This window comes from Lycium barbarum, chromosome 1 (assembly GCF_019175385.1).
Source record: "Lycium barbarum isolate Lr01 chromosome 1, ASM1917538v2, whole genome shotgun sequence".
NCBI lineage: Eukaryota > Viridiplantae > Streptophyta > Magnoliopsida > Solanales > Solanaceae > Lycium > Lycium barbarum.
This window is the reverse complement of record NC_083337.1, coordinates 157,206,589-157,264,363: the sequence shown is the minus strand read 5'-3', so window position 1 is coordinate 157,264,363 and position 57,775 is coordinate 157,206,589. Positions and strand designations below refer to the sequence as shown.

Below are 57,775 nucleotides of genomic sequence, written 5' to 3'. Positions count from 1 at the left end.
GTGAAGGAAATGGAATAATAAGCGACAATCATTATGAATTTGTCGCAGAAAAACAGATTTATAAGGACAAGGAAATAGTTGTTGCGGTTATGAAGAACTACGCCTTTTCGAAGCAATTCCAGTTTCGGGTTAGAAGGTCTAGTTCTAAAAGGTATGAAAATTTCTGTTATTTCAATATGTTGAATAATATGTAAGATATAATTTTTATACAATATTTTCAATTATTTAATAAGTTTAGGATTGTTGTATGATATATTTATGAAAACTGTATATAAACTCTATTTTTGATTTTTTTTTCTTTCTTCCAACAATAGCTATTGTCTTGAGTGCCCTGCGGACGATTGCTCTTGGTGTTTTAAATCTTCAAGTTTGAATGATTCAGGGCTTTTCAAAATTAGATCATTTTGTGAACAACATTCATGCTCATTAAAGGATAGGATTTATTCAAGACGTCAAGCAACTACATGGATTGTTGGAATTATGATAATGGATAAGTATGAAGATCCAAAAAGAGAAGACACACCGAAGGATATAGCATCGGATATGAGGAAACAACATGGTTTAACAATGACTTACATGCAAGCTTATAGAGCCAAGGAAAAGGTATTAAACATGTTGCGAGAGGATCCAACTGAATCGTACAATAAGTTACCCACCTACTTTTACACCTTGGAAAAGACATGTCCGGGGTCAGTTGTTAGTTTGGAAAAAACAGCGGAAGACCGTTTCTTGTATGCATTTGTAGCATTAGAACCTTGTATTACGGGATGGGAGTATTGTAGGCCTACAGTAGTTGTTGACGGCACCCACCTAAAATCAACTTACGAAGGAACTATGCTAATAGCAAGCACACTAGATCCAGGAGGTTTGTATTTTTTTTTTTAATGGTTAAATTTCAATTATATATGATCGTATTGATTGCGTGTATTTTTTATATGAAAACAGGTAGTAAACTGCCACTAGCATATGCAATAGTTGATTATGAGAATGATGCATCTTGGACATGGTTCTTTGAGAGATTTAGGAAAGCTTTTGGTGAAAGGGAAAATATGTGCATTGTATCAGATAGACATGATAGTATATGGAAAGCTTCTGCATTAGTATATCCAGGGCTGACTCATTATGCATGTATTTGGCATTTGTGGAATATTTACTTAAGAAATGCAGGGGAAATCAAGAACGAGTCAGGAAACTATACTTTGCATTAGCTGAGGCATACACTCTTCAAGAATTTAGTGAACTCATGGGAAGGTTGGACACAATAGATAAGAAGTTGGGTGTATACTTATTTGATAGTGGATATCATAAATGGTCTCGGATACATGCAACAGTGAAGAGGACATGGAAGTTGACTTCTAACATTGCTGAATCTATAAACAACAGTATTGCCAAAGCTAGAGAATTTCCAATCTATAAATTAATGGATTACATGAGACAATTGATTGAAACTTGGAATGAAAAACACAGTGAAGAAGGGAGAAATACATTCACAGATCTTACTAACGTGTACAATGAAGCTTATGAGGATAACGAGGAATTGTCACACCGCATGACTATAAGTGTGTAAACTGTATGAATAGGGTATGCTTTATGTATTTATGTTGTATGTTATTTGTTAAATTTCTGAATTTAAATTGTGAACCAATTTTTTTATGGTAGGTAAGGGCTTCCACTGAATTCCTACATACAGTGACAGATGGTATGAAGAGATTTAGTGTGTGTCTTCGAAGTAAGATTTGTTGTCGTGGAAGGTTTCAACTTGATGAGATACCATGTAGACATGCTTTGGCTGCTATAATGTACAGGCACCAACATGGAGAGGATTACTACTCTGCCTACTATAGCAATAAAAATTTCAAAGATACGTATGCCATACCAGTGGAACCTATTCCATGCGAGAGTACATGGGAGATACCATTAGATGTGTTGGAACAAATTGTTTTACCACCAGATATAAAAGACCTCCAGGGAGGCCATCGTTGAAGAGAGAGAAACCATTTTATGAGGTGAAATTTAAGAGGGCAAAGATGACATGTAGCAAGTGTGGCATAGAGGGGCACAACAAGAAGACATGTAGCAATTTGCCCAAATGAAATTAAATTCCATATAGCCAGATTTTCTTATTTTTTTACATTCACTGTTAGTAGACATTCATTACTTTATAAATTCTAAATTTATTTTGACGCTGCATTGTTTATATGAATATGGATAGCAAGAAATTGTTTTTTATTTTATCTGACATACACTTGAATATGGCAACTTGCACTGGTTGTTCATGGCTGGAATTTATTTTGTTTTTGTTCCATGTTGATTTGCAGTAATAAACTTGTTTTCAATGTAATTTGTTAGAGGTTTTTTTTTTTTTTTTTTTTTTTTTGCATATTTATAGTATCAGATAATTCAATGAGTTAACTGTATGAAATTGCTTGACTATAAAATTTGTATCAAAACCAATGAAATATCATGACATTCTATTTAACAACTCAATAATGTATAAATCTTCAGTTGGTAGAACTTTAGTTGTTTGGTGTATCAATATTGTATAAATAATGTATGAAACACACACACACACATATATATAATGTATGAAACATAACACGTTTCATATATATACACGTTTCATAATGTATAAATCTTATATTGTTTAGTGTATCAATAATGTATAAAACCTCAGTTGGTAGAAATTTATTTGTTTAGTGTATCATTATTGTATAAATAATGTATGAAATATGTATATTTTGTGTATTAGAAGATCAAATTTGGTGGATCATTGATATAATGTTGTTTATATATTTCATGTGAAAACATGTGTATATTATGGATACTGTATATTTTGTGTATTAGAAGATCAAATATGGTGGATCATTGATTTAATGTTGGTTATATACTTTATATATACATTATCAATAATGTATATGTATATATTATCAATAATGTTTTATACATTATCAATAATGTATAAAACCTCAGTTGGTAGAATTTTATTAGTTTAGTGTATCATTATTGTATAAATAATGTATGAAATATGTATGAATATTGTATATTTTGTGTATTAGAAGATCAAATTTGGTGGATCATTGATTTAATGTTGTTTATATATTTCATGTGAAAACATGTTTATATTATGGATACAATATATTTTGTGTATTAGAAGATCTAATATGGTGGATCATTGATTTAATGTTGGTTATATACTTTATGTGAAAACATGTGTATATTAATATATTTAAAATTAAGAATTGTATTAACATAACTACATTGGTAAACAAATTAAAAACGTGTGATATAAGGTGTAAGAATAACGAAAGTATCATATTAAAGAAACTTAATTCACCAACAAAACAGTCAACTACTTAACCCAACACCAACAAAAACCATCTTTCTTACACCAACAAAACTAAAGACTAGTCACTATTTCTAAAAATTCTAAAATTTTCGTTTCAGTCTCGGTAATTTCTCCCTTTCAGGTACTGATTCCTAGCAAATTTTTGGACCGCCCAATCTGCTGGTAACATTTTCTGTTACTTCACTCTCACTAATAGCTCCATCTGCCTGCTTTTTTCTTGCATAATCCCATAACAGGCCACCATACCTCCGAAGGTGAAGAGCGATATCAAAATCGCCATCAGAAATTTCAAATGCACCTTGACTAATATATTCAGCAAATTCATATGTGTATAACCCACAATCACTATAAATAACCAAGGTCACAATGTATGACTTAAATATTTAATATGTATGAACACTATTCAAATAAGTTAAAAACTGTATATAAAGTATAGATACGTACTTAGACTCTGGATGTTGTTCTGGCAAATTATCCACAAAGACATATTCCAAAGGATCATCAAAGCTCTTCCTAACATATGCTAGTTCAGTCATCCAATTTATGTCATTCCTTTTGCCATAAAATCTAGTGCAATTGAAAAATAGAGGTATCATGGTGGCCAGCCTTTCAATAACTTCTCGAATTGAATTAGTATGCATAGCCCCACCCGAAAATGAATCATATACGTAGAGACACCTTCTTTTCACACATAAAACAACCAACACCCAATGATATTCTTCGCTTAGATTGACTGGGATGAGCACACTATCAACTCTATCCCAAGCAATATTTGCAATCAGTTTAAACCCACGAATAATTTTCGCCACATTATGATCAACAGTAATAAAACACTTATCATTTTTGTATTTCTTGTACTGCTTGCGGATCGCCTCAACCCACTTTATAAAAAAACAATCCGTTGTTATGTATCTCACTGGGTTATTTGGACCATACTTTGCCTTTTTTCTCAAGTAATACATAATGACATCAACATGCTGAAAAAAGGATGTCAATTAAAATATAAGTGAGACATGGTAAAGTATTTCTGTTATTAAGTATTCAGTTTAACAGTCACTTTTCAGTTTTTTTTTAATATACATAATTTATATATGCACATTTCATACACATATGGATATCTCAAAACAATATTCCATACAAATTTCATACATATAAACGTCAAAATCATATAATCCGCATAACACCTGTGCCAACAATGGTCACACACATATCCTAATGCCATCAACCTTAAACTACCATTCTTGCAACACCCAAATATTCATCTTGAAAGTATTTTTCATACAGCATATAAGAAATATAAATAGACAAATCAGATTCAGTTTGCATCTTTAAAATTATCTGTTTAATAGTTTGGAGACAAAAAACCGAGTCTTCCCACGCTTTCCCAGTTTGAATGACATTGTAGAACCACTCCATTTTGTCAACTTTCTTGACTCCCAAATCATAAGGATTGACAATCTTGTTGTTCTTTATAGTGTATGCTGAAATTCAGGAACGCAAAAATTGTACATGTTTGCAAGAGAAATAGTTAAATAAAAAATATAGTTTATACATACATGTTCTTCCGTTTAGAGACTTTAGCATATACCCAAGATGTAAATTCATTGAGCAGTGCATCATCAACTTCGAATCCGTTGTAATTTGCAAAAGGATGTTTTATGTTGAAGTATATATGTGATTTGCCCGTGCTGCTGCCAGCTGAACTAAAACAACATACGGAGATGATATGTATTTTCTAGTCTTTCTGAGTCTTGGCTGTTGTTCAGGAGTGACATTGTTAGAATAGTAACTGTTTTCAATCGCAACAATTTGAGTCTCACTATATGCAGGCAATTCAATGTCGTCTAGAGTAGGGGTTTTGGAGGCAGCATTGCAGAAACTACTCATTTTATCAATTCCAACAACCACATCATCTAAAGAAGTATCTGAAAAAATCAAAATTTCAAAAAAAATAATACAATATATTTAATAAATCTTTAGAAACTGTATGAAACTAACAGTGTTAGCATCTATAGAATTTATCGTCTCCATCATGCACAATAAGTTGATGGTTCAGACAAATCACAAGTCAAACATCAAAGTACATGGAAAGCTATCAGGTAGTATTAACATATATACTATCAGATATATACATGAAAGTATATGGAAAGCTACTGCATGAAACCCTCTGTCAAACAATATTCACACAACTTTCATACATATGCTTATGTGTGTGTATATGTAAAATACATTTCAATGAAGAGTGAAGTCGTTACCTAAATTAGGATCATGTTCGGTATGAATCTTTGAGGCTTCTTGATGAACTAGACAATTATCACAGGCTTCATCAAACCCGTCGTGCACACCAACTACATTTTGCATCAATAGATATGTACAGAAGTTAAATACTGATTTAATAACTAATTATTTTTTTGCTACAATTTTTACACAGTTTTCATATATGGATTTATGGATGAGAAATATGATACATACTAAGATAAGTAACACCGAATGGACCACACTCAAAAGTTTGAGCTAAAACCCTATTTAGATCATACATTCATACAAAGTAATTTCAATTGTCAAGTAATTAAAATTAAAAAGGCTAGAAAAATGATGCCAATATATTCTCTACTAATTGAAAGCTATGTTGATACACTTTTTATACAGTTTTCATATATGTTTTTTAGGGTGTAAGTATGGCAGATTCTAAGAAAATTTATTTGAAGCAAAAGAATGACCTTGAATCTTCAATTCTTCTTGATCATGTAGACTCTTCAATGCTTCTAGATCATCTCGATCACTATTACACGCTTCACTAATTCCGGCATGCATACCAGCTACACGTTTCATACAAAATATGTATGATAATTAAGTATAAAAAAATATGAACTGAAAAAAAAATTCATACACATTTTATACATCTATGATAAGTCTATTTAAGGGTGTGAAATATGAAGGACATTAATGTAATTTACTTGAAATTAAAGGATTACTTTGGTTCTTCAAATATGCTGCAGCTTGACCAGATATTAGCACACTTCCATCATGCCCACCAACCTCACCCTTAGCCGCTTGTTCATCAAAATCAGCTCGTATATCATGATACTTGTTATTCTGGTCACCACTATAAGTTCTTTTTCCATCTACAACCTTAACCCCTCCAGTACCCTGTATATTAATGTATGCTTTAATAATTTAAAATTGGATTGATAATATAGAGGAAAACCATCTAAGTTTTTTTAAAAAAAAACCTCATATTCATTATTTTCCGTCTGCCTGCCATGTGAGGACTTGATCTCTGTAAGTATGTCCAATAATGATTTATCCAAGTGTTGCTTCAACTGTTTAAAATCATCCTCTACCTGAAAATAAGTAGTAAACAATAAATTTATGATCATTTGTTTATTTCAATAGAAAAAAAAATAATGAACTTTATAATTTATAATATCCGACAAATACCTTCTTCTGAAATAGTTTCAAATCTTCACGAACCTATAAAGATGTAGAATACAATTAGTGACTGTGTTAGCCGAATCATAATCATTCCATACCTTTTTTTTTTTTAAATAGTGAATTTGATACGTACATTTACAAACTTATTCTTCAATGCCTCAAACTCAGAACCATGTACAGAAGGGTTATCACTTGTGGTAGTATGTGGTCGTGGCACATCTGGTAACTCAGTGAGAAATGGCAATTCATCATTTTCTGGTGTGATGTTGGAAAAAACCACCTAGCAAAAACAGAAACATACACGTGTATTCACAGGTTAGCAAGTTTATTAAAACATTTAGATTTAAAACGTGTATTAAAAGTGAATGAAAATTGTATGTATGATGTTGAAACTGTTCTTGTTTACCTGATTCCCATAAGTTTTGAACATCCCTCTCTTCAGATAATCAAATTACAATATATCCTGGGATGTTTGCCAATTAAGGATACGAGGAATGTGGTTTCCAATACGAGTAGCAACAAAAGGATGAGCAACATTCATAAAACCAAACCTGCAAAGCAAGTGGAAAGCCCCCAACCCTATAATACGATGGATCACCACTCAACTGGTGACTAACATAACCAAGTGTTTCCTTAAAACGATCGTTTCCCCAAGGATAGTTCCTATCTTCACCACTCTCAACTAAGTCAAAGTACAATTGTTACACCTCGTAATTTCGTATGTTGAGATTCGAGCTACCTTTCAGGAGGTATGTGAGCTTATATGTGTTTAACTTATGGTTATAAGGATTTAAGTTCATATAGTAAGCTATGGAAGGATTGAAGGGCAAGTGAATTAAGAAAATTATATTTGTTGGAACTTGGAAGAGAATATGATGGGTAATTTGGCCCAACTTAGAGAAAGAATATCTTGTAGTAGATGAGGTGTTTTGAAGCAAAGTAAAAGCCTAAAATAAAGTTCGTCGTGTCTAGTTTGCAGCGCAACAAACCGCTCGTCGATACGACATTGAAGTGAAAAATTATGGACATTACAAGTTAGGCTGACAGAGCAGAAACGCTGCTACAGTAACCGGACTGCTACAGTGCCGACTTGCTACAGTATTGCTACAGTGACCCCGACTCGAATTTGACCCACTATTTAAGGATCAAATCTAATCCTAAACCTCATTTTTCAGCCAAGAAATGCTCCAGATATTTCCCAAATCTTCTAGAAAATTCTCCTAACTTCCGTCCACTAGATTTTAACGCAAATTAAGTGAAATCCCCGAATTTAAGTTCGGACAACACATAGTTGCGATTATAATATCGAATTGCGGCGAAACTTGGCTTGAATTCAAGATGGTAATCAAAGATATTGCAATTCTAGCAAGTGAAAGGTATGAATCTTTCCTTATTAGTATTGATTTAAGCTTATCTACGGAGGAAAAGTTACTACGTGAGCGTATAATGAATTTATGGGTCGAGAAATTGGATCAAACATCGTGTGGGGTGTTTATGGAATATTTTGGTGTTGATAATATTGTTGTTGATGTTGGTATTGTTGTTGCTGTTGTTGGTTGCTGAATTGAGATTTTGGGCTAGGCATATAAACAGAGAAAATGCTACCGAAATTTCGGCAGATTCTAGAAAGATTTATTTGGAGGCTTAAGATAAGTATATAACAACGGGCCTAACAATAGTATGAATGGTTTTATATGTAGATTACGAGACTATGAATGATCTTATGTAGATTGCAAGACAAGAAGTAAGTTGGAAAGTGAAATGTAAACTTCCAGGTATGTAAGGCAAACCTTTCTTCTTTTGGCATGATCCTTGTTGTTATTCATTCTACATGTACCCCATATGATTCCAGTCTTAGACAAGTAAGGTCTAAATGTTTCTTGTGATGGCTTATTGATATTGTACTCTTATTCTGTTCCGAAGGGAACACCCATAAGGTACCAAGTTGAGTTGTGTATATGGTTCTATTAACGATTTCGAGAAAATGAGTTTTATACTAAAGGAAACATGAAGTTTGATTTTCAAAACCACTCCGAAGGGGTGCGAGATTTTACCACTTCATTTCATTTACGATTTATGTTTACATTCCATATTATTATCTCTTTGTATTGATATGATCATTTATTCTTTGGGTAAGGCAATAAGATGAAATTGAGTAGAATATAGGTAGTAAGAATTTCATAACAATTCTACCCTCAAACTTGGAAGTATGTCCTCCTGAGTCTAGTGAGATACAAATTTGATAACTTTTTATGAAAGACTAAGGCTAATAACTGGATTGTGATGAATGTATTAGTGACTTATGATATGATGGAAATTGATACTTATCAGTCTACTTGGAATATTATTGGTGAAGATGTGAGCAATGTTATCAAGTCTTTCTTCAATGGTGCCCCGGTTCCTAAATTTTTTACTCACACTTGTTTGATCATGCTCCCTAAGGTGGATTCCCTACAATCATTTGCAGACATGAGGTCGATAAGCCTATGTAATGTGTCTGCTAAAATCATTTCCAAACTTCTTAACTCCAAACTCAGCACTATTCTCCCAAGAATTATTTCTCAAAACCAGAGTGGTTTTGTAAAGGGCAGGGCTATTACAGAAAATATATTCCTTACTCAACAGATTTTCAATGATATTGGGAAGCAAGTTCCAAGGGACAATATTGTTATCAAATTGGATATGTCAAAGGCTTATGACAAGGTTTCTTGGAATTTCCTTTGCCTAATGCTAAGAAAAATGGGTTTCTCTGAAAAGTGGATTGAGATTGTATACAGCTTCATATCCAACAACTAGTATTCTATTATGGTGAATAGAGGGCGATATTGTTTCTATAAATCTGGTAGAGGGTACAGACAAAGAGATCCCTTGTCCTTTTTTATTTTAAGCGCATAATTACTCTCCATTCTTCTCAACAACAACAGATATATTGGTTTTTATATGAATAGGAATGGCCCTCAAATAAATCACTTGACCTTTGCAGATGATACCATTATTTTTTGTAATGTAGGGAATGCCATTATTCAGCTGATTCTGTCTACTTCAGCTACTTATGAACAAGTTTCCAGGCAACAAATTAATACTACTAAATGTAGTTTCTCCATGGCTGCTTCTGCCAACGTTTGGACCATTTCAAGGATTAAGAGGCTGACTGATATAAGATATGAAGAGCTCATAATTAAATATTTGGGATGTCCAATTTACTCTGGTAGGAAGAAGAATGAAATATTCTCAGATCTTGTTACTAAAGTTGTCAACAAGATTAAAGGGTGGCACCTGAAGCTTCTTTCCACAGGTGGTAGGGCTATTCTCATCAAACATATTCTCATCGCTCTTAATATTCACACTTTAGTTGTTGTCCATCCTACTAAAGGTACTCTAGAAGCTATTGAGAAGTAACTGGCCAGGTTCTTTTGTCTGGTCAAGACAATAATGATAGACATCATCGAGTGGCTTGGGAAAACTTATGCTTTTCATTTGAGGAATGAGAAACTAATTTCAGAAGTCTTAGGGATATCTGTCAAGACTTATGCTTTAGTTATTCCATGGAATGCTGGTCAATCCCATAGCTGGCAATAGGGCTGGGCATAAAATACCGAAAACCGAATTACCGAACCGAACCGACTATTTCGGTATTTCGGTATTCGGTAATTCGGTTTTCGATTCGGTATTCGGTACTGAAATATAAAATTTAGTATTTCGGTATTCGGTATTTACAATTATACCGTTCGGTAATTCAGTAAATACCGAATACCGAAATTAAGTCCAGTAGTCCAGGCTGTCCAGCATTGTAAGGAAGGGAGATTAGATGAATGGGTGGTGTTTAATGGCAAAAGTTTCCGATGAAATCAAGGGAAGATCATCTGTTTCCAACTAAGCTAATTTTGGGGCTTTGTTAGTTACGTTATAATAATTAATTAGTGGAGTGAAAGGATTTGGTTGGCCAAACTTATTTAAGATTGAGACAAATTATTAATCTCCATTGTTAATTAGGTCACTAGTCAAAAATTGAAATGGTACTCTACCGTTACAAGAAAATGTTTCGTATGGCAATCTGAATGAACGTAAGGTCGCCTAGCATTAAGATCTTTTATTTGCTGGCATTCATTTATTCTCAAGATTTTAACTCCAGACTATTAATTAAAGATGTCAATATGAATAAACCTAAGGTCATCTACAAATAGTATTAAGGTTGTTTTAGTAGTTCTTATTACTACTCCCTTCGTCCCAATTTATGTGTTACCATTTCCTTTTTGGTCGGTCTAAAAAAGAATGTCATCTTTCTATATTTAGAAACAATTTAACTTTATGAGATAATTTACAGTCACACGTTTATATGAGGCTTGTTTTGAACCATACATTTCAAAAGTCTTCCTTTCTTTCTTGAAGGGTAATTCTTTCATCCTATAATCGATATGCATACTTACAAAAGAGAGAAAAATCTTGAGTATTGATGAGCAAAAAAATGGTATTACCGAATACCGTACCGAACCGAAATTTGATTTACCGATTTCCGAATTACCGAACCGAAATTTGAAAGTTTGATATTTGGTATATACTTTCAATTACCGAACCCGAATTTTAAAAATACCGAACCGAATATCGAACGCCCAGCCCTAACTGGCAAGCCGTGTGCAAAATGAAATATGAATTTGAAAAACATCTCGTGTGGAAGATAGGTTAGGGAGATGTTAGTTTTTCGTACGGTCCAATTCTGGACCCTTATGTTCTCTTATTGAGGACAACAATACTTATGACAATACTACCATAAGGGATGCCTATATCAATGGGAGTTGGGATTGGACTATTTTCCAAATCCAACCCCCTGATTACATCAAAGAGATTGCCCAAGCTGTTCAAATCAACATTAATACTGAACTACCAGAGGCTCAAAGATGAACACTCTCTAATTATGGAGAGTTTTCCATTAGATCTGTCTGGGATGCTTTTAGACATAGAAGGGGAGGTGTCCTCTTTCGATTCCTAATTATGGAACAAAGTTATGCCATTTAAGATGTCTTTTATAGCTTGGAGAATTACTCATCACAGGCTTTCTACCGTTGACAGAGTCTCCAGGCTTAGAATCACTATTTATACCAAATGCTTCTGCTACAGTGAGCCTAATATGACTCAAGAAGATGAAACTGTGGAACACCTCTTCTGTAGAGGTGGGTATGCTCAGAGGATATGAATTAATTTTGTTGGTTTACTTGGTGTTATACAAAGTAACACATCTCTGAGGACTCTATTTAATAACATATAGAATCATAAAGCCAAAAACTCGATTGCTGCCTTTATTCTTAAATTTCTGCCTCTTATCATTGCTTGGGAGCTGTGGAGATCAAGATACAGTCACAAGTATGGTGGGGAAAGGCCATCCATTGGGAGATCTAAATACTTTATTACTCTCAACATTTGTCAGATTGCCAACTCCCATTTCAAAAAGGTTATTTGTGGAAATAAGTGGGAAGATATGTGCAAGCTCTTTGATCTGTCCTCTTCTGATGTTACTATTACTAGAGTACATTGGTTGAAACCTCCTCTTATTTTTGTGAAATTAAATAGTGATGGGAGCTGTGTTAATGGAAATTGTGGAAGAGGCGGTGTTGTAAGGGATGACATAGGTAGAATGGTCATGGCTTATGACATTCCTATGGGGAGAGGGATTAGCAATTTGGCAGAGGCAAACGCCTTGTTGTTTGGTCTTAAATGGTGCTTACAACATGGTTTAAACCTCATTATTGGGGATATAGACTCTCTTTTAGTCCACAATTTTATTAATGGAACTTGGAGCACCCCTTGGAAAATTAGTGACACCATATCAGAAATCAAATCTCTGGCGGAAGATATGACACCATATCAGAAATCAAATATCTAGTGGAAGATAAGGTGATCATCATCAGGCATTGCTACAGAAGTGCAAATCAAGTTGCAGACTTTATGGTATCCATCAGCCACCATCTGGAAGATGTACATACAATCACTAACTTTGACATACTTCCGAGGAAAGCCAAAGGTATACTAAATGTTGATCGATGACAAATTACCTACATTCCGATTCAAGAAGAGAAGACCAAGTAACATGGTGTATAATCCACCGTGACTACTCAGCCTCGTTACCATTTTCATTTAAGTCTACTTGTGTTAGGGCACATATAGTAGTTGATGTTTCATGTGCCAGCTTATTTTGATCATTTACATAAGAAGGTTAGGCTATACCCTCGTTCTTCAAGATACTTTTGCAAATCCAACTAGTAATAAGATCTTGACTTGGAATTGAAAAAACAAAAACCCTACATTATTAGTCCCATATAACTTATTTCTCATCTGAATGACCGACCCCTTAAAAACTTAAAGAAAGAAAAAGTAGAACTACATAAAATTATTTAAAAAAGAAGAGACTCATGTGACTTTCAACTTTCAAATTCGAAGAGAATCTAATCAATTAACCCAAAGACAAATGTTCCCTAAGCTTTAAAATGTAAATGTAGTAGTACTCCCTCCTGTCTAGGGGTGTCAACGGTACGGTTCGGGCGGTTATTTTAGAAATTTTATACCATACCAATTTTTTAATTATTTCATTTTGTAGAACCAAAACTAGACTTTTCAAAACCGTCCCGTCATCTCGGTTTCTCTTCGGTATCGGTAAGGTTCGGTTAATTTTTGAGTTTTTTTTTTTTAAAAAAAAATGTTAACATCATATCTAGTCACTAGTAAAAGTTAAAGACACGATATCATGCATATTCTATAGGACTTTGACAAAATCTCTCTAGACATTTTTACTTTTTAAAAGGCGGTGAATAAAAAACATGAAAGACGACAAGAATAAAGATTGATTCCACTATTTAACAGTAGTGTCAAACAATGTTAAGCAAAGACAAAAAATTACAATTTATATCGCACGAGGGGGGGAAAATTAATTAAGATGGACTCAAGAACTGAGTCTACTAAAATTAAGTATCTAATAAGAAAAATATAAAATCATAAATACTTTGTAGCTTTCTATCAAAGATCGTTGGAATACCTTGTAGCTTACAAGCTAGTTACTACTCGAGACGCTAGAAATAATTTAATTTCAATAGGAGTAGTATAATAAGTTTCAGAGTTGGAACTTTAGGTGTTAATTATGTTGCCGGCTTGTCGTCGTTTTCATCATCCCGAGCCTAAGGAGAAAATTTTACTATTATATTATATTATATTTATATCTAATACATATAATATATTTTACACATATAAACTTATTCGGTAAGGTTTGGTATTTTTTCGGTTTATTTTTATAAAATTAAAAACCAACCTAATTATTCGGTACGATTTTAGTAAAAAAAAACCTAAAACTCAGTTCGATACGGTACGATTCGATCGATTAAGTCGGTTTTTTGAAAACCATTTGACACCCCTACTTTATTATATGATGCTTTAATTTTGGGTGTATTCTTTAAGAAATTAATTCACCGCTACATAAATTTTCATTAAATAATTCTTTTAACTTGATTTTTTTAATTTGCAATAATGTAAGAACCACTTACCTAAAAATAATTAATATTTTTATAATTATGACAAAAATCATTTATTTATTTTGAATTAAATGCAAACGTTAAAACATTCATACTCCTTCTGCTCACTTTCACTTAACAAAGAAGATTCAAAACATGGGTTTCAGATGGGTTTGGTGTGTTTGATTAGAATGAAGGAAAATTTACTCGTCATAACTACCTTTAAGAAGTATTTATTGATAATAACTCCTACTTATTTATATTTCGTAGCTACAGTGATTTTTTAATTTACATATTGTAGTTATACCAAATACATAGAGTTATACTATTGTATCAAGCTTCTCCCTCGCCTCTCTCTTCAGCCCCACACTCCCCTTTATCTTCCTCTCTCTCCATCGAAACCCAGCCCCCAAATCAGAAAAACCTAATTTCTACTCTCTCTCTCTTCTCTCAACTTCAATATTCACCATGGCTAAGAAGCGAAAAATCAGAGCTTCCGAATCCACACAACAACAAGTTGAAGAACCACAAGATATTAAATAAGAAAAAGATCTTGACAAGAAGAATATGAAAACGATGTCATAGAAGAAGGAACAATACATGAAGAAGACGAAGAAGAACCAGATCCTGAAGATGAGAGCCGTAAAGAGGCGACGATGAGATCCGACACTACCACCGACGAGCATATCTTTGAGGGATAGGATTTGAGGCTTGTATTCATTTTTGAGGAGTGGAGGCAATCTCGAATTGAGCAAATGCTCTTGCTCGTGATTCTCCTTCTTATATCTCAGATCCGAGTATATTTAAGTGTATTCCATGGTCTATTTAAGTGTATTCCATGGTCTCCTTTTTGTATCTCAAATTTGAGTGTCTTTGAGCGTATTCGTTATTTTTTTAGTGTAAGTATAAATTTAATGTATTTGGCTGATTGTATTTTTGGACAAACTAGATTTATTTGACTGTATGTGTTGTTTGAATGATTCATACATATGTTTATATACAATTTTTCCGAGTAAATACAATGTATCTGAAAATTTATATCTGATTTTTTCTTGTTTGTATACAAATTTACTTGTCATTGTTTAATACACCCGAATACACTCTATAGCAGTGAAATATTAGCCAACGACAACTCAAATCCATTAAAATATACTCGAATACATTCGACCTTTGCGATGTCCGGCGGCGACCTTGCTGATCTGAGCTCGAATACATTCAAATACAGCCAAAACAAGAGGATACATCATTATATAATTACACTAGAATACACAGCTCATTCGTGTATTTAAATAATCTGGAATACAATCTTTTTTAATATACATATATTCAAAGAAATTAAGGTTGCATGTATTCAAATATATCAAAATACATGTGACATCAAATAAGATTGGATACAGCTGAACAGTGTAATACACCCAAATACATCGAATTGCCCTAAACTAGCTACGAAATGTAAATACATAAAATGTAATTACGAATTGTTAAAAACTCTTAAAAGGTAGTGGTTTATGTAAGTTGCCCTAAATGAATCCGATCTTAAAATTAACCCCAGGCTGACCACGTTTATATTTTACGTTAGGATCAAATTATTTAACAGGTGGTTGTAAATATGACCCCAAAGTATAACAGTAAGGTGTTGCTTATGCAAAAAATATAACGAGAGTTAAATATACTTCCTTTGTCCTCATTTATGTGGCACCATTTCTTTTTTGGTCTGTCCCAAAAAGAATATTAAATTTAACTTTATGAAATGATTTATAACCACACATTTATATAAGACTTATTTTATACCACATATTTTAAAAGTTTTCTTCTATTTTGAGACGGAGGTAGTATAACTTATTTTCAATTGTACAAAAGTTAATATGACTGTTTTTCGTATGGTATAGATAGGAGACAGTAATATGTATACTCATATTGATATGGGTGCAGGAAAAGAAAAAGCCTTTAACCACTTCCCTAGGCTTTTCAGTCCTACTTATATCTCTTTATCACCAGTCACCACACACAATTTCACCTATCTTCCTACATCTCATTCTCCCAGTCCCAGGGTACTATATACTCCTAGATCCTCTTCATTCACTCTATGTCTAAGAATAGACGTTAGGGCGATACTCAAGGCGGAGCGCTAGGTAGGCTCAAGTTCATCATCAGAGAAAACTTACTTTGTATATATAACATTAAAATATATATATATATATATATATATATATATATATATATATATATATATATATATATATATATAGTGGATGTTTAACCGTTGATTTTTCTTTTTGTGTATTTATTTTTTCATATTTTTTAATCTGTAAGTGTTTGAATCCCTAGGTAAAAATTCCGACTCCACCACCGACAATACTCACTTCTCTTTGGTGTTTGTTGTATCTAGTGCTCCTCCTTTTGCTTGGTTGTTATCTATCAGCTTCTTAATTAATTGATTTGATATATTTATTTTTTGTGGTATTTCAGTATTTGTTTTCTATGTATTTTTCTCACGATATTCTGGAGGTTTGGTGCTAGAGTTTGTGGGTAGTTATAGGTTAGCTTTTGGACAGGATTAGGGTTGTATGTGCTTTGTAAGAACGTTTACGTGCATTGACTTTTTTGTCCTTTTTGTTATTTTGGTGGTGTAAGGGTTAGGGTTTTGAGGGTGGAGCTCTTTGAGATTCAAAAGAGGATCTAACTGGTAAAAATTGAGCTGCTAAAATATGCATCCCTCAGCCCTATCCATATTGAATAATGTTGTTGGATAGGTATGGGGCTTGCATATGTTAGGAGCTTCATTACCCCCAAGTTTGATCCCTTTTTGGATTGAAGGGAGCTCTACATTCTTCTCTCTTAATCTTAATTTTCGATATATATATATAGCCTTTGATCTATCTAGAGCAGCCCTATTATTTGTTACGCCTTATTTACTCCTGTACTTTCTTTTTCAACCAGCTTTGTTCTGCGTCACTTGAGCCGAGGGTGTTTCATAAATAGCCTCTTATCTCCACAAGTTAGGAAGAGGTAAGGTTTGCATACACTCTACTCTTCTCGGACCCGCTTGTGGGAATGTATTGGGTATGATGTTTTTAATCTATCTAGAGTAGAGGTGGATACTCAGAATTTAAATTTTATGGGTTTTAAGTTTGAAATTTTACCTGTCAGTTCATTTGATTTAGTGCGTTCAGACTCTATTATTTGTATTAATTTGATTGATTTTTTGAAAACAAATGTAGAAGTTGAGCTAAATTATGTATGTTATTAGTCTGCTTTCCGGTATTTATAAGAGCTTTAGCATATGATTTCATGTTTTTGGTCTCCTCGAGATCTTATTTGCTATTTCTGGGTTCTGTAATAAGTATATATGTAGAGTTTATCTGTTTGGGGACATACACTTTTCCATTTATATTGCAGATACTCTTTTAAGTTCCTCATCAGTTATGATTTCAGCTAAAAAAGATTCCAAGCAAAAGATACATCAGAGATGAGTGCCAGAGGAGCAGCTTACTTTTGTCCACATCTGAGGCTAAGAGAAGCAAAGATTTTAGGCATTAGATTGCTTCAGCCGTGCGAAGGGTAGCAGTTTAGCTGCCTTGTATGAATTATAAATTTATAATACTAAAGTTGACTTCTATAGACTGATTGAAATGATTTGTAATTGAGGTTTACTTTTATTAATTAGGGACCTCAAAATATTTTAGCTCTTTACAAACTTATTTTAGTTTTATGACTCTTTTAATTTTCAGGGATCTTCAATTTTTACATCTGAAAAAAAATAATTGAAAAGTGAATTTTTTTCTATTTAAATGGTAAGAGATCTCATTTACTCCAAAAAAATAATGTACCGCGGTAAAGTTCTTGGTGTAAACTTTGACGAGTATACTGCAATGCATAAAGTAAATCTTTTAGTACCAAGAATAAATAAATATACATTTCTGTCAAACATCGTTGTTAAGTTTGATTTAGCCGATTGCTTTACTATTTTGATGTACATTATGCGATAAATACTGTATTATCACGATGCTTGATATTCTTTTCGTGTATTGTGGTAATACAAACACTTCTGCTAAAGCCTTGGGTTTGTGACCCTATCTAGTGAACAAAACTAGACTAGTGCTTGTGACAACTCAATACTCTCGAGTCTTGTGCTGTAAGCTGTGAGAAATTTCTTCATTGTTTTTGGTTTAGTTTTTCGAGAGTTTAAACATTGTTTTCTCGTGTCGATACTCGAGATTTTGTACATATATGTTCGGTTAGACTCCAAGAGATTACTTGATATATCTCGGAGATTATGAGCCCGTTTGGCTTAGCTTATATAAGTTGCTGAACTTTTTTTAGTGTTTGGCTGACCAGTTTATAAATTATTTTGTGGTTAAAATAAGCTTAAAAAAATAAATTGGGGTAGTTCAATGCTGCCTTTTTTAAGTTAAGCCAAACGGACCCTATGTTCGGTTTTAGAAATTTTTATCTGGATTAGTTTAGCATTATTGTTTTGTTGTGGTATTATTATATTGAATGCTTTCTTGATCGAGTGACTATGAAAAAGTTATGCAACGATGGATGATGGCCTTACTAGTTACTCCTACTTATTTATGAATGAGCTTCTGGCTGTTCAACACAATTTACCAGCATTTGTAAGTACAAAATTGACTACATATGCTTTAGTAATAGTCATGTTGAACTTCAAACGGTTTAAATTGAAAAAAATATTATAGAAAAATAATTAAATTACCGAGGTCCATTTTAATTTCAGGCCACATTGATCCCTTGACCCAGCAACTCACTTACGGAGTTTTTCACTATATATTTCTTTTAAGAGATTGATCTGTACATTTATATTTCGGAATTGGAAATCCAATTCTTAACAAGTGCCAATGCATATCGAGTTTAATCCATGGGCTAATGCTCCTATATAACATGTCTAATAAAGAGTATTCTCCAATAACTTTATGATGTGTGGTGAGTTCTTTTTTTACATTTTTTTATCAAAGATTTGTGGTTTGAGTTTTAGAGTGAAATCTCTTTTAGTAGGGAGTATTCTACTCTTTACAAGTCAAATTTGAGTTAGCCTGATCCAGAGGAGGTCGGCAAATCGAAGAAACAGGAAAACTAATAATGTATAGATCAACAATATTTCATGTGGAAAACAGAAGAATTGTTTCACAGATCATATTCAACATATATTACTCAGTTAGTAAAGGGCCTCCACCCGCGATCTGAACCCCGGGTTCAGGATTCGAGCCACGTTGGAGAAGTGTGGAAACATCACAGATCCTCCAAAGGGAGGTTAAAAAATATACTCCCTCTATCTCAATTTGTTTGACACTTTTCGTTTTTTGAGCATCAAATTTCTTAATTTTGACCGTATCTTTGAACATTGAATCCTTAAATTTTTTGAAATAAAATTTACATATTTAAAAATTACGTAAAAAGTACTATAAGTCACCATAATTAATAATTTAAAATATTTAAAAGACATATAAAAAAATTACGGTAGCTAGTTAGAAAAAAAATATTTGAAGTGTGTAATTAGTAAAAACAAATTATTACGTTTTTTCGAAATCATACTCGAACTGCATCAAACTGGATACATCTTGTATTTGACTTAAGATTTCTACCAATTTGAATTATGGAACATTTATTTTGCAACATTATATTTATTAGCTGGTGTAATAAAGAAAATATGATACATATAATAGATAAGATGTTTAAGAAATTGTTTGAGTGGTAGAGATATATTATATTTGTTAATATTTAATAATTATATTGTGTGAAGTATTATATTATTGACTGTATAAGAATAATATCTATTATAACTAAAGTTGATTGTAATAAATAAATTCAAATTAAAAGGTAAGACTCTAGTTGAATATTAAAAGCAATGATATTCCCAAAGAATGGACGTTATAAAAGTTCATATATACGGTATGTTTACACCATTTTATAACGGCAGGGGTATATATACACCACTTTTGTAACGAAGGGTATATCTGCTTTAAATCGCAAAGTTGAGGGGTATATCTGCACCTTTGCCCTATTTACAATTATGGTGTTTCCTTTGTTTCGGTTATTATATTATTTCTTGTTGCTACTGTTCTCTTCTTCATTGTTTTCACTTTTCAGCATAATTTCTTCGCTATTGTATTTGCCTTACATACTTGATTTTTAATAAGCTTTACTTAAGTCGATAGTTTGTCACACCCTAAACCGAGGGGCATGACGGGCACCCGGCTTCACTAGCCGAGCACTACCTGACGTACATTCAACGTACCTGACTGTGTAACAATACAGGAAAGTCCTATAACATAAGTATATAAGTATAATATGAAGGCAACACCTGCACGCATAAAAGGTTCAACACAGTACTATATATATATATATATATATACACATGCAAGCCGGTAGGGCTGCAACTAAGTCTACCAAAGATCACATGGCTGGCAAGGCCGCTACAACTACATTAGTACCAAAACTAAGGTCGACGAGGCCACACATAACATCTATACATATGACACACGTCTATGAGCCTCTAAGAGTGCATACATAACATATCCGTTGGGACAGGGCCCCACCATATCCAAAAGCCATATATAATGCATGTATATAGTGATATACCCAAAGACAAGCAAGACCGAATCAAGTGGAACTTGCTGACTGCCGCTGAGCCTTGTGAATCCTACTGGGAAGTTCCTCCTATCTGCGGACCTACAACACGAAATGCAGCTTCCCGTAAAATGGACGTCTTACGGATAAAAGTACTGAATATCCAAGGCAGGAGTGCAACAACTAAACAAGGAAATGTAATAGAAGAAGAACCATATGCAATGCATGATGTAGTTTAAAATCATGAATATATATATATATATATATATATATTTCATAACGTATCCGGCCATAACAGGACTCGGTGTGAAACGTACCTGGCCATAATAGGACCGATGTGAAACGTATCCGGCCATAATAGGACTTGGTGTGAATACCCAACTGATCAGTGATTGCACAATAGGTGTCGTACACGTTATGTATTCCATCCCAATCATCACATAACTATCTATCAAAATTAAGGATCGGGGATAGAATCAAGAGTACAATTCATCAACGTAGCTAGCGACATCAAGTTGAGATATAGACATTATAGTGGAATCAATTCTTATAGAGCATTCGTAAGCGAGTTTAGTTGGATTCGTGCCAAGGAAATAAAGAGAACGAGACCTTACATACCTTGCTGGCTTTTTTGACAATCCAACCTCACAGCCCGTCTAGCGCTACAACCTATAATAACGATAACGTTTTTCTCAAAACAGATTTATGACTTTTGATCATTGTCTCAAGTGTTCCACGTGATAAACGCACCAATAACGATTCTTACGACCTTCTATACGAAGTTAGGAAGAGGGTACATACCTTAACCAAGGTAGAACCAGTCCGCTATTCCCCGAGCATCCAAGCAACAAGAGACTACAACAACTCGACAACAAGCACGACACGTTGCTGCTCCACCATATTGTTATGTATGCATAATCTTTAAGGATGAGATTGCTGCATATACGTCTCTTTTCCATAAAAAGTGACTGCCTGTACAATCTCTTTTTGAAACTTCTCCAATTAATTGATATCTTTCTATTAACCTTTCTTTTAGTGGTGGGGTCCACCTATATACATAATAGTCCTCATATTAATTATCATCCACCAGGACGTGCCACCAAACCCAACAAATTCATAGTCACCAACCCCTTTCTCTACTACTGCCACGTGGAAAAAAGTGATGACATTCATCACTTACCTAATAATTTATTTAATTTCTTTTTCTCCACAACAATTCAACATTTAACTAATTATACACATAATTAATTCCTTCATCTCAATTGACATAAATAATAATTATTTTTATACACTTCATATACTCAATATCATGATCATGTAATATGGTGCTAGTCCGTAATCTCTTTTGACACTTACAAAATATTATTTTCAATCACCGTTATTCCACTTTCGAGTCATGAATAATTTTTGGACTTCGTCCTCCCTAAACCAAGCTCTTGATTTGCATGCTTGAATATGACCAAATCCTCCGGCCTCGGGTGAATTTGCTCATGTTGGACGGTTCAATTTCCTATTCCAAAAATACGGGGTACTATAACTTGGACCGTATTTCATTTAAATAAATGTCGAACCTCGAACAACCTTCTACCTTCATGAGATAGGTAAGGGTAAGACTGCGTACACACCACCCTTCCCAGATTGGATATGTTGTTGTTTGTTATTAGTGTTTACAGATATTGAACTAGTGAAATATTGAGAAAACTTATTTGAAGAGTATTTCAGGTAAAAGAATGAGTTTTTCTCTAAGCAAAACTCATGTTCAAAGTTCAAACACAACTCAAGATTCAATTGTTTTTTGTCAAAATGTCAACTTCAATTTTTAAACAATTTTTCTTTCTTTTTGCTGCCTAACAAGATATTGTCCCATACGCCAGGATGAAAAAGGCAAAGATGCCTTGTTAAAGTGACAAGATCCAGATCTTCCAACATCAGAAAAAGCCTTTACACGGGTATGAATCAAATAAAAAAAAAGTGAATCCGGATCCTTCGCCACCTTCTCTCCTTGATTCTGAGATTGTAAGGATTTCTGCCCTCTTTCTCTTCAAATTAAACCGGCATACTAAAATCGATTGCACGAAGGAGCTTCAATTTTGCTGAAAGAAGGACTTCGTTAAAAAAAGAGAAATCTATTGGTTACATCTCGCGTACTTGCCCATATTACAACTATGGGGTGACCCACTTCTACTTACGCTGATTCCAAAGCTGCTCCCATTCCTCAAAGCCCGGCAGCGGAGTCAACCCCTTCTTCGATCGGTTCATGAGCTGCCAAAAGCTAACTCTACGCTCGATAACTACCGGAAGTTACTTCGCTCCCCAACTCGTTTAAGTCAATTGATGCCATGAATCATTCCCTTGTTTACGAAATTGGGCTATGAAAAGCATCGAGAAAGAAAGGTGTTAAACAAATTGGGATTCTTCCTGTTTCAACAGTGATTTCAGTTCTTATTTTTGTTGTTTTGTTTTCACTTGTTAACTCAAGAAAATGATGAGCAATACTGAACTAGAAAATGGATTGACGCCCATCTAAGAAAGAAAAATGTAGTTGTCTGTTTCATTCTCTTCCCATTTTCTCCTGTCTTACCTTGTTGTATTTACTGCCTTCAAGAATATCCTTTCCCTTCTTTCTCTGTTTGCTTCTCTTGTCCCTCTAATATTTTCTTTCATTCCTTTATATCTTTTCCCAAAATACATTACTTTTCAACAAAAACAAATCCAATCAACAGGTAGTATACCAATAGCAAAACAATACCTAAATCATTCTGCATGGAGTATATAAATTTTCCATTCTCAATAGTGTAGCCTCGACACTCCAGCTCCTTATGGTCAGAGAGGTCAGCTTCCTATACACTAGCAACAGCGATGGGGAAAAAGAACGGATGAAATTAGCATCATGACAAAAGATACATCTCTCCAGGCTCCAGCTCTTTCCTTCTTCAGTCGCTACTTTCAAAGTAAGTTGCTCCCCATTGTGATGACAAAGCACAGAGCTAATGTGCTGTGTACTTTTCTCAAGATATGAATAGCAAAAGGAAGTGATAAGAGGATAGAGGCAAATTCAAGATTTTAACTTCATGGTTTTGAGTTTGAAATTCTACCATAACTCCTTTAATTTATCGAGTTCGAAGTTAATTATTTGTACCCAAAAATACCTTGAACACATACTAGATCCAAACTAAAGCTATTTAGTTTGGATGAACTCAAAACTTATCCAATAGTGGGTAATGCAGTTTAGCATAATTATCTAAAATTTACTTCGGCTATTTAAAGGTTGGTTGGATCTCGTGCTGATAGATACATGATCTTCATTGATATTCAAAATCATCACTGTTACAAATTCAAATTCTGTGATTCTCCTTTTGCCAGCTCAGTCGGATCTTCCATCCTTTCTCCTATTAAGCTCTGTAAAGAAAAGAACAAAACTGATTTCAAATTCCTATGTAAACTGAATGGAGACTGGCCCTTCAGGATCATTTCATAATTGCTCAAGAGAGCATAGTGAACCTTCATTTCCCACCAGACGTGGTGTACACCCCCTCAACTCTTTAAATAAAGTTAAAGTTTCTACATCAAGGTCTGATAAATTAACAGTCAACTATCTGGATGACACTTAGAGCCCGTTTGAATTGGCTTATAAGTTGCTTATAAGCTGTTTTCAGCTTTTTTGAGTGTTTGACTGGTCAGCTTAAAGTCATTTTGTGCTTAAAATAAGCTCAAAAAATAATTAGACCCATTTGACTTAAGCTTATCTAAAGCAGCTTATAAGCTGAAAACAACTTATAAGCCAAAAAAAATAAGTTAGACTACCCAACTTATTTTTTTTAGCTTATAAGTTGTTTGCAGCTTATAGGTATAAGCCCATCCAAACAGGCTCTTACTGATGACAATAATCAGCATATTTTAGCTGATACAAGTCACCAGACAAGTACTGTAGTATCCGGGAATATTTGGTGGAACCAAGACAAACATGAGAAACAACAGGCACAATTTTACCTTATTTCCCTTTGAATTGCAAAGCAACAACAAAGGCTCGGATAATACAAGAAAAATGTGACAACCCTTTTCCTCCACCATACAGAATCATCAAGCAAAGACACAAATGAAGTGAAGATCTAATGAAGATGAAAACAACATGCAAGAAACTCTAATACCCGAAGATTAAGCAAAACAACTTAGACTTATAGCAAGATATCCAATGTAACAAATACTAAATAAGAATCCAAAATTGAAACAGTTGAGGCCTCAAAACATTGAGAAACAGGGAGAATCTTAGCAATCTAAATGTCTTTAATTCAGTATGGCCAAATGGCTCCCTCACTAGATCCTCTTCTTCTCTAATAACGCCCAATTCCCCACACTCTAATCAGACCATCGGTGTATCCACTGAAAAGCGTGCTTCCATCAGCACTCCAGCTCAAACTGGTGCAGTATATGACCTGCCAATTGAGATGCAATTAAATTAGATTCACTTATTACATATGTCACCATTAACAATTCAAATATCATATTCCGATTAACTACAGAACAATCGCATTAATATAAGTTGGTCCAACTGAACCCCGCTTCAGTAAAAAGTTGTAGAGATAGTGTACCATTTGCAGCAGAGACAAATGCTTCAGCCACCAAGAAGAAAATGAAATTCATGACACCACAGTTCACAAGTAACAAATTACACCAAGATGGAACAACACCTCTAAGATCTAAATAACTAATAAGAGAAGAATATTTGACAAGTGGACTTCGCAACCAAAACAAAAGGAAGTGGCTGGAAAACACTGTACCATCAATGAGTCGCTACAACGCCTCTCATGACATGATACCATAACAAGTTATTAACAGCAAAGGTTACCGGTATCCTATATTTTCTTAATTAGGTCATGCTCCCTACGCATTTGGTATGGACATTGGACTGGTAAACATTTCCTATATTTGATGTGATAAATGTGTTCCCTTAGGAAATCACTTTTAGATCATTTTCTAGTGTTTGTATGGGTGCAAAAGTAGCTGACATAATAATCGGCTATTATATTGACAATAATGAAATGTTGATTGAAACAAGCAAAGATGGAATAAAAGTTAGGAGTAAACAGACCTTGTTTTTGTTGGCAGCAGTTCCAGTTCCCTCAGCACTAGCAGACATTTCACTCTCTGTTTTCAGATCAACTTTAAGATCCACCACAATTGTCTTGCTCTCCAAATCCCAAATCTTAATACTAGATTCAGTAGCAGCACACAACCAATACCTATTAGGACTAAAACAGAGAGCATGGATAATAGATCCAGCATCAAGAGAATACAGTTTCTTTCCTTCAGCCAAATCCCACAGCAAAATAACTCCATCTTTTCCTCCACTAGCACACAATGAACCATCTGGAGACACTGCAACAGTGTTCACATACCCAGAATGTCCAGCAAGAGTTGACCTCAGCTTACAGTTGGTCAAATTCCAGATTTTCACAGTCCGGTCCCATGACCCAGAAACAATAGTGGGCTGAAGATTGTTTGGGCTAAAACGAACACAAGAAACCCAGTCGGAATGCGAGTCTTGTTCCTGAATTGTGTACGTGCAAATTGACAGAATAATGAGAAAACTTCAGAAGAGAAAAATGTAGCAAATGAAACGACGTCCACTTAAGTAAATAATAAGGGCAAGTACTTATGCTTCAGACAGCAAAAGGATTGAGTTCACAAATCTAAAGGGTAGAGTTGTATATACTCGTCACATATGATTTAACGAACACAATTATGATCGAGAAGAAGGTAAACAATAAACAATACTCCATCTGTCCCAATTTAAGTACCCGTTTGGCCATGAGAAATATTCATTTTTTTCACTTCATCTGAAAATCAGCGCTTGACCATGAAAATTCCAGATACAACTTGGATTTTAGAAAACACCTAAAACCCTGATTTCACTTGTTTCACTTAAGTACATTCAAACAACCAAAAAATTTCTTTTGCAAAAACTAAAACCAAACAGAACTCCATCTTCAACCCAACTTCAAAAATTCCAAATAAAGTTACAATTCTTTGGTTTCTATGGCCCAATGCCTACTAAGTATCTTAGTTTCCTTTTTGATTTGTCTTTCTATATTTAGTACCCTGACAATTCAAACACCCTACATGGGTGGGAAATTTATAACCACAAGATTCAAAGGACATTTTAGTACTACATTACACACATATTAATTTAGGACCACAAGATTCAAAAGTATTTAAAAATCTCTTTTTAATCCTTGAACATTGTGCCAAGTAATACCAAGACACTTAAATTGGTACGGAGGGAGTGGCTTTTGTTCCCATCTCTCAAGATTTTTTTTTTACTAACTTCAAAGCAGGCATGTTTAAGACAACAAGATTAAAGGTCATTTTGATACATTCTACATATCTGTAATTTAAAAATCAAAAGATTCAAAACCCTTCTTTACTTTCTTAAACTCTGCACCAAGTAATTATATACCTGAATCGTGTACTTGTATTCACCTAGTGTATTCCTTAAACTTTGTGCCTAGTCAAACAAGTCAAACTAAGACACCTAAATTGGGTGGGATTAGTATTTGTTCCAATCTCTCTAGAATCTAAATTATTTATTCCAACTTTCCACTAGGCCCCACGTGTGGGATTATACTGAGCCGAGGGTTTATCAGAAACAACTCTCTCTATCCCATAAAGGTAGAGTTATTGTTGTAACTTTCCACTAGGCATGTTTAAGACCACAGATTAAACGTCATTTAAGTAGATTCCACATATCTTTAATTTAATATCACAAAAAATCAAAATTCTTGTTTTTTACCTGAATAGTGTACTTGCATTCACCAAGTGTGTTCCAGAGCTTAATAGTCTTATCCCTTGAAGCCGAAACAATCTGACGATTATCAACAGAAAACGCAACAGACAGCACATCCTTAGTATGTCCAACAAACCTCCTAGCAGTAGTCCCAGCTTGTAAATCCCACAACCTTAACTCACCATCCCAAGAACCAGATAACGCAAACATACCATCAGATGAAAGCACAACATCTTCAACGAAATGACCGTGTCCTGTTAAACGGCGTTTAGGTACACCGTATGTTGGGCCACCGTCTTTTGTTAATGACCATACGATTAGGGATTTGTCACGTGAAGATGTGACAATCATGTCCGAGTTGTCGATTGGGGTGGCAATGGCGGTGACCCAGTCAGTGTGGGCTCGCATTGTCCCACGGAGAACTAGTGATTCAGACATTTTGTCGAACAGGTGGTGGCTATGGGGAGGCTGAAGATTTTTGGAGGAGATGGCTAGTGTTAAGAGAAAAACTAGGGTTTTGGAGTGTGATGTATTTATATGGTGGGTTAAGTGTTTTTAGGGCTTTTTTTTTAGGGAAATGGGTCGGGTTAATGAATTTCGGGTTGTTTGAATTGGAAGAGAATTAAAAAAAATGGTCCTTTATGATTGAGGGTAGGTTCGAAATAGTACCTTAAGTATGCATTAAACAAGTTTGGTCCTTTAAGTTTGTCAAAAGAGTCGCTGGGAATGTAAAGGGTTCTCAAACGCATTAGATCATGTGACAATTGATAGGGCTTTCATATGATATAAATAATAAAGGATTACTTTTATGTTTATATAGTGTTAAATCCCTTTAATAATTAAATTAATTAATTGCATTTTTGTGAAAATAGTAGCCTAACCTATGTATATCAAGTGGTCGGTTATTGATAGACTATTTAGTTGAGTAGAAAACATATATTTTGACCTTTTACAGCAACTGATAAATTAATTAGAGATAATAATGGCTGAATTGGATAAGATTTTCCGATGAAAGGGGAGAAAAACGAAAGCTTTTGGAGGGAAGAAATTGATTTTTATTTTTAATTTGGGTCTTTAAAAACTTTGGGGATGGGGATTATTTTGTTTTTTTTCAAGAATTTGGTACTAGGATTGACAACTTTTATAAACTTCTTTTGCTGATGTCGTAAAAGGTGGGTCTTTCACCAATTGAAGAGTCAAAGTGGACATTTAGCCAAGAGGCCAACCTATAGAATAGTGTTAACAGTGTTGTAACAATTTCCCCGACGGAAAGAATAAGCTTTTCAAATTTAAAATTGATAAAATCTTACGTAAGAGCAACAATGCTAAAGAGAGATTGAATGGATTAGCTATATTATCAATTAAAAAAAAATTACTAGAAAAAATCAACTATAAAAGAATTATTCATAACTTTACATATAAAAAACAAAAAAAAAAAATAGATTTCAAATGAAAAATTTATATGCAAGTTTTCTTCCCTTTTTTGAAAAAAAAAAAAGACAAAAACAAATTAAGGCCGTCATTAGTTTGACTTTAGGTCACCAATCATATTGAGCTGCCTCCTGTATCCAATAATTTAGGAATGTAACTTATACAAACGGTGCCAACATCAATGAGATTTTTATGTATAAACCTAGATTATATTTTGATTGGTACCAAGTCATACTCATAATATTCGCTTAAAAAGGACAGCTCGGTGCACTAAACTTCCATTATGCGTGGGGTCGGGGAAAAGGCCGGAGAATTGTACGCATACTCACAATATTCACTTAGATATGGAAAATTCATGCCTCTATTTAACCGCGATCTATCTTATAAGACTATCGAGTTTCAAAAACTTCCAACCAAGGTTCATAGAAGTATCCATATTTAATGAATCTTGAAGCTAAAATCATAAATGAATTGAGGAAAAAACAAACAATAAATTTCTTGCATGTTGAACAATAAAAGGAGAAAAATGCAATCTTATGAGAGACTTCAATCTACTGATGCCAAATTCCAGAAAGAGCAGTAAATCTGTACTACCTTTTGTCCCTTGAGTTTTATACACTTAACAAATACCAATGAAAAACTAGAATCCTAGCTAGAGTACTATGGCAGCTTCATTCTTTTCTCAACAGTCTTACACAATCAAAATAATTACAATTTCGCGAACCTGAGCCAACGTACACAGAGGAACAGATTTATAGGAGACCATTGAAACAGGAAGTATTTTTCAAGTACAAGGAACAAGTCTTTGGAGATCAACAACAGTGATATTTTGATAACAATGCAATGATGTTTATGGATGCCAAAGCAAATGGTAGGAGGTAACAATAAACCGATGCCTGAAGAAAAGTTGCAGCAGATTGATCGTTGATCTCTGAGGAGTCGACTGCAAATGGCAAGCCGTCACTGTTAAGCGTGCACGACTGAGGATCAGAACCGTCTTCGCTCATCATTAGAGCCCTTAAAACAGAAGAAACTGTATGAATATAACCAGGTGTATTTTTGTTGAGAAGCCAAGTTAAACCCATCATTTGGCAACCTCTGCTCCGCAGTTTGCTACTCCTATCATTTTTTATGCTTGCATTTTCCAGTCTGCTGCCACTGAGCTGCAGATACATATGTATATTTCAAATTATTAGAGAATAAGCAAAAAAAAAAAAAAAAAATCACTTGATGGTGTAAAACTTGTTACTTAGACACGACATGCTCCGTTGGTTATTGACAAAATACCTTCTTCAACATGCTTCCTAGCAGAAACCATTCTAACTAACAAATAGATCCTTGCTTGTAATATGGCATATCACATTGTCTACACTATTGTTGACCTCCAAGGTTGAATGCAATTTTACAAGATTAACGGTAAAAGTAATAAGAGGAAACAACTAGGACAATAACATATGGTTATTTTTGACTAACAGCTGCAAAACGTTATGGTAAGAGGACCAAATCCCCCCTCCCCCCTCCTCCAACTCACCGAAACAAAGACAATTTAGCCTAGTATCACGTAAGGTAACTTTTTTGCATATTGCTTTTCCTATGAATCTAATGATCACAAAAAAACATCTTAAAATTCATTCACTGGATGATCTTCAACAAGCTCCAATATTACCAACGAGACTTGATACCTCTTTTATCTTTTTTGTTTTTCAGCCACAAAAAGAAGTTGGAAGACAGATTTTCTTTTTTGAAGTCTGAAACAAAGTTTTGCTTACATTTACACCACAGGGACTAACCTTCAAACCCAGAGGTTGCTATGTGAACAATCATTTTACATAACAGTTATCTAGGCCTGCTATATCAGATGAGTTCTTTAATTCATGCTAGTTTGACTGCCTAAGACAAACTGCTGACGATCTTTACTAATCCGAGCTCAGATATACTAATCACATATCTTCTATCTAGTGTATAGCAATCTAAAACTTCAAACATAAATGGTATTTAAATGATATATGCACATCAGCCATTGCCCTGGAGATGATGTTCATTGGCTAAGACTATTTACAGACGAAATTTCCTGAATAACAAGTGTATGCTGATTTGAAGAAAGAGTTAGTACAACAAATAACACGAGATCATTGTAGTTGCTTTCAAATATCATGATAGGCATTGCAGAAACTCTGCGGCTTATATCAAGGCACCATAAAAATGATATGACCCAACAAATTGGACTTCCCCTTAGCCTGATCAACAAATTCATACCCCACCTGGCTGATTGTCAAGGACAGCAGGAAATTACAAAGACAAGTTAGCACCCGAGCTATTTGAATAACCAACTAATGCGCTGCAGTCATTTGAGTTATAGTTTAGAATGGAGTCAACTTCATCAAAGCAGTGCAGTAAGCTAATGAATGAATAAATAGAAGTGGCACTACTAAATGAATCACGGGGTTAGCATATGGATGTGGTACTTATAAACAATTCCGGATAGGGAAGCGCATGGTAGACAAACGTAAGCCCTTGCTGGTCATTAGTTTCAGAACATATTCTAGTTGAATAAACACTACATGCCTCATTTCTCTTCTAACTTCTTTTTTACGTATCTACTAGCATTACCCAAAACGAGTCCCAAATCCAAATAAAAGGGTTATGTTAGCTGATTGATGTTAGATTAATCCAAATAAAAGGGTTATGTTAGCTGATTGATGTTAGATTACAAGTAGTCAAACAAAGATGAATCTTCTAAATATTAGTTTCACCAGGCTCAACTAGTTTTGGGTTGATGTATAGTTGATTAATTAATTGATTGATATTATTAATTTTAAAACTCAACCTTCTAGTCCTTCACATTGAAGTTTCTCTAGTTCTTTTCACTCGTACTCTGGACCATGGACCCCTAGGTTATAGTATAACTATATACATCGATAGTGTAGTGTTTATCGATGGAGTATCATATTATGGAGATTAGACTTTGGAGAAATTGCAAATTTTTATCAGAAGAACTAGTCATATCACATGGATATAAATTATCAAATCAGATGTAACTAAATATAGGATTTAAGTTATATACACTAGCTACACGACCAATGTAATTTTAGGTTACGAATCAATGTTACTTATTAAATAGAGTTACTTGCAATTAAAACTAAGGACTTACCAAATAAAGACTGCTCAAACACTTGGAACAACCAGCAATACCAGCATTTCCATTACTGCTCGAACAATCTCTCTCCAATCTCTTCACACTCTCACCACCAACCAATTCACCACGCGAATTCACAACGAATTCTTCCGGGCAGCTAAGTGGATGCAGCCTAATACCACAGTAACAATAAACAACATCACAAGTCTCATTGGACTTCACTAACTCAATTCCTCTATTTTCCAAAGCCTTTCCAAAAGAACTCACACACGTCTCAGAATCATCAGGTAGCACAGGCATTTCAACTGAAGTTGAGTATTGTGGGAACTTTGCAATGGCTTTGTGAAGTGCTGTTCTTGAGTAGGCTGAGTAGAGCCATGCAGCAAGAACCGGACAACAACGGGTCGGGTTTATTTGACCCGAATGATCATCATCGGACCTACAGGATGATCTTATCCCTTTGTAAAGCTCTTCTGGCATGTCTAATGGACAACTGGCAATGTTTGACTGTTCTGGAAAAGCAGGGATTGTTGCCGGTTGTGAAGAGGCTGGTGAGGATGTTTGAAGGTTGGAGTTAGTTGGGTCGGGAATAACTTGAATGGCAGGTATTACAGTTAGATTGGTGATGTAAAGAAGAGTAACCAAGAAGAAGAAGCAATTATAAGACATAGCTTATTTAGAGAATCAGGGAAGTTGGAAGTTGATAATATGTATAAAATAAAGATGGAGGGAAAAAATGGAAGTTTTGGGAGCTTAGTGAGAGATCATTGATTATAATAGTGAGTTATTTTTTCTTTGGTTTGTGGTGGTGATTTGGTGATGGTGATGAGGGAGTAGTGACAAACAGTATTAGATATTTTGTTTTTTTGGTATTCAAAAGTTGAAACTCATTATTTGATTAATATATTCATATAAGATAGATTCACTAAAGAGGATAAAGTGTCCTCATCAAGTAATTTTCTGCTCAAAAAACTCAAACTCGAGACCTTTATCAATCATCTTACTGACCTGAGGACAAGGGCGGGTGTACAATTCCGACTACGGCTTCATCCGAATCCAGTAGTTTTGACTTTTGACCTAAACCATTTTTTAATATATAAATTATTAATTTAGAATTCAACAATTTGAAAGGATTAGAATTTCGAACCCATAACTTTTAAATTTTGAATCCGTATATGTCCGGAGACAGTAGTCCAAGAGTGGTGTTGAAGGAAGGGACTCCATGGGAAGCTATGACACGATGGTGTGGGGTATGGCAGGTTGGACAAAGTTTGTTTGTTTGTTAAAGTTTGTTTGTTTGTTACTCTCGTTAGGCTTAGTATCTGTATGATATGATTATATTTCATTGTATGCTTTAAAGCAACTATGGAACTGTGTCAACTACTTCTACTATTGGTCATGATTTGCATATTCATAGGGAAGGTATCTCGTGTTGGACGACATGCAAGTGAGAGTAGCTGGTTAATTTAGTTGCTTTACATGTATGAATTTTTTAAAACGTGAGAGGGAATTGATTTTTTGCTCTTTGAACCATTTACCAGTAAATAGTAATGGTGCATATCGGTGCACGTACAAGTATACCACCACAAGAAAAGGATCCAGAAACAAAAGAAAGAACAAAGAAACAAGATGTTCTGTAGTTTGGAGAAGTAGTCCTAAGAGAAAGTTGGTTTTGTACTTCCCCCTACATGAATAAAACATCATTAAATTCTCCTGCTTAGTAATAAGATGCTTGATTATGACCTTGCTATTGAATTGGTAGTTATATATACTTCTCCTATTCATCAATGTGCTCTCATGCTTCCTAATTAAAGATGATCCCTTTTCCAAAACGCAAACCCGAAACCTCTGATTAAGAATGATAAATGCTCACCATTGCACCACATTCTTTGGTGACCATAAATTTCCAACTAGTTACATACTCCATTTCAATTTTCATTTTCTTTACTGCACTAATAAGTTTGTACAAAAATTGCCTGGTCGTAATGTGGAACAATGACTTGACTTTGAGGAACAACAGATCACATGGTCCTTTTGGAGAGCAATAAACTCAATAATTGGAGTTCCTCACGGGCCTTTATATCACCTATGACCTACCCCACTTCATCTGAAAATCCACATTCCTTCTGCAACTATCTTGTCTCTGTCTCAATAAAATAACAGTTTACTGGAGATCTATGAGTTTGCCACTGCAACCACTTAAACAAATTGAACCATAATTTGGATAAGTTCTTCTTGTCAGTCTCATGTTCATACATACCATTTCCTTTACCATTCGGGATACTAGCAGTATCTGCACCTGCGAGGGTACTAACTTTTTATAATATTAAACTGAGACGAAATTAAATTGAGTGATATGGACAGCGAGAATTCAAATAGCCTACCTCAACTAGGGTTGAGGCGTTGTAGTAGTTGTCTTTCACTGGGAGGAAACAAGTTGACTTATCTGATTTTGTGATGAAATGCACAATAAATCATGAAAAAAGAAACGCACCCCTCAAGCGCTAGAACATAGGCATTTGTATTTTCATGTCAAGTCATTACAAACTTCAACTTGTCACAAGTACCTGTAGTTTTTACAAATACATAATATAGAAATGTGATCTCCAATCGCAAATAGCTGGAGAACATTTTCTTTTCTGCTATGCGAAATAAAAAATCGCAGTATAAATAGAAACTGAAAACCTACTGTTAGCTTCTGCCTGAAATGCAGGAGTTTAACTTCAAATACTCGTAGTCCAAAAAAGCTTATGATTTACAGGACAAGGGGATACCTAATAGAGTAAATGACCAAGATGTCATATCTATCCGGTATAAAAGGGCAGCCCGGTGCGCGAATGGGGCGTGTAGGCATCTTACCCTGATGCAAGGATCAATGGCTGGTGATCAGATCTACAGAGTATGCTGATGATAAATTAGGCGTGAAGAGCAGCAACTTTTTGAGCTAAACCATCGACCTCCTCATTTTGCTCCTCAATCGGCTCTCCCTATCAGAACATTATGAATAATGCCAACCTATTAGGTCACAAAGTAACAAAACATGCAGGAACAATTGGCACTTGATTGGTTTTAAGCAAAGATATGCAGGCGTTCTATTAAATCGTCAGTATTGTCGCATTGCTTTTGTTCCTTTTATAATATAAATCGTCATTATTGAAATGGGCATTGCTTTTGTTCCTTTTATAATAAAAAAAATTCTTCATGGTGAATGACTGAATGTCATTATATTCAACAAATAATATATAAGCAGTCACCAAAACGTAAGCAAGAGAAAAAGGATAAAAGTTACCTCTGCATTTCTTCTTTTAACTACCACACACTTTGAAGCACTGATACTAGCACTCTTCAGCAAGCTACGAGCACTATAGTTTGGCTTGTTTTGTCCATTTTGCACATTAGCATCTGAATTCTCTGATCCCTCGGACTGCCCTGGTGGGCTCTCTAGAGTTGAAGCAACAGATGCTGAAGTTCGCTTTTCAAAATCAATGTTTTCCGAAGAGCTTTCATCTTTTGGTGCAGGTACCCGCTCTCTAAGATAAGAATATTCGAAAAAGGGACCAAGTTAATACCTTCACTAAAGATGTACACGATAAACCACAAAATCAGATTGGCTAAGCACTTGAAATATACTTTTTGTCATCCATGAATCCAAATGACTAAAGTAAGCAGAAAATTTTAAACATTGAACCAACTCTGAAATGTTTCAGAGAAAATACTTTTCAACTCTAGTTAAAACATATTTAACTTCCACTTGTACTCTCAATTCTTAAAACTTTAGTAACTGAGTTACACAAAACTGGAGCTAAAATAAGGACTGCTTTAATCGGACGAGTATTAAACTGTCCACACTTCCTCTAGAACAAATGACTTCTAATTCTACTGATTATTACTTTAGAACGACGTTTACCACCCAGAGCAAAAGAACAACAGTATTGAGAGCATACCTAGGCAAGGAAGCATGCTGCCTCTGAAGTGGAGTGCCTCGATCACCTTTACCATAATGCTCCTCAAGATGTGCAAACTGTCGCTTGAACCGATCAACACCACTAAATTGACACAAAAGAAAGACCATCAATAAGTATTTCTCAAATAGTAGTACAAAAGATTTAGTGCGATATGTACACAAAGTACAACACAACCACAACATATATATATATATATATTGTGAATTAGCTGGCGCAGTCCTTGAAGGTAAGAAAATGCTTTTGGGTATTATCTTGAGGTTTCTTCCATTTTGGAAAGAGTTGTCGCTGCCCTCCAAAAATACGTTATAGTTTTCAACCAACGGAGGAAACTAAAAGGCAAGCTTTTCTTTTTTATAAATAAACTAAACTGCCAGCTTTAATGCAAGGAAATGAGGCAGAAAAAAGTTTTTAAAAAAGAATATAAATTATGTGGACCAAGAATTAGGTGGCTCCTAACCTTGGGTACATAAATCCACTAGTTTGATCTCCGCCACGAAGATACTCCTGAAGCATCTGAGGATGATATTCTAAAATCTGTTTGCTCAGAACAAGTTTAACTATTAATCAATTAATTTATTCCACATAAAAAAGAGCCATCGAATGGAGAAAAATGTACCTCCCGATAAATGAGCTCTCTAACATCTTCTTTTGCCAACTTTCTCCTCTCAAATTCAAACTCAAGCTTTGATATTGGGTGAGTGGACGGTTCACGGTCCACATTCGACAAACCTCGGAAATAAGGATCAGCCAACGCCTTGAAAACAGAATAAACAATGCATGAGACCAAATCTTCACATATTATTAGATTCAAGGTTTTCTTTGGTAGATAAAACGATGTAAGAAAATTTTCATTTTAAACAATTACCTCGTCTGCAGATGGTCGATCTTTAGGGTCAAATGCAAGCATGCGTTCAAGTAGGCGCAAAGCGAAAGGATCTGCGTGCGGAAATTTTTGTGCAAATGGAACCGGTGATTTTTTCCGCATGTTACTGAGGTATCTTCTTGCCTTTTCATTTCTAATCTGCCAGTTAGGTAGAATTTCTTTAGTAAAAGAGGAAAAACTACAGTGGGATGTAAATAATGATATACTGAGACCTCTCAGCACTAATCTATTTGGCATAACCTTTATTCTCTAATGATCTTACTAGCAAGTAACAAAGACGTCTTATCATCTAAATGATGCTAATCAGATAGAACATTAACAAAGAAACCTGAGAAAGAAAGAGAAGGATGTAATGAGAGAATTAACCTTTGCAACGGTTTCAGGAGGAGGTGTTCCAAGCAAATCAGTCATAAGGTCTAATTGATGCACTACATTTTTTCCAGGAAATAATGGTTTTCCAGTGAGCATTTCTGCAAATATGCATCCTATGCTCCAAATATCAATAGCAGGAGTGTACTGCAAATAGAGAACTCTCAGTGATAGTACATGTCACGTCACAAGTAAATCAGTCTATAAAGATACGTCAAAAACACAAGTAAACTCTCAACATATATTATATGATATAGTTGCTTCACAGTGAAATCACATCATCACAACGATTTTGACATCACAGTACAGGAAAGAACAAACCCTGGTTTTTTTTTGACAAGGTAAAAATGTAACAAACCCTCGTTTTTGAGATAGTAAAATATAATAAAACTCAAATCATTGTCTCGGTGTATAATGCAAAAGAGCACTTCACAGATTATTAATTTGATAAGTTCAAGCTCTTTACTAAAATAAGCCCCAAGCGATACTGCAATCAGACTCAAGCCTGTCTTCAACAAGAAATCCTCAGAAGATCAAACTAGCCTGGCACATTCAAACTCAAGGGGTCATACCAGCCAACTAAAAGTCTGGCGAACTGACAAAGCATTCAAACAACCTAGGAACTCAAACTAAAGTTACTCAATACGCTGAATCTGTAAAAGCCTGCACGATGTAAGAATAAGGGCCTTGTGCGCCCTCTGCAAGAGATTACAGGGGCCCTAATCTGTTACTTTTGGATTGGATCTATAAGTTGAAGACATAAAATAGAGATCTTTCCTTTCGTGCTTTTCTAACCTTATTAAGGGCTTGGAATATCTGATGGTGGCACAACATTGGTGTGGAGATTAACATAGAAATCCTTCTTCAATGTCAACCTTTTAGGAGAAATACCACTCCATGATGTGGAGACACTGAGATCACCGCAAGTACATCTGCATACTCAGAACATTAACAGTCTTCGGCTAAATGTTCCTTTGCATAAGTGCAGGAAATACTTCTTCGGCTAGAAATTGCGAATGCCCCTCAAAACACTGCCCTAACTATCTTTTTTGAAGGTTCTGTTCCAAGAGATGGTTACTATGCCCCCACAGTAAAAAAAGACTTGCATCCATGAATTCGAACATTGAAACCTGACATACTTTTTACCACTTTCAAAAAAAAAAAAAAAAAAACTGACATACTTACCGCCACCGGCCCAAATATGTTCATTCTGTTGCAGGACATTTGAAGAGAAAAAGCTGCACAACATGTTCACGCCACAGAGTTAATGAGCATTGAACTAGATTGAAAGATTGATGCTCATGACAGTCCTTTCCTTTCATTGATTCTCTTCCCACTTTCTCATAACCGCAAGTTGAATAGGTCATATATTCGTAATACTGGGATACTGTAAACGGGGAACTCTTACCTTTCATCCAATTTAAAGAACAAATCTACTATTAAACTCTTGAACTCAAAACTGTCTTCCAGCAGGAGATTACTTTTTCCAACAATAAGCTCCTCACCAATCCAATTGCCTTCCACTTATAATAAACCTAAGACTCTATACAGATAACACTTGGTAATATGATAAACAGCTTGAATCCTCAATCACAGCATTCTCCCAACCAAATGAACTACAGATCAGAGAGAACAAGTGATCCATCACCTGATCATGCACTTTGTAATAAAACAAGACTAGTTTGCAAGTAAATTCTGAAGGCATTGTTGAAGGCTGCATAAGTTAATGACCATCCAGCAGGCACTTATGGGGCAAACAGACTATGACATCATATGAGTTCATTCTGTATCAGCCACAAAACTATGTAAATGAAAATATTGTTCAATCCATAATTGTTCCGGTCTTCTCCCAACACAGAAACAGAGTGGCATGCAACCAAAAATGTCTCAGGAAAAAAAAAGCAAAAGAGTATAAAAAGATACAAAATTAACCTTGACCACAATGCATTATACTGAGCGTCACAAACTGTGCTAAATATAAGTGCCATTCAGTAATGGCATGTTTGGAAATTGGAAATTACAATTAAAACTTTAGATGCCGGTAAAGCTAAGTTACCTTGGAGAAAAAAGAGCCACATAGCTCAGGAGCACGATACCATCGAGTTGCAACATAATCCTTAAATACATCAAACCACAAGTATATCAGAAATCACTCACAATTTTGAGTACTAAAATAATGAGAAAAGAGAAGCCTTCTAGAGCTGAAACATACAGTCCAGAAAATAGCTGAAGGCGTGTCATTAAACGATACACGAGCAAGCCCAAAGTCACAAATCTTCAATTTACAGTCAGCATTAGCAAGGATATTCTTCGGCTTTAAATCTCGATGGAAAACGTTTGCTGTTAAGAGGGAAAAAAGGGCATGTCAATTATCCCAAGAAAAAACTAGCTTCTCAATTACTATATAGAGATGTCAAAGAGAAGGTTTTAACTTGTATAAAAAACAAACCAGTATGAATATATTTTAATCCACGCATAAGCTGGTATAGGAAAAACTGATAATGCTCAGGTGTAAGATCATCATTGGCCTTAATAACCTGGTGAAGGTCAGACTCCATCAATTCAAAGACCACGTAAATATCTTTAAACTCTCGCCGAGAAGGGGGTAACATGATGTGCTTTATTTCTACAATATCAGGATGTCGTAATAGCCGAAGAAGCTTAATTTCTCTTAAAATTCTGGTGGCATCAGAGACATGCTCAAACACATCATTAATCTTCTTGATTGCAACTCTTTCTCCAGTTTTTGTATCAAAAGCGGAGGCCACAACTCCATAGCTACCCTTGCCGATAACTTCCTGAATTTGGTATCTGCTTGCCTCTCCATATTCGGTGAAGAACTCTGCCTCTTGTGAGTTCTGAATAACAATGTTCAAGTCAAAACCGCTCTCCTTACCCATGTAAGTCTAATGGAGATTAAAATATTACAAGGCACTAATTTGCCACAGAACAGTAATCTGCAAATTATTACTCCGTCCAACTCAAAATAGTTGTCATGTTTTTCATTTACACGCCCCTTTAAAAAGCATTAATAAGGGAAGCGTTTTCACTATTTTACCATCTTAAAATATTCCACCATATTATCTCTTCTCAATAAATATTTATTACTATATATCTATGCCTACTCCATCAATGATGTACTCCCTCTTAAATGTTGTAATTAATACAAAAATGGTAAAAAGCTACTAAATTTTATCTTAGTTTTTTAAAATGACAAGTATTTTGAGACGGATATTTTTAGAAAGGACGACAAGTAATTTGAGATGGAGTATTGTCTAAGGCTACTTTATGTGCTAGAAAATGAACATATTTTATTATAGAAAAGATAAAAACACCATGGAACAGATTCTTGGAACTTAATCCTCATATGAGCAAAACAAATCTGGTAGGTCTCAATAAAGATCTAACAGATCGAAGATTCTTTAAAACACTGGTCATTGGTAGCAAGAACTCATTTTTTCCTGAGATTAAGCAATTTGAAAGATAGCAAAGCCTACAATTTAACACATACACATCTTTTTTTTTTTTTTTTTTTTGCCTCCTAGACAAAATCTTATGGCAATAATGAGCAACATAAGGGGATTAAGAGCAACATAATACAGGATAGGTAGAAAAGAAAGAATTTTTTTTTTTTGGGGTGGTGGTGGTTTTGGTTGTGGGGGGGGGGGGGGGGGGGGGTTAACTTCAATTTACCCTGCAATATCTATTCCATTTCAATGGCCCAAAATGGACGATCTAAATGAGCTTTACTTTCCCTTATCCCTTTTTAGCAACTTTGTCTACAAATATCAACCGAATTCTCAAATGCGAAACAAATTTCTTTAAACATACATGAAAAAACAGACATAATCAAGATCATTCACATCACATTAAACGGCAAAATAATGATCAAACTCAATCAACTACATGCAACATTAAAAAGCCAAAAAGAGAGTAAAAAGTCAAATAAACAGCAAAAAGGAGGCAAAAAAAAAAGACCTTTTTGTGAGGATCCATTAAAGGGAAATCTACCCTTTTGGGAACGTTAATAAGCTTAAGACCCGATATATCAAAGTCTTCAATAATAGTAATTTGTTGTCTATCTTGTTGGTAATGGGAGTCTGAAATATCAATGGGTTTTGAAGGATTATTATTAATCAAGATTGGTTGTACATTGGTATGAAGAATAGTATCTGTTGTTGTAGTAGTAGTGGAACGACGTTGAAACCATCGACGAAGTCCATCCACGAATGTATTACCACCCCCCATATACTATACTATACCACTACCCCCCTTGTCCTAAAGTGTCGTGTTGATTCTTGATTTGGCACCACAAGATCTCAGCATTCCACGCTGAGTATTCTCTCTTCTCTCTCTTGCCACCACAGGTCCAGCAAATTCTTCCGAGTTTTTTGGTGTTGTGCAAAGATGGTGGAGAGATGAGAGAAGAGTAAAAAGAGGAAAGTATAAAAGCGTGGCTTGGGTTATGATATACGACTTGGGAGTTGGGAAAATATAGCGTCACCAGGGGATATGGGTCCTGTCCTGTCAGTGTCACCCTCAGCCTGACATTTTTTTTTTTTTTTTATGATGTCTAAGTAACCGGATTAATCCGATTATATTCGGATGCACGCCAACGTAAGGCCTATTTGGAGGAAAGAATTTTTTCATATTTAAAGTTCTGAATATGAAATATCTGGTTAAGTGAGGAGTATTCTGTCACGATCCAAATCTGACACTTAGATCGTGACCGACACCTTTCGAGCTTCTACCCATAAGGCGAATCCTCTAAGCTAATCATGCGAAAATTAGCGAATAAAATGAATAATACGCAAAGTCTCATAATATAACGAAAAGTGCGGAAGCGAAATACAAATACTGAGTCTTGTCCATAACTCCATAAAATGTCTAAGTCATGGAACTACTAGTTTGAATATAAAAGTACGAGACGTAGCTCAGAATACTACTAAGTCAACTAAAGAAGAAGAGGCCGCCATGATCTAATGGTGGCTCACCTCCACTGAACTGGACTGAACAAAGCTGGAATGAATCAAGTATCGGCTACCTGGTCACCGTTAACCACACTTGCACACATACAACATCAACAAGTGTGAGTCTAAAAGACCCAGCAAGATCATCGACACTCTCAGCTTACCCCTGGAGCAAGTCTTTGAAATTCCTGATAATGCATAAAAACAATTACACAGTACAAGTATATTAAATATATACAAACACTGAAGCTAAGCTAAAATCATGAAGCACAACCAAGCAGAACATGAAATACTCTAAATCTGAATCTATGCTCACGGGACATAGTACGTATTTATCTATGTCTTACCCTATTTTCTGGAGAGGGCATTATTTACCCCCATCTTACCCGGACGAGCAATACATGAAATACACTGAATCTGAATGTATGCTCACGGGACATAGTACGTATTTGTCTATGTCTTACCCCGTCTTCCGGAGAGGGCATTATTTACCCCCATCTTACCCGGATTACTTAAAACTCTAGCATCTATCTCTCACCGAACATCAACGGGGCATGTGGATGTATGCCCCTCTAAAGATATGATAAGTGGAACATACATCCATTCAATACCACTTCTAAACTTTACACTTATATAAATAGTATTTATTTAAGCGAAATTACGCTAAAGGACTCATACAGTCATTACTTAAGAAACTTGAAAATTATCCAATTTAGATCATGCTTGCCCACTCACACGAACTAAATGGTTTAAATGCATACATACAACACAAACCATATGCTTTTTATGAAAAGCAAGTAAACTAAGAGTTAAAGCCTCACTTGCTTTATAACCGGAACACAACTCTCTTGAAATGTCAAATCCTTCAAACAATCTTCAATAGCCTCAATCTATTCAATACCATAAACAAATAATCCAAATTAGCCTAGGAAAACTAATCCTATAATTTTAGGGTTAGAACTAAATCTCAACATTCTATACCTTGATTCCATAATTCTTGTTAAAAAGTGAAAATTCTCAATACCATTAAGAAACAATTATATAATAAATATATGTACCTAAGTATATATGTGCGTGTTTCTAGTCCTAGAATCCCAAAATACTACTAACGGAAAAGGGCCTAAAATACCCTCGAACTATTGAAAATGGAGCAAAAATACCCTCCATCCACCTTTCAGCCCCCAAATACCCTTACCATCCACCTATTGGGTCTAAAATACCCCTATTGCTAACAGAATATTCTGGTCAAACACGTGGCATTTTTTTATTGGTTGACTTATAAAATTAATTAAACTAATTGACCAGATAACCCAAGTGCCCCCCACCCCCTACCCCCGACCCCCCCCCCCCCGGTGATTTTTTTTTTTTTTTTGAAAAAAAAGTTGACATTTTTTTTTGCACCCCGCCCCGCACCCCTACCCCCCCCCTGACGCAAAAAAAATTAATATTTTTGAAAAAAAAAAATTTGACGTTTTTTTTGGGTTTTTTTAGCTGGGAGGGGAGGGGGGCGTAGGGGGAGTCGGGTCGGGGGGTGGGGGGCACTATCTGGTCAATATTGCAAAAGTTAATTAGTTTAATTAATTTTATAATCCAACCAATAGAAAAATGACACGTGTTTAATGAAAAGATTATGTTAGTGATAAGGGTATTTTAGACCCAATAGGTGGTGATAAGGGTATTTTAGACCCAATAGGTGGATGATAAGGGTACTTGGGGGCTGAAAGGTGGATGGAGGGTATTTTTGCTCCATTTTCAATAGTTCGAGGGTATTTTAGGCCCTTTTCCGTACTGCTAATGATGATAATAACATTAATAATAATACTAATAAAGCATAAAGAAAGAAAGGAAAAGAAAGAAAAAAAAAGAAACCCAAAAGTAGGCACTGTAGCGGTGCACGAAATTTGGACAGAATCCATAGCAAATTTCGTCCTTTTAAACCAATTATATCTCTACCCCACAACTCACCATCATTACTATAATGAATTGATTGCCCCTAATCATTAGATCATGGCTACGTCCTATTATAATTCATACCATCCAATCCTATACACCACTACATATCTCTACAATACCAATTCTATATTTTCATGCTAAAAACAGTAGCAACGTACCTGAATATTTGTCTTTTTTCACCAAGAGAAATAAAAATATTCCTCTGTAATAGTTCTTATAGCAATAGCGTGGCCCTATGAAATCTTTTCTACTAATGCTTCTCCTTGAAACAAACCCCCAAAAATACCTATTATCCCTTCTACTAACTGCTGCACGTTAACATTAAAGGAGTGGGCTTGGCCCACTATCTTTTCATTAACCAAATATTTATAACGTTCTCTAACATAAATTTGACCATCTACTACTTATAATTAATAAACTATCTCCTACATTATATGTGTAAAAGCAATATTTTTAGTAGCACATATATATTATATAAATATATTTTAATAGTACTCACTTTGATGTTACTTTGATATGAAACTCATTACAATTAGTAAACTATAATTAAGGAAAAAATTTAAAATTCACTCGGAAAATTTCGGATTGTTACATAGTCTCATCCGCTGCATCACATCCGTTGGTGGTCACATCAATAATTTATTATTTCATGCGTCTTAATTTATGTGGTACAATTTAAATTTGATAATCAAAGAGTTTAATTTTGACTGTGAATTCAGTTATGAAATCTTTAAAATAAAAAAAATTACATATTTAGATATTACACAAAAATATTACCCCTCTGTCTCTTACTTTCCTTTTTAATCTGTTCAAAAAAAAAAATCTCTTTTTGTATTTAGTAAATTGACAATCTTAATATTCTACATGACAAGTTTATGACTACAAAATGTAAAGGATTACACACATCTTTAAATTAAGAGCAGCTGATTCAAAAATCTACCTTTATTTTTTAAATTATGTGCTAAGTCAAATTATGACACTTAAATTGGGATGGAGGGATTATAATTCACAGTAATTAACAATTCAAATTATTTAAAAGATATATGAAAAATTTATGTCAAAGAAGAACTTATTTAAACCGCATTCCGAATGGTATTACATAAATAGGGACGGAAAACGGGAAAAGTAATGTTCATATTTGGATTAATTAATCCTACTTAATATTCCTTGATGTTATCCTCTTGAATTTTGCCAATTGTTCCTATCCACTTCTGGTAAAGGGAAATGATGTTACTCTTTTATGTTGTCCTCTTGAATTTGTCAATCGTTGATACAGACACTCGGTACATGATCTAATTGATTCATTTATTTATGTAAATGATCTCATTTTTCCTATTTTAGTTTGTTTTACACTGGATATGTTATTGTTGTTGAGGTTTGTTTTAAAATAATTAGTATAATATTTTTATTTAACAATTATTTAATTATATAATATTCCGATTTACTATTACTGATACGACTAATTAGGATCACACTTAATGAAGGCAGATTATAATGCTAGAAAACTCCCATTAAGCGAGCTAGGTGAAGCTAAATGAAAACATCTTTCGAGTTTCGCCTGATATATATAAAGTAGTAAAGAGTTTTTTATTATGAGAAATGGATAAAAGACCATGCGAAACTCTTGCCACTCATTTAAGACAATTTTAGTATTCTACATAAATCTAACTTATGTATAGAAAGTTTTGAATTGTTTATTAAACTTTGTATTTAATATTCAAATAACGCCACATAAAATAACAAAATAGAAAACCTATCATAGTGGTGGCAACGTGTGTTACGTTTCTTCCAACCAAAAGAAGTAGAACATGCATATTATGAAAGAACTATTTTCTTTGAGACTCGGAAGAAGAATGACACACTTGTTAATTATGAAACAATCAAGAAACATGTGTGTTTGGTTAACTGAACATGTACTTTACTTTCAGTTATCATGGTTGCTGACAAAAATCTCTCTTTATACTTGTAGGCTCAAATTCAAGAATTGGTGCAGTCTGAACCGTCTCTTCCTACCATAGAAATTGTAGAAAAATGCTTTGGACCTCAAACTCGTAGCCATGTATTTGGATTTGGTGGTGGAGTAAAGGCGAAAGATTTTAAAGGTGGGACTTCCTCAAAGGTTGATTTATTGTCTGAGCTACGTTCAACTCGAGAAGAAAATCAATCTTTGAAGGAACGCTTGTCTAACTTTGAAAAGGAGATGAAAGAACTGACACAATTGAAAGAGTGGTTTTTAGCTCAACACTCCAATTTCCAGCCTCCGACATCAAAATGCTCAGGAGAATGACTATTCCTTTGATGATACCAAGTTAGTAATAACTTACTCAAAATTATAATTTTCTTTAAAATATATTTGCTTGCTTGGTCGATTTTTGAAGCATAAGCATACTCCCTGTATTGGGATACGTGCCCTCCTATAGCTAGTAACTTCAATTGAAATATCTATTAAGAGGTTAAGAAATGAAATATTAACATGAACTCTTAACTGTGTAACATTCTGATAGCTTCTTTTTGGAAATAAAGTTCCATGTTCTAGCTGGGTTGTATTAGATCGCATAAAGGATACAAAACAAGAGGTAGACTATGCTAATCCGGGGCAAAGACTGCAGTTATAAACTATAGACACACACAGTAATTACATCGTAGAGATTTATCTTACAAAAAAATTTGTTTTGTCGCATCTTATTCTTATGCTAGGCATCTGCCATTTGACTAGATTGTATGTTCCCTTGGCATTTCTTGGGAGGTCTTGATACTGAGATGAAAATTTCTGGTAGACAATTAATCTTTTAGGAACAGGTCTAAGTTTGTCAATAGTGTCCCAGATACTCCGTCATGGCTGCTCCGTAACAAAGTTAGGAAATGTACTATTCAGTGCAACTTTCAGAGTCCATATGATATGGTATTGAATCTGCCTATTCACAATATTAGTATGATCCTCCTTATTTATAGGAAGTGATGCCCTTTGAAAGCTCCAACATATTACAATCGGGGTGAAAAGTAAAGTCATCTTTTGCGCCATATTTTTAGGCTTTGTAGTAAACCAGTTGTTGACATTAGCTAGAGAGGTAGGATTTGATGAGTGATCCCAAGAGGGATTCCAAAATAATTCCAAATCTTCTTAGAGACATCACTTTCCACAAAGTAATGCTCTGAGTATTCTCTCTAACAGAATTGATACAACAAATGGAGTTTTGAAATTATTGATACAACAAATAGAATTTTTAGATATGTGACATGTCTTCACTTTTATTTGCACCTAAACATTCTGAAATCTGGTTGATTATAGTACTTATGACTTTTTGAAATCTTATTTATAATGTTGAAATGCTTTTGTGATTTTCTAGTAGCTAGAAAATATTTGTAATGGAGAATATAAGACTAGTTTATGTCTGGAGGTAGTAGAGGGGAAAAAATCATTGGTAGATGATAGTAAGCAGTTTGATTCGTGAAGAAGTAGAAAGAAGCATAAGTTTTTCAACATAAGAAAATCAAGACTAAGTAGTTTATCTACCTCCATATGAAAAAAGGAGACATAGGAAAAATGTATATCAGGAATGGTCTACATCCCGAAGCAAGGTTTAGAAAATAACTGAAAGATATAATATATAATCACTGATACAATAGTTGAAACAAATTACTTGTCATCTTGAAGTGTCACATACATAAACAAATTAGGTGAGTTCTCATTATTACCCACTAGAAGACAATTATTATGTTATGGCAAGCTTGAAGATATAACATAAAACAAGTAATAGCTGTTATACATGTAGATTTTGTACGAATTTGTAGACATCATTGTTGCACGTTGAACTTGTTTGGTGGCTGGAATCTTATTTGTAATGGAGAAATGCTGCTGAAATTTTGTCTTGTTACTTAACCAATTTTCCAGTTGATTTTTTGTATTCTTTTTCTAAATTGATTTTTAATACTTTTACAAGTTATGGAAATTGAAGGTCACCAGAAGCAAACTTTTGAGGACAAAAAGGTTGACTATCATTTTGCTAGAAATGTTGGGAAAAGTGTATATTACAGTCTAAGGGATATTAGCTATATAGGTTTTTGCTATGGGTCTATGTACAAAATACTGTGACTAAATTACATATTTGATGTACAATGCCAGTAACTGATATATGGTGATCATTTTTTGCAATTACTTTTTCTATATATATGAAAGCATCATCATCTTTACATTAATTATTAGATTTTCTAGTTGCAAATTGAATGTGATTTAGGACATGTTAGTTGTTTCTTTAGGGATTGGATTTGTTAGTCCTTAAAAACCTTTTTAGGAGCAGAAAATTTGGTCGCTAAATCTGCAGTTCATGAAAAGGTTCAAACTGGTCAGCAAATAGTTTAAGGACCAGCTTTAAACTTGTCGCAATAACCAATTAGCGACCATACATTTCGACCCTAAAATCTTCATTTAGGCACTAGAAAATGGTCCCGAAAGAAGGTTAAGGACCAGTTTTATGTTGGTCGCGAAAGAGCAGTAACAACCAGCGCTCGAACTCGTCCTTAATGACCTTTAGCGGCGGAAGCTATAGGGACGGATTTTTCTGGTCGCTATAGATCTTTACGGACCAGAAACACACTTTTAAGGACCAGATTTCCCTTCGCTATTGAGCATTTTTCTTGTAGTGTTGTCCTTATATCCCTTAGGCTGGTGTTTCCTTGTTGAGAGAATCTAGGTTAGATCATCCTAACTTTTTTAATTGCCATAAATGAGTAGATAACTAACAAAGTGTACTTGGGCACCACAGGCAAGAAAACAAACAAAAAGTATTCAAAATCACAGCACTAATTGAGTAATTGTGAGTGCATGTTGAGTGAAGCACGTTAAAAGTAAAAGAGTTCAAAACAGGTGATGTTTTTCAAATTGTATGAACAATTAAGATTAGTATATATTTATAGTACTAAAATATTTTGGTATTTCGTTTAACCAAAACACCAAAATTAAAATATCGAACTTTTTAAATATCGAAGAAATGAAACGAAAAAACATAATTAATTTTTCGGTCTCTTCTATTTTATGTCCACTCTTGGCATCAGTCGCATAGAATAAGCATATAATGCAACACTTATTTGATCGTATAAGCGAGACAGAAATTATATCAAATGCTGTTTTTCACATGTCCTTAGGCTCCCATATCTATCTGGTTATTAAACATTTAATTTAGCACTCTTAATCTTTCAAAGTCGTCACGTGATAAAAGCTCATTGATAACAGCATAGTCATGTTTTTGGCACATTCTCCAGTTCATGCTAGCCTCACATATTGATTTAATTATCTCACATTTTTTAAATATATTTTTAGCATGATTAACCACGACGTTGTTTGTCAATCATTTGAAGAAGAAAAAAAAAAACTCGTTTTTGGAACCTGGAAGTTAGTTAAAGTCTGCTTACTACTAATAGTTTGTAAAATACTTTTATTCTGCCAGCCAATGAGTAAAAAAACGACGAATTTCAGAAATACGACTATAAGTTTAATCAGAGGTCTGAGTAATTTCATTTCTTGTCTACTGCGATGATATTAATGATCAGTAAGGATCCATGTACTTCTTAGTGGAGTTGTTCACCAGTCAATCCACGGGTTAAAATAAAAACAATCCATCTTTTCATGAAATTGATGTAGTACCATCGCGGCTCCTTCATAGAGGCGGGTGCATTAGCATCAACCCAATTCTTGATATATAGTCTGATTAATAAGAAAAATATTAAACTCTTTGTCAATATATTAAATTTGAACACATGTAAATGATAGGGACGGTCTATGTATTAGGTAAGGTAAAAAATGAATGTCTAAGATGTCTGCTAAGATTCGTTGAAATTAAATTGCAAGGTTCAATTCAATTAACTTCAATTATTCTCTTTTTTTCCCTATTCTTTTTCGGGCAATTCGCAGGAATGCCCCTTATTCGGGGTGATCTTTAATTTTTGCCCCTCAAATTGCCAGACTTTAATTTTTGCCCTTCACCTAGAATATCCTGAGATTCTGCGTTCAAATTCCGGCTCAGGCATAAAAATTAAAAAAAAAATCACAAGGCAAGGCTTTTGGAAAAGTCTACCTTATGCGACATAGGTTGCCTTATGGCATAACTAAAGTTCTGGCGGATCCGGTAGAAGTTGCCTCATAAGACAGACTTTTCCGGATCCGACATAACTTTAGCTATGCCTTAAGACAACCTATGCCACATAAGGCAGACTTTTCCCAAAGCCTTGCCTGGCAATATTTTTTTTTTTTTTTTTTTTTGGGATTCAGCGGGGGTTCAAACCCAGAACCTTGCGGTATTTTCAGCTACTTTTTTAAGCGAATGACAAAAATTAAAGACTAGCAATTTAGGGGACAAAAATTAAAGACCACCCCAAAAGAAGGAAAATCCGCGCAACAAAAAAAAAAAGTTCTGTTTCCGGTATGGGCCCTTTCTTGGACCTATACTACAATGACAATATTTGAAGCCCAAAAGACTGTAGAAAGGCGCCATTTGCGCCCATGGTCAGTTTTAGAGTTATTGTTTCAAAGATATCAAGTATTCGTAAAGAACTTAGAATTTACTAAATACGAAAAACTCATATGACCTGAGTAAACATTATTCAACGCTCAGATTATCAATGCTGATATCGACAGTTTGATTAAATCTTTTGTTTAATATCAAAATCAAGTTAAATACTATTGACTGTTTTAATTTTTCTCACATGAAATATATCTGTATACGGAAAAAACCGAATATGCGCAAGACCGGTGACACCAGGGCTGGGGGTAAGATCAAATGAGCACGAGTATGATCAGTCTTTTCTTCAGACCGGGGATTGCGCCAGATATGGCTGATGAAGAAAAGAGAAGTAAATTTGTTGGTCCGGTGTCTTCGGACCAAACTCTGCGTTGCCATTAGCCCGATTTCGCCAAGTCAAATTTTCGTGGCCGTCAGCCCGGTTTCTCTGTGTCCGGGTTGAGCGTGGCCGTTAGTCCGCTTTACCAGCTGCAGAATAGCCACGCGTCAAGACCGTTCTGTCATCTTGTACTGACGACCGTACGGGTGTCAGACCGTACGGTCCTATCTTATCCTTTTAGGGTTTCTTTATTTCTAAAAGTCTTTGTGTAGTATGGGAGGCCCATGAGGCAAAACTATAAATAGAGGACATTTCCCTACTTTTAGGGGTTGTTTTTTGAGATCTAGAACATTGTAATAGCAAATATATATTAAAGCATTATTTCTCTCTCTTTTAGTTAGAATCAGTGGATTTTTGTGGCCTTAGCTTATTCTTCTAACACCATTAGCTTAATCATCTATAGCAACAAATTCATAAATATTTCACATCAACCCAAAAATAGATTAAAGTTTACCACATATCCTATACCTCACTTATAAATTCAATTGTTATCTAAATTCGGGGTAAACAGTTTGGCGGCCACCGTTGGGCTAGGATAATAGTGGTTTTTTAATCTCGGTTTCTCTCCTACCCGTTGGTTTAAGAAATCTTTTGCTGATCTCTGTGAAAACGGACCAAATGGCAAGCAGTGGGCAATTTGGTCATGTCAACAACAACGAGATTGTGGCCGAAAACGAGAACAGTGGGCTACGGGACCTACCAGCAGATCCCATCGACCCAAATTCTGTTGACTCGAGGGAAGGCCTCAGCCGGCAGAACACCTTGAACCAGGAGAATGCCACCCAGCCGGCCACTGATCCCTTAAATACTCATAATTCAATTACTTTATCCTGGGCACAAGGCCGGAAAGTACCAGATACCCCGGATGAGGTTAACTTACGTTTAATTTTTGAAATGTTGCAAGAACAGAGAACCACCGTCGCCGAACAAGGAATCGCAATAGCTCAGCTGCAAGGGAAAAATGATAAAGCGGCCCCGGAGAGGTCGAAAGGCTTCGCCGAACCAAGAAGGGACGAAACACGGATGGTCGAGAGTAATGGATCTGGAGTCGGTTCATCCACCGAAGTTCTGAGAATGCTCGAAACATTAGCAAAGCGGGTAGACTCAACTGAGAAGATGGTGGAAACATATAACTCTCGGGTGGATCATATCCCGGGGGCTCCGCCTATTCTAAAAGGACCGGATTCAAAAAGGTATATTCAAAGGCCTTTTCCTCCAAGTGCGGCTTTGAAATTGATCCCGAAGAGATTCAAAATGCCGGATATCCAGAAATATGACGGCACAACGGACCCACAGGAGCACGTGACTTCATACACCTGTGCCATAAAAGGCAATGACGTCGAAGAGGATGAAATTGAGTCCGTGTTGTTGATAAAGTTCGGGGAAACCCTATCAAAGGGAGCACTGACTTGGTACAACCATCTGCCCGAGCATTCAATCACTTCTTTCGAAATGCTCGCGGATGCGTTCATAAAATCCCATGTTGGAGCTAAAAAGGTGCAGGCCCGGAAGGCGGATACTTTCCGTATAACCCAAAGGGACGATGAGTTGTTACGTGAATTTGTCAACAGGTTCCAAAGGGAACGGATGGAGCTCCTTCCGGTTCCGAAGGAATGGGCTGTACAAGCATTTACCAAAGGGCTTAATCCTCGGAGCTCGACGGCCTCGTTCAAACTAAAAGAAAACTTGTTGTAATACGAGGCTGTGACCTGTGCAGATGTTCATAACAGATACGAATCAAAGATTCGGGTGGAGGATGATCAACTGGAACTACCCCGGGGCCCATAAATATGAGCAAAAGCTCTGAGAGACCAAGGAAAAATTACGAGCCGGAGTCAAGACCATCGAGGGAAAGGTATCGGCCGTACTCTCATTCAAAAAAGCCAAGATTTAGGTCGGAAAAATCAAAGGTTGGTCCCGGTCAATTCTCTGGTCGGGGTGATAAACGGACCAAGCGCCCATCGAACAGTCGAGGTCTATCATTTAGAAGTGATGTCGGGAGTTCGGCTAGTAACAAAGACCTACCGAGGATATCGAAGTACAACTTCAGCATCAATACCTCAGATCTCGTCTCGGCCATTGGTCGTATCGCAGAAGCAAGATGGCCGAGACCATTGAGATCAGATCCGGGTCAACGGGACCTGAGCGTGATGTGTGAGTACCACAGAACTCATGAGCACAGAACTGAAGACTGTCGCCAATTGAGGGAGGAGGTGGCTCGGTTACTGAAAAATAGCCACCTTCGAGAATTCTTGAGTGAACGAGCTAAAAGCCACTACAAGGAAAGGGAGTCCCACAAACGGGCCGAACCGGTGGAACCTTAGCATATTCAACATGATAATCAGGGGTACAGATACTCCTCGAGGGCCGGTGATGAAACGGACAAAGGTTACCGTTGTGCGTGAGAAGCGCAGCCGGGATTTCGTGCCCGAGGGTTCCATCTCCTTCAGTAACGAGGATGCGGAAGACATCATTCAACCACATAATGATGCGTTGGTAATTTCAATTCTTATTTTCAAATCACAAGTTAAATGTATTTTGATTGACCCAGGTAGCTTGGCAAATATCATCCGGTGGAGAGTGGTTGAACAGCTAAGGTTGTTCGATCATATTGTACCTATGGCCCGAGTGCTTAGTGGGTTCAATATGGCGAGTGAAACCACGAAGGGGGAGATTTCTTTGCCGGTCAACATTGACGACACCATTCAGCAGACGGTGTTCTATGTCATCGAATGGGATATGAAGTATAATGCTTTGCTTGGAAAACCGTGGATACATAGCATGAGGGTTGTGCCATTGACATTACATCAGCTGTTGAAATTCCTAACACCGGAGGGGATCAAAACCATCCGAAGTGAACAGCCCGCTGCAAGGGAGATGTTCGCGGTCGAGGAAGCGCCACTCTTTCCAAACAAATCGGATCCAAAAGAAGATGAGTCAGTCGGTGGCAAGGACTCTAAACAGCAACTAAAGTGTACGGGTTTGACAACGGAGCAGAAGGGGTTAGACCCGGGGTATGAAGAGGATGATTTCGGTGTACCCAGATCATTCGTCTTGCCGAATGACTCGGATGCAACCAAGTCTACAGTAGAGGAGCTGGAGCAAGTCATCTTGTTCGAATATCTACCAGATAGAAAGGTATACCTGGGCACGGGATTAACCTCGGAGCTCAGGAACAAGTTAATTGAGTTTCTTCAAGCTAATGTCGATTGTTTCGCATGATCCCATATAGATATGACAGGTGTGCCACCGGAAGTGACGACTCACAAGCTCAGCCTTGACGGGAGATTTCCCCCGGTGAAGCAGAAGAGGAGGCCTAGGGCAGAGCCAAAGCACGCCTTCGTAAGGGATGAGGTAACAAAGATTTTGAAAATAGGCTCTATCCGGGAGGTAAAATACCCGGACTGGCTAGCTAACGTAGTGGTGGTGCCGAAAAAAGGTAATAAATTTAGAATGTGGGTTGATTATAAGGATTTAAACAAAGCATGCCCGAAGGATTCATTTCCGATGCCTCACATCGATAGAATGATCGATGCGACGGCAGGGTATGAGATATTAAGTTTTCTCGATGCTTACTCCGGGTACAACCAAATACGGATGCACCCGAAGGATCAAGAGAAAACATCCTTTATTACCCGGTACGGGACTTACAGTTACAATGTCATGCCCTTCGGATTAAAAAATGTCGGTACAACTTACCAATGCCTAGTTAATGGGATGTTCGAAGAACAGATAGGGAAAACAATGGAAGTTTATATTGATGACATGGTAGTCAAGTCCCTGGAAACAGATGACCATTTAAAACATTTGCAGAAACCTTCGATATACTCCGTAAATACAACATGAAGCTTAACCCGGAGAAATGTGCCTTCGGTGTCCGATCGGGCAAGTTCTTGGGTTTCATGGTGTCCAACCGGGGAACTGAAATTAACCCGGACAAAATCAAAGACATCGAGGATATTGAGGTGGTAAATAACATCAAAGGAGTGCAAAGGCTCACCGGAAGGATAGCAGTGCTGAGTCGGTTCATATCCAGATCTTCGGATAAAAGTCACTGTTTCTTCTCCTTATTAAGGAAGAAGAATGACTTCGTTTGGATACCGGAATGCCAAAAAGCCTTGCAGGAATTGAAAAGGTACTTGTCCAGCCCGCCTGTGCTGCACATACCGAAGGCGGATGAGCAGTTGTTTCTCTACCTTGCCGTATTCGAGATAGCGGTAAGTGGTGTTTTGGTCCGAGAAGAATCAGGTACGCAATTCCCTATATATTATGTGAGTAGAACTTTAGGGGATGCGGAGACCTGTTATCCCCACCTTGAAAAGTTGGCATTGGCTTTGGTAAGTGATGTGGCGTGATTTTACGCCACAATCGATGCTTTTTAACTATAAGTTTTACTTGTTTTTAAGCAAGTCTGTATTATTTTACGTGGTTTTTGTCATGTTTCAGGTAATACGAGGTCCCTAGAGCCTAAGTGTGGAAAACAAGCAAAAAAGTTGCAAAACTGGAATTTACTGGAGGTTCTGGAAAATATCGTGGAAAAATACTCTGCGCGATCGCGCAGAGTACCCACGCGATCGCGCCCACGCGGGAAATGTACTCCACGCGATCCCGCTGGAATTTAACGCGATCGCGCCTACGCGCGTTGTTAATTCCACGCGATCGCACAGTATCGACACGCGATCGCGATGAAGGGAGCAGTGGAAGCTGACGTCATCCACGCGATCGCGCAGACACATGGCGCTATCGCGATGAAGGATTTTCGGCAATTTCGACCAGAACTCGGATTTTGACGATTTCTTCCATTCCAGTACATATAAATAGAAAATTAGGGCAAAACATGAGACATCTTTGGCAGCTCCCACAAGTTGGAGGCTAGGGTTCCTACAAAAAATGTTCTCTCTTCTTTTTAATCCTTGTTGATGGAAATCTCTTGGTGACAATTAAGATTGATACTCTTGTTGTGCTTATTTATTCATTTGCATTGTTCTTAATCAAGTAAGTGTTTGCTATTTTAATTATTCTTGTTCTTGAATGTTTTCATTGGATTAGCTAACCTTTGAACTCGCCCATTTACTTTGTTTGAAACTCGGAAGAGGAAGAACGGAGTTGGGATAGAATAATTAACATGAATTTGGGGCGTTAACCCTCATCTAATGGAAGTTGACCTAGGAATAGGCAATACCACTTGTATCCATATTCGGGTGTTCTTAATGCTCCTAATTGCTTGAGGGATCTTCAATTGGGTAGTCTAGTTAATCTTCGGAAGAAGTTAATTTAGAGTCATTATCCGAGGCTAAATAACATAAACTTGCTATTATTTACAATTCGTGAAATAGATTGGATCGTTACTTGAGAAGTAGTTTCCCTTCTTCCATTCTTGTTGCCATTGATCAATTTACTTGCTTTGTAGATTAGAATTTATATTTCCATATTTTATAAAAACCTTATCAAAAACAACCATTGATGCGTTCGGGCATAGCTATTGTTAGTGATAATTCCTAATCTGCTTAAATCACCTACATATTGTTCTCTGTGGGATTCGACCCCGACTCATAGTTGGGTAAATTATATTTGCATACGACCGTGCCCATTCTAATTAATAGGGTGGATTTGGACGTTATCAAAAATGGCGCCGTTGCCGGGGAACAATTTGGCGTATTTGGGCTAATCTAGGAAATAAGCTAACTTGCTTTGATCCGAACCAGTAAATATTTGTGTAGTTGTTTTCTGTGTTTTATTTTATATAAAAAAAAATGGCATCTTTCCATGAAAACTTGTTTAGTAATGACTTTTATTGTGAGCATGGCCAAATTGGTGAGTTCAAATTCATGATGGAGTGTCTACTAGGTGAGGGTAATGAAAACCAAAAAGCTTTTGAAGAGTACTTGGAAACTAGTCTCCAACTTGGTTTGATGAAAGAAGAAGAAAATCCTCCACGGGCAAATCATTATGAACTACCTAATGCTCAAGATAAAAGGGTAAATCATGAAGATGAGTTTATTGGGAATGCCAAAGAAAAAAATGAACGGGAGTCAACCATTGTTCTGTACAATATGGTTGGTGTTGACCCCAATCCGGGGGAAAAACAAGATGTCATAGTTCAAAAAGTTCAAGAGCCTTATATTCTGCAATTTGAAAATTCAACAAGGCAAAATGACATTCCTCACTTGAAAGCCAAGAAGTGTAGAATGAACAATATTTTACTTGGCGTGATCAGATATTTACCACCCCCCACTGCTCGTGGTCACAAACTTGATTCCAAGTTAGGTGCCCAATTCAAAAGCTCCAAATGGCGAGAAAAGCGGTAAAGTTGGTATCCGTCGTGCCGCGACGTTAACTTAAGCGCTTGGTGGGAGGCAACCCATCGTTTTTAATTTTTTTTTTTTTAATCATTTTTTAAATTTGATTTTTTTTAGAATTGTTTAGTTTATGATTTATGACTAATCTGCAAAATTTCACAATTTTTGGAGTTGTTTTGAATAGGTGGAGTTTTCAGAACAGCCACAAATCAGTAGCTGCTGGTTTCTG

The 57,775-nt window shown here is 35.6% G+C and overlaps 6 protein-coding genes and 2 long non-coding RNA genes across 8 annotated transcripts; 4 read left to right on the top strand and 4 right to left on the bottom strand.

Moving 5' to 3' along the window:
* The first annotated feature begins 486 nt into the window (after window positions 1-486).
* LOC132616919 (uncharacterized) lies at window positions 487-1,983 on the top strand. Its single transcript, XM_060331690.1, has 4 exons — window positions 487-865; window positions 946-1,051; window positions 1,168-1,561; window positions 1,660-1,983. The coding sequence occupies exons 1-4, from the start codon at window positions 487-489 to the stop codon at window positions 1,981-1,983; spliced, it is 1,203 nt and encodes a 400-aa protein (XP_060187673.1).
* A 7,108-nt stretch (window positions 1,984-9,091) lies between these two features.
* LOC132616912 (uncharacterized) lies at window positions 9,092-10,180 on the top strand. The gene is made up of 2 exons (XM_060331679.1): window positions 9,092-9,524; window positions 9,792-10,180. The coding sequence occupies exons 1-2, from the start codon at window positions 9,092-9,094 to the stop codon at window positions 10,178-10,180; spliced, it is 822 nt and encodes a 273-aa protein (XP_060187662.1).
* A 5,979-nt stretch (window positions 10,181-16,159) lies between these two features.
* LOC132622817 (uncharacterized) lies at window positions 16,160-18,008 on the top strand. The gene is made up of 2 exons (XR_009576025.1): window positions 16,160-16,406; window positions 17,215-18,008. It is a non-coding gene; the product is annotated as an uncharacterized LOC132622817 (long non-coding RNA).
* Window positions 18,009-20,863: 2,855 nt separating this feature from the next.
* LOC132622755 (uncharacterized) lies at window positions 20,864-21,899 on the bottom strand. The gene is made up of 4 exons (XR_009575997.1): window positions 21,664-21,899; window positions 21,481-21,531; window positions 21,180-21,310; window positions 20,864-20,964 (listed from the first exon to the last, which is right to left on the bottom strand). It is a non-coding gene; the product is annotated as an uncharacterized LOC132622755 (long non-coding RNA).
* A 3,118-nt stretch (window positions 21,900-25,017) lies between these two features.
* On the bottom strand, window positions 25,018-28,159 carry LOC132599878 (small ribosomal subunit protein RACK1-like). The gene is made up of 3 exons (XM_060313050.1): window positions 27,653-28,159; window positions 25,952-26,410; window positions 25,018-25,295 (listed from the first exon to the last, which is right to left on the bottom strand). Exons 1-3 carry the CDS (start codon window positions 28,082-28,084, stop codon window positions 25,194-25,196), a joined length of 993 nt encoding a protein of 330 aa, XP_060169033.1. The 5' UTR covers window positions 28,085-28,159; the 3' UTR covers window positions 25,018-25,193.
* Window positions 28,160-29,629: 1,470 nt separating this feature from the next.
* Window positions 29,630-33,086, bottom strand: LOC132599866 (uncharacterized GPI-anchored protein At4g28100-like). The gene is made up of 2 exons (XM_060313044.1): window positions 32,229-33,086; window positions 29,630-30,240 (listed from the first exon to the last, which is right to left on the bottom strand). The coding sequence occupies exons 1-2, from the start codon at window positions 32,880-32,882 to the stop codon at window positions 29,890-29,892; spliced, it is 1,005 nt and encodes a 334-aa protein (XP_060169027.1). The 5' UTR covers window positions 32,883-33,086; the 3' UTR covers window positions 29,630-29,889.
* A 1,624-nt stretch (window positions 33,087-34,710) lies between these two features.
* On the bottom strand, window positions 34,711-41,917 carry LOC132599856 (mitogen-activated protein kinase 9-like). The gene is made up of 11 exons (XM_060313036.1): window positions 41,409-41,917; window positions 39,880-40,288; window positions 39,643-39,770; window positions 39,487-39,546; window positions 37,428-37,577; window positions 37,044-37,199; window positions 36,795-36,932; window positions 36,636-36,712; window positions 36,158-36,259; window positions 35,503-35,743; window positions 34,711-35,200 (listed from the first exon to the last, which is right to left on the bottom strand). The coding sequence occupies exons 1-11, from the start codon at window positions 41,676-41,678 to the stop codon at window positions 35,129-35,131; spliced, it is 1,803 nt and encodes a 600-aa protein (XP_060169019.1). The 5' UTR covers window positions 41,679-41,917; the 3' UTR covers window positions 34,711-35,128.
* A 4,049-nt stretch (window positions 41,918-45,966) lies between these two features.
* LOC132616907 (uncharacterized) lies at window positions 45,967-47,417 on the top strand. The gene is made up of 3 exons (XM_060331665.1): window positions 45,967-46,002; window positions 46,116-46,244; window positions 46,323-47,417. Exons 1-3 carry the CDS (start codon window positions 45,967-45,969, stop codon window positions 46,638-46,640), a joined length of 483 nt encoding a protein of 160 aa, XP_060187648.1. The 3' UTR covers window positions 46,641-47,417.
* The last annotated feature ends 10,358 nt before the right edge of the window (window positions 47,418-57,775 follow it).

Excerpts from the sequence above, each read along its gene's own strand:
- LOC132616919 (XM_060331690.1), top strand. The coding sequence starts at position 487 with ATGGATAAGTATGAAGATCCAAAAAGAGAAGACACACCGAAGGATATA. Across the intron at positions 866-945 it reads AAGCACACTAGATCCAGGAG|GTAGTAAACTGCCACTAGCA; the intron begins GTTTGTATTTTT and ends ATATGAAAACAG. Across the intron at positions 1,052-1,167 it reads TTTGGTGAAAGGGAAAATAT|GGGAAATCAAGAACGAGTCA; the intron begins GTGCATTGTATC and ends TAAGAAATGCAG.
- LOC132616912 (XM_060331679.1), top strand. The coding sequence starts at position 9,092 with ATGGAAATTGATACTTATCAGTCTACTTGGAATATTATTGGTGAAGAT. Across the intron at positions 9,525-9,791 it reads CCTAATGCTAAGAAAAATGG|GGAATGCCATTATTCAGCTG; the intron begins GTTTCTCTGAAA and ends TTTGTAATGTAG.
- LOC132599878 (XM_060313050.1), bottom strand. The coding sequence starts at position 28,084 with ATGTCTGAATCACTAGTTCTCCGTGGGACAATGCGAGCCCACACTGAC. Across the intron at positions 26,411-27,652 it reads AATGCAAGTACACTATTCAG|GAACAAGACTCGCATTCCGA; the intron begins GTAAAAAACAAG and ends TACACAATTCAG. Across the intron at positions 25,296-25,951 it reads CTGCTGCCAACAAAAACAAG|GTCATATACTGCACCAGTTT; the intron begins GTCTGTTTACTC and ends CTCAATTGGCAG.
- LOC132599866 (XM_060313044.1), bottom strand. The coding sequence starts at position 32,882 with ATGTCTTATAATTGCTTCTTCTTCTTGGTTACTCTTCTTTACATCACC. Across the intron at positions 30,241-32,228 it reads GTTTGAGCAGTCTTTATTTG|CTCAGTGGCAGCAGACTGGA; the intron begins GTAAGTCCTTAG and ends ATGTATCTGCAG.
- LOC132599856 (XM_060313036.1), bottom strand. The coding sequence starts at position 41,678 with ATGGGGGGTGGTAATACATTCGTGGATGGACTTCGTCGATGGTTTCAA. Across the intron at positions 36,933-37,043 it reads ATCGACCATCTGCAGACGAG|GCGTTGGCTGATCCTTATTT; the intron begins GTAATTGTTTAA and ends TCTGTTTTCAAG. Across the intron at positions 35,744-36,157 it reads CAGCATGCTTCCTTGCCTAG|AGAGCGGGTACCTGCACCAA; the intron begins GTATGCTCTCAA and ends TTCTTATCTTAG.
- LOC132616907 (XM_060331665.1), top strand. The coding sequence starts at position 45,967 with ATGCGAAACTCTTGCCACTCATTTAAGACAATTTTA. Across the intron at positions 46,003-46,115 it reads ACTCATTTAAGACAATTTTA|TGGTGGCAACGTGTGTTACG; the intron begins GTATTCTACATA and ends AACCTATCATAG. Across the intron at positions 46,245-46,322 it reads ATGAAACAATCAAGAAACAT|GCTCAAATTCAAGAATTGGT; the intron begins GTGTGTTTGGTT and ends TTATACTTGTAG.